Source organism: Saccostrea echinata, unplaced genomic scaffold (assembly GCF_033153115.1).
Source record: "Saccostrea echinata isolate AGI-Se365-2 ecotype Australia unplaced genomic scaffold, CSIRO_AGI_Sech_v1 ptg000001l, whole genome shotgun sequence".
NCBI lineage: Eukaryota > Metazoa > Mollusca > Bivalvia > Ostreida > Ostreidae > Saccostrea > Saccostrea echinata.
In genome coordinates this window covers 51337535-51401123 of record NW_026889750.1, presented here as the reverse complement: position 1 = coordinate 51401123, position 63589 = coordinate 51337535, and the positions used below count along the sequence as shown (strand labels likewise).

The 63589-nt window shown below is 35.0% G+C and overlaps 5 protein-coding genes across 5 annotated transcripts in view; 3 read left to right on the top strand and 2 right to left on the bottom strand.

Annotated features, from left to right (window-relative positions):
* Positions 1-9570: 9570 nt before the first annotated feature.
* LOC133198325 (uncharacterized) lies at positions 9571-15253 on the bottom strand. The gene is made up of 10 exons (XM_061334433.1): positions 15219-15253; positions 14732-14861; positions 14523-14622; positions 14263-14418; positions 13522-13675; positions 13094-13142; positions 11102-11328; positions 10655-10842; positions 10336-10412; positions 9571-9948 (listed from the first exon to the last, which is right to left on the bottom strand). The coding sequence occupies exons 1-10, from the start codon at positions 15251-15253 to the stop codon at positions 9823-9825; spliced, it is 1242 nt and encodes a 413-aa protein (XP_061190417.1). The 3' UTR covers positions 9571-9822.
* A 5042-nt stretch (positions 15254-20295) lies between these two features.
* LOC133180668 (alpha-2A adrenergic receptor-like) lies at positions 20296-22745 on the top strand. The gene is made up of 2 exons (XM_061315139.1): positions 20296-20699; positions 22088-22745. Exons 1-2 carry the CDS (start codon positions 20302-20304, stop codon positions 22743-22745), a joined length of 1056 nt encoding a protein of 351 aa, XP_061171123.1. The 5' UTR covers positions 20296-20301.
* A 3509-nt stretch (positions 22746-26254) lies between these two features.
* Positions 26255-52483, bottom strand: LOC133198315 (remodeling and spacing factor 1-like). Its single transcript, XM_061334424.1, has 17 exons — positions 52322-52483; positions 51789-51883; positions 45695-45787; positions 45356-45484; positions 44903-44979; positions 43316-43404; positions 41118-43102; positions 40274-40730; positions 39753-39838; positions 39132-39236; positions 38852-38931; positions 38403-38454; positions 37705-37927; positions 37151-37343; positions 33441-33622; positions 28691-31763; positions 26255-28250 (listed from the first exon to the last, which is right to left on the bottom strand). Exons 1-17 carry the CDS (start codon positions 52464-52466, stop codon positions 28235-28237), a joined length of 7080 nt encoding a protein of 2359 aa, XP_061190408.1. The 5' UTR covers positions 52467-52483; the 3' UTR covers positions 26255-28234.
* A 320-nt stretch (positions 52484-52803) lies between these two features.
* On the top strand, positions 52804-60852 carry LOC133194161 (uncharacterized). Its single transcript, XM_061330161.1, has 5 exons — positions 52804-52819; positions 52931-53121; positions 55353-55586; positions 56190-56315; positions 58123-60852. The coding sequence occupies exons 2-5, from the start codon at positions 53097-53099 to the stop codon at positions 58221-58223; spliced, it is 486 nt and encodes a 161-aa protein (XP_061186145.1). The 5' UTR covers positions 52804-52819; positions 52931-53096; the 3' UTR covers positions 58224-60852.
* An 858-nt stretch (positions 60853-61710) lies between these two features.
* The window catches only part of LOC133194154 (heparanase-like), a 15797-nt gene continuing 13918 nt past the window's right edge, over positions 61711-63589 (top strand). Inside the window, exons 1-3 of the mRNA XM_061330148.1 lie at positions 61711-61944; positions 62839-63047; positions 63352-63528. Of these exons, the coding sequence (XP_061186132.1) occupies positions 61733-61944; positions 62839-63047; positions 63352-63528 (598 nt within the window). The 5' untranslated portion in view covers positions 61711-61732. The remainder of the gene's footprint in view (positions 61945-62838; positions 63048-63351; positions 63529-63589) is intronic.

Genomic DNA, 63589 nt, shown 5'->3' with positions numbered 1-63589 from the left:
GAGTGTCATGTCTCACAAAGATGGCAGATAGTTGCAAACTATTTTTTCAATGTAATAAAAAACACTTTAATTATTAGTATTGATGTTTTATTAGGCTGCACCTTAGTTTCATTCATTAAATAAAGTGCCCCACCACAGCATGATATGCCCATCAAATATTGTAAAATTATCATAAACAGTATAGATTCATTTGTTTGAATGACATCTTAGCGAGACAAGGCAGTCTGCAATTTGTTGTAAAGATATAAAAATTCAAATAAAAAATGTACAATAAATAATTAGTTTAAATTATATTATACAAAGGAATACAAATGATATATCATATATATATTATACAATATCATATAAGTTTTAATTATTATATACAATATCAAATTAGTTTTAATTACATCAAATTTATCTTGAAAGTAAGACTAGCCAACAAGAACAATTCAATACAACACAAGCAATTAATTAAGAGACTGATTCCTTTTGCCCAATTCCCAAGAGATGTAGATAACACCAGCTTGTTCAGAGATGCTCTACCAGTTATCTCCTCACACTAAACTCATTAATTTCTCTCTAATTTGACATGCAATTTTCTGCTATCAAAATTTTCCTTGACCAGTGCCTGATCATTACACCCATGGGAGAGGTGGAATTTTTGTTGTTACAGATTGCTGTAAAGAACATAATGAAAAAAAATAAGACTAGTATTTTCTTGATTTAACATAGATAGATGACATTGAGAAGGAGTGCACACCACCAATATTTTTGACCTTGACCTATTTATAAGGTCAAGGTCAATCTTTTACATCAAAATAGAGTTCAGCCCATAACTTGAGATCCCTTTGATATTAGGACTTCAAACTTGTAACATAGGAAGAAGACCTTGAGACAAAATGCACTGCATTAGAATTTTGACCTTGACCCCTTTCTGCCTTCAAGGTCAAATAGGGAAAAAACATGATCTGACCATAACTTGAGAACCTTTTGACATTAAGACTTCAAACTTGGAACATACAGAGGTGGTATAAAGGAGGGATGCATGCCACCAAAATTTTTGACCTTGATTCAATTATTATAAGGTCAAGGTCAATCTTTTACATCAAAATAGAGTCCAAGCCATAGCTTGAGTACCCTTTGATATTAGGACTTCAAACTTGTAACAGAGAAAGAAGACATTGATACAAGATGCAACACACCAAAATTTTTGACCTTGACCTCTTTTCTTCCTCAAGGTCAAATAGGGAAAAAACTTGATTAGACCATTACTTAAGAATTCTTTGTTATAAAGACTTCAGACATGGAACATGCAGAAGTGGTATGAAGGAGGGATGCACGCACCAAAATTTTTGACCTTGATCCAATTATTATAAGGTCAAGGTCAATCTTTTACATCAAAATAGAGTCTAGGCCTTAGCTTTAGTACCCTTTGATATTAGGACTTCAGACTTGTAACATAGAAAGAAGACATTGTTACAAGATGCAACGCTTCAAAATTTTGACCTTGACCCCTTTCTTCAAGGTCAAATAGAGAAAACATGACTAGACCATAACTTGAGAACCCTGACATTAAGACTTCAAACTTGGAACATGGAGAGGTGGTATAGAGGAAGGGTGAATGGCAACATTTTTTTCACCTTGACCTATTAATAAAGTCAAGGTCAATCATTTACATGAAAATATAGTCTAGGTCATAACTTGAGAACTTTTTGACATTAGGATTTCAAACTTGGAACAAGGAAAGACAACATTGAGACTAAATGCACTATATCAAAATATTTGACCTTGACCATTTCTTCAAGGTCAAATTAAGAAAAACACGACCAGACCATTACTTGAGATCCGTTTGACATGAAGACTTGAAATTTTGTACACAGAATTTGAGTTGAGATGCACTGCATTATTATTTTTGACCCTGATCATATATTTGCACTCGTTAATGTTGGTAAAGAAGGGGAGACATGTGTTTTTTTGTAAAAAAAACAATACCCACTAGTTTAAAAGTTAAAAGACATAGTTTTTTGATTCTAAGTCTAATGGTTTTCTAGTTATGATTTTTCCATATTTGGCCATAGCGTCTTCATTAAAGGTCAGAGCGACCTGGTTTTAATGTGCAACACACCTTCTACCCTAGATGTATCAGTTGAAAAAGTTTGATAATTCTAGGCCTAATAGTATTAAAGTTATGAGCCGGACATGAAAAAGCTAACGGACGGACGAACATGAATGCTATAACATAATACGTCCCGTCGTAAGACGGACGTATAAAAATATATAATGAGTAATTAAATTTTCACTGTAAATGTTTAAGGAAATTGTGAACACCTCTCACATCTAGAAAACATTAGTGATTTGGTACTTTCTCTGAAAAACCCGGGGGGGGGGGGTATTTGTCCCTTTTGGACAGTTCTAGTTTTAATATGCTATCTCCCAGCCATCTCTCTACGATTTTAAAAAATTATTTGTGTGCATTTTAACAAAAAGTGCGATCCTCTCCCCAATTTACAGATCGAGAGAGCTAGATGCGGACCTCGAACCATGGCTTCAGATAATGGACTCGATACCCAGAAACCATAAAATTAAAATTTTTCCAAATAAGCAAAAAAAACAAAATAACAAAAAAAAACACACACACACACACATTGTGTAAATGCTGTGCTTCATTGTCGTTGTTGCATAGTGGGATTTCCCTATGGTGACTTCCCCTGGAAGACTGGCTATATAGTGAGTCATCCTCCCGGCAGCCTGGCTACGGTATATCATGAGTCCAACCCCCACCTCCGTCCCAAAAACAAAAAATTCTAGCTTAAACGATTCTCAGGTTACCGCACAGAAAAGATTGCAAAGCATCGTGTGCACATTGAAAAACGTATTGCTAAATTTATTACCTACAAGATACTTTCTGTAAGCATTACAAAACAACTTTTTAGCTCACCTGAGCCGAAGGCACAAGTGAGCTTTTCTGATCACTTTTTGTCTGTAGTCCGTCTGTCTGTCCGTCTGTAAACTTTTCACATTTTCGACTTCTTCTCCAGAACCACTGGGCCAATTTCAACCAAACTTGCCACAAAGTATCCTTGGGTAAAGAGGATTCAAGTTTGTTCAAATGAAGGGCCACGCCTTCTTCCAAGGGGAGATAATTAAGAATTTGTGAAAAATTAATGGCATCATTAAAAAATCTTCTTCTCAAGAACCACTGTGCTTGAAAATATGAAACTTATGTGGAAGCATCCTCAGGTAGTGTAGATTCAAGTTTGTTCAAATCATGACCCCCGGGGGTCAGGTGGGGTCACAATGGGGGATCAAAGTTTTACATAGGAATATATAGGAAAAATCTTTAAAAATCTTCTTCTCAAGAACAGCAAAGCCATGATTGGTCATATTTACGTGGAAGCATCCTCAGGTAGTGTAGATTCAAGTTTGTTCAAATCATGACCCCGGGGGTCAGGTGGGGCCACAATGGGCAATCAAATTTTTACATAGGAATATAAAGGAAAAATCTTTAAAAATCTTCTTCTCAAGAACAGCAAAGCCATGATTGGTCATATTTATATGGTAGCATCCTCAGGTAGTATAGATTCAAGTTTGTTCAAATCATGACCCCTGGGGGTCGGGTGGGGCCACAATGGGCAATTAAATTTTTACATAGGAATATATAGGAAAAATCTTTAAAAATCTTCTCAAGAACAGCAAAGCCATGATTGGTCATATTTACGTGGAAGCATCCTCAGGTAGTGTAGATTCAAGTTTGTTCAAATCATGACCCCCGGGGGTCGGGTGGGGCCACAATGGGCAATCAAAGTTTTAAGGAGGAACACAAGTAAAAATCTTTAAAAAAACTATTTCTTAAGAACAGCAAAGCCATGATTGGTCATATTTATATGGAAGCATTCTTAGATAGTGCACATTCAAGTTTGTTCAACTCATGACCCCTGGGGGTCTGGTGGGGCCACAATGGGTGATCAAAGTTTTACATAGGAATACATAGGTTAAATCTTTAAAAATCTTCTACTCAAGAACAGCAAAGCCATGATCGGTCATATTTAAATGGAAGCATCCTCAGATAATGTAGATTCAAATTTGTTCAATTCATGACCCCCCCCCCCCCCCCCCAACCACTTTTATATTTTAACTTTTCAACCTTTCAAGACTGAACTGATTTCTGCTTTTTCCTAGCCATAGTGCTCAGGTGAACGATGTGGCCCCTGGGCCTCTTGTTTTAAAATACAGTGAAACTTGTGTAATCCAACATTCACTTAGAGACTAATCTTGTGTTGGAACAAACTGGGTATCGGATTACACAGTGTTAAGAACTTGGAAAAAATAGTGTGATGGTAATAAAAGTAGAAGTCAGAGTTCTCAGTAAAATGGATTGCATAGATGTGGGATTAAAGACAGTTTTCACTGTATTAACAATATCTGGCACATTGATTACCTCATATACATTTTTTCTTTTCCACTTTTTGAATCGAAATCACCCCTTTTTGTGTTGAATGATATAAATATAAAAAAAACACAAACTCAAAAACATAGATAATCAGAGATTACAGAGCTCACCTCAACGAATGTTGTCTTTAAGTAAGGCGAAGTCCCAAACTAATAATCTAGTAGTGTGCATCCCTAGATGTAACATTCATGCAATTACTTGGGAATGGACTTACCTAAAATCTTTAAACTAGTCACTCATCCAAAAAATGTAAGTCATATTCAGCATCTGAAGCAAGTTTGAGAGTGTTCATCCTGTGATGCATTATCCATGCAAGCCCTTATAGTTTAACTTGATCACTCATCTGGAAAATGATGGTCAGATACAGCATCCGAAGCAAGCCTGGTAGTGTGCATCTTTAGATGTATCATCCATGCAAGTTTGGTCAACATAGGGCTTAAAGTTACTTGGAAATGAGATCTGCTCCAAAAACTTTAACCTGGTGACTCATCCGGAAAATGTAGGTCAGATCCAGCATTCGAAGTAAGCCTAGTAGTGTGCATCCTAAGATGTATCATCCTTGCAAGTTTGGTCAACATAGGACTTTTAGTTACTTGGAAATGAGATCTGCTCCAAAAACTTTAACCTGGTGACTCATCCGGAAAATGTAGGTCAGATCCAACATCCGAAGCAGGCCCAGTAGTGTACATCCTTAGATGTATCATCCTTGCAAGTTTGGTCAACATAGGACTTATAGTTACTTGGAAATGAGATCTGCTCCAAAAACTTTAACCTGGTGACTCATCCGGAAAATGTAGGTCAGATCCAACATTCGAAGCAAGCCTGGTAGTGTGCATCCTTATAGATGTATCATCCATATAAGTTTGGTCAACATAAGTTTCTTGGAAACAAGATCTGCTCCAAAACTCTAACCTGCTCCAAAAACTCTAACCTGCTCAAAAAACATTAACCTGGTCATTCTTTAGCTGAAATTGCAGCATCTGAAACCTTGACTGGTACAATGAAACACAATGAAACCCCCATACACCTCCGATTGATATAGGGCATAGAAGTACTTGAAAAGAAATGCTCCAAAAACTTTAACCTGGGACGCCGACACCGATGGTATCAAGCTCCCTTAACTTCGTTGAGGTGAGCTAAAAAGCATACAAGTGTCCTTGCCTTTGGCATACAAGGTCAGCCTGGGTTTGTTGTGATATCTACAGGATTTATGTTGTTCTATTGACGTAGAACTGTTTATAGTAAATTAGATTCGACCAATGTAAACATACAACCTCTTTGATATGTGAAAAAGGTGTCAGAATTAACGCCAATTTAACAGGAACTCAGTGATGCTGATAGATATAAGCCTGTCATTGTTACGTTTCTCAAGCTAATCTGGAGGATCCTGACTTTATTTTCTCGATTCTGTGACACAGTCACATTAAGCCGACAAATACTGTCCAAGTTACTTAAATAGGAGAACAAGAGAGAAGTACGACAGGCTTCGTAAACAACAAAGGACTTTCATTATGATTGATACTTTGCTATCGGAGAAAAAGAAATCTCTCAATACAGATTGATTCACACAAATCCTTGAAATCAAAAACCAAAAGTAGTATTCTAGCTCACACCAAGAAAGCTGCAATACATTGCAAAATTATTTTTCTCTACTGAGGAATTTCATATTTAGATTACCTACGATGAAAAAAATTAAACCAAGATAATTCTTTTAAAAGTACAAAATATTTACATGGTATAACAATTAAACAGTTTACATAGCTACAGAGCCTATTTAATCCATGTGACCCTCTGCTGCTAAGAGTCTAGCACGTGGCAACATACAAAACAAGAGGCCCATGGGCCACATCGCTCACCTGAGCACTGTGGCTTGCTAGGAAAAAAGCAGAAATCGGTTCAGTATTAAAAAAATTTAAAAACAAAAGTGGTCCCAACCTACCCCTAAATGGGGGGGTCAAGATTTGAACAAACTTGAATCTACACTACCTGAGGATGCTTCCATATAAATATGACCAATCATTGCTTTGATGTTCTGGAAAAGATTTTTAAAGATTTTTCCTAGTATGTATTCCTATGTAAAACTTTGCTCGCCCATTGTGGCCCCACCCCACCCGGGGGTCATGATTTGAACAAATTTGAATCTACACTACACAATAAATGTTTCACACAAGTTTCAACTTTTCTGGCCCAATGGTTCTTGAGAAGATTTTTAAATGATGCCACCAATTTTTACTAATTCATAATTATCTCCCCTTGAAAGAGGGTGTGGTCCTTCAGTTGAACAATCTTGAATCCCCTTCACCCAAGGATACTTTGTAGCAAGTTTGGTTGTAATTGGCCGAGTGGTTCTGGAGAAGAAGTCGAACATGTGAAAAGTTTACAGACGGACAGCTAGACGGACGCCGGACAAAATGTGATCAGAAAAGATCACTTGAGCTTTCAGCTCAGGTGAGCTAAAAACCCAACATTTTTTAAGCAATGGTGAGGTTTTGGTGCAGGGCCTTCCCCTGCAACTATATAATACTACCTGGATCAAACTTGCATGGATGATTCATGGGTGTCTTCCAACTATTCCCACCTTTTAAAAATCACCATTCCACTTACCCCCAGTTACAACAAAAGATGTACTGATTATTCATTTGTTTTTTATACATAGCAATTGGGTTAATTAATTCCACTTTAAATTTATCTGTATTTTGTACACTTTAAGACAGAAAATATATTATATCGATTCAAGACAAAAAGATTTAATTCACTTAATTTTGCACACTTAAATATAGAATACAAATTACTTTTTTTCACTTAATTTGTTTAAAATAAGTTCCTCATTGACAAATCTGTGTAGTCTTTGGAGACCAGGTCTATCAACAATCTGTTCGAATTCCAATGGACACTAATTGTGCTCCTTTATTAACCTGTTTTTATATTCCAATGTAGCAGAATTTGTTCAAAAACTTCTTCATTAGAAGAAGAAAACTCCTGCTGTGGCATCCAAAATTTAGATATACTGACGACTTTTTATCACTTAACAATAGTTACTTTCATTCATACGTCGACTCAATATAATTAATAGTAAATAATTTGTAGACAAAAAAGGACACCAATTTCACTCAACAAATATCATACAAGTGTCCTTGGCCCTTGGCATAAAAAGTGAGCTCGGTTTTGTTGTTGTTTCCGAGGGGATTAATGTTGACATAATGACTTCTTTATAGTAAATTTGTTTCGACCAATGTAAACGTACAACTTCTTTGATATGTGAAAAAGGTGTCAGAATTAACGCCAATTTAACAGGAACTCAGTGATGCTAATTGATGTAATGCTGTCATTGTTACGTTTCTTCTCATACAAATCTGGAGGATCCTGACTTTATTTCCTCGATTCTGTGACACAGTCACACTAAGCCGACATAAATAGGAGACTAAGGGAAAAATAAGGCGGGCTTCGTAAACAACAAAGTAATGTGAAGAACTTTTATTTTGATCAGAAAAAAGAAACTTCTTTCTACGAAAGCCTATTAGGATCAAACTACGGTAAAAAAAAAATTAAAAGGCGTTATAACGCCTTTTCAAAAGGCGTTATAACGCGAAAAAAGGCGTAATAACGCCTTTTCAAAAGGCGTTATAACGCGGAAAAAGGCGTAATAACGCAAATAAAGGCGTAATTACGCCTTTCCAAAAGGCGTTATAACGCGAAAAAAGGCGTTATTACGCCTTTCCAAAAGGCGTTATTACGCCTTTCTAAAAGGCGTTATAACGCCTTTCCAAAAGGCGTTATTACGCCTTTCCAAAAGGCGTTATTACGCCGCTTTTTTTTCAATACAGGACTTACTTAGCCCACCCTGGGGGCTGATTATAATTAGATTTCTAGGAAAAAAGATTTTTAAATGTGTAAAATATTTTCAGTGTTAAACCAACTTAGTCCTTCTCTGATGCCAGACGCTTCTACCAAGGTGTATGGATTTCAGAAATTTTGTTGAAGGCTAATTGCTCATTATACCTATGCAAATACTTTGCTGTTTTTTACCAAGAGGAGAGAAAAATATTTCAATGACATGAATTTTTAATACGTGGCTAGCAAAGCCCAAAGCTGGTTCTGCCTATATCCTGGATTTTCAAAAGTAGAGTGTTGACTTCTCTTAATATGCATGCAAAATGCAATCAACTGTCTGCGAGATGTGCAGGAATATAGAAAATACTATAATTTATAATATAATTTATAATATTAAAACTATAATCTAAATATTGCATAAATAAAGATGGCTTTGGTTCAATCTTTCATATATTTACTATTTTAAAATAACGCCTTTCCATTTTTGGATACAACTCCTTTTCAAACAGGCCGGTAGTACGAATGTGAGTTGGGGGGGGGGGGGGGGTCCCCCACCCCACTTTTTGGGAGAATAGTCGGGGGGGGGGGGTCCCCCACCCCACTTTTTGGGAGAATAGTCTTGCTATAGTTTAAATATAAAAAATCATTAATTGATTGCTTGGTCCCTTAACATTTTGTTGCAGTATGGTTAAACTCGAGCAAGTCATTGCATTTAAAAAAAGTTTTACCGAAAAATTAGAAAAAGTTTCCCCTCAAGTTTAGGCAATTATTTTTTTCGGGGGGGGGGGGGGTCTTGTTTTTTTTTTGTTTGCTTGTCAATTTTATGGGAACCCCCCCCCCCACTTTAAAAGCACGGGCCTGTCAAAAACATAATAATGGCCCTTCAAAAGGCATAATAACGCCTTTTAGAAAGGCGTAGTAACGCCTTTTGGAAAGGCGTTATAACGCCTTTTTTCGCCTTATAACGCCTTTTGGAAAGGCGTAATTACGCCTTCATTTGCGTTATTACGCCTTTTTCCGCGTTATAACGCCTTTTCAAAAGGCGTTATTACGCCTTTTTTCGCGTTATAACGCCTTTTAAATTTTTTTTTTACCGTAGTTTGATCCTAATAGGCTTTCGTATCTTTCAAAACATTTAATAGGAGTAAACTGGTTCTCACAAATCAAAATTAAATTAAAATCAAAAGTAGTATTCAAGTTAACAAGAAAGCTACAGTATCTTGCAAAATTATATAATTAATATTAATTTTACTCTACTTAGAGTTTTCATTTTTCAAAGATAAAAGTTAAATCAAGATGCTGCTTAAGTACAAAACATTTCCACTGCATAACAAACGTTGTAGCTACGAAGCCTGTTATGTTCTCAACAAAGACAACTATTTCATCATCGTGACCCTCTGCTCCCAAGCACATGACCACATTGTATAGAAACAATAAATATTTAATAAGCAATGGTAAGGTAATAATATATATAAAAAAACCCTTAGATATTCAGACTTTCTAAAGGCACGCACATGTTCTTAACTAATACCTATCAGTTAAGTAATTTTTTTCCCATATCAGCCTTGTTCGCCCATTGATTTTGTGAAGTTTTCAAACTTTTGAATTTCATCTTGTGTAACAGTTTTTCTGTGAGTTTTCAATGCAGCCATAAAATCGTTCAACGTAACTTCCCGAGGACGTACCTGCAACAGAAAAATAAGTTATTCCTGTGACTGGTTCAAAAATGATAACAAAAATACTAGTAAAAATTACAATTTCGTACACTCTTTTATATGCAGTATACAAATTCTTTTCTAGAATTGACGCAGGCACATAGTATCCTGCCCCCCCCCCCCTCCCACTTTTTTTCCAAACATAAACTTTTAGTTTTACTATTGAAAATGTTCTTTGAAAGACTGGCCCCCTCCCGCCGATTTTTGGATGCTGTATAGTCAAATCAGGGTAATTAATGTATTAATAAAATTGAGTTTTCAAAGGAAGTGGAACCTCCCCCCCCCCCCCCCCCCCACCACCACCACCAAAACGATACTACGTGCCTGCGATGTGTTGTGTATAGAGATGAGACTGACCTTGTGAGCTGGAATGTCCACAATGGTGGCTTTTACATCTGGTTCTTCTCCGTCCTTGCACGGAACAAACTGATCATCTACCAAAAGCATATCAATAAATCATAATCAATTATACTCACTACATTTATCAATTTTACTCAAACACCATGATTTTATTTTTATTCAGTAGAATGTTGTTGCATTGATAGTCTAACGTCTATTACATGGAACAATTTATATAGTGAAAAATTGTCAACTGTCATATTCAAAGACAACTCCGAATAAATACAGTAGTAATTCCGCATTCATTCACAAAGAATAGACTATCATTTATTTAGACCTTTCTGTTTCCATTCCTTCGACGTTTGTAGCTCCCTGATTGGACAGAAGAGCGATTCTAAGGTCAGGTTAGCCAGGTCACTTCCGGAATACCCCTCTGTCTGAGCTCCCAACACTGTCCAGTCTTCGTCAGACATCACTACTTTGTTGTCTTTGGTGTGAATTTTCATCAAGTCAATTCTGGCTTCTCTAAAATAATAGAACCTCCCTAAATTTAATTTGAAAAAAAAGTATCCACGAGAGTATTGTAGGTAAAATACTTTTTTTTGATTTGAATTCAAAAAAGAAATGAATGCTGATTTTTTTTCTCTGCTAAAAATTTCTTTTATTGTGATTATCCTCACTTTTGATTAATCCCTTGATCCTTTCACGCAGATATTTTCTTTACATTAAGTACAATAATTTATAAGTTTCTTGAAAATATCCACAAAAAGTAAACAGTAAGCACTTGTCTGGAAGTGGTATGAATATTCTTCTCTGGAATCTCCTGAGGAAGGCGGAGTCCAGTTCCCAGGGGCAGTTGGTGGCACACAAGAGGAAGATTTGGTCATAGGTGTCAGCGTTATCCGCCCCCTCCATCTGCTTCAGTAGCTCAGTCTTGATCCGTCTCGTGTACTCCTCTTCCCTGGAGCTTCTCTGGCGACAGATGCTGTCTATCTCGTCGATAAAGACCACCTATATGAGCAGGGAAAATATAAACACAAATGTCTCACTGCAACCTAGGCTGAAAATTAATTTACACATAGAAAGTTTTGAAGTTTTATGACCCCATCAATAAAGACTATGGAAAATGTAAAGCATCACTGTTCTAACCCCCCCCCCCCCCAATAGACACAACAAGCTAGACTACATGTATTTCAAAATGTTCTGGACTGCCGTTTTAACACGTGTTTACCCTATCTAATTTCGTGGTTCCGTTTAATCCTAGCACTGATATCATCAGGTCTTGTGAATTGTAACTACAACGTCAATGTTCTTCGGTGGGTTTGTCATCTTGTATTTAAGCACTTGTTTTCTCTCCTCCCAGTGGAATTGGATGTACGTCCATAATGTATAAAACATACTGTATGAACATACAGAATGGACACGCATCCAGGTGTGTCCATACTGTATGTTTACATCTGAACACGAAGTTTTTATACAGGTGAGCTAAAAATTAAAAAGTAAATCAGCTTTGTTTTCTGATGTATGGTATATACACTGGCAAATTTATTGAGGGGGCACAACTGCAAGTTAGCCTTGTTTTCTTTAGCAAAGAATATACTGGCAAAATTATGCCCCCCTCCCCCTTCTTCACGGGCCTAATTCATTGCATTTACATAATAAAAGCTAGAACTGAATTTTATTCTTGGAAGTTTAGACAACTGCATGTGAGAACGCTGTCTTCTTACATTGAATGATACCCTCAGACCTGTCAATCATTCCAAGCATTGGATATAACCCCCACCCCCCCACCCCCGAAAAAATTCCATTACAGCATAGACTGGTACAACTAGACAACGATTAACTTTTTTTACCGGTAATAAATTAGTATTACAGCATAGACTGGTACAACTAGACAACAGTTTGACTTTTTTTTACCGGTAATAAATTAGTATTACAGCATAGACTGATACAACTAGACAACGGTTAACTTTTTTACCGGTAATAAATTAGTATTTTCGATCTCATTACCATACTTAACACAGGGCTGCATTACAATACCGAAAATTTATATATATATATATATATATATATATATATATATATATATATATATATATATATATATATATATATATATATATATATATATATATATAATAACTGGTCGGTTATCATTACCAAAAATTATTTTCTTTCATTTCCTTAAAGATAAAAAATATATTTCATTGCTGATGCTTCAAATTATCCTTTTCAAAGTCCTTTACCACTTACCGTGGTGAACAGAGGGCAACAAACTTGATAACAGATGATGCACTTTAGTGAGGTTTTCGGAAATATAATACATTCTAACGATTTTTTTAGTAATCATATGTAAAGATTTTCGGTATTGATATGAATTTTTTTTCGGTAATGCAATATTTATTTCGGTAATGCAAAACTGCAAATACGGGATAGTGGGGTACTGAAGTTAACAAAAGAAGAGCCTGTTGGGTTAAAAAAATATATATTTTCAACGCCTTTTTCAAAACGATTAGCAAATTTCTTTTAACCTAAATACTACTACTTTAAATCTAATGTGAAGTGGGAAACTATAATATTACAAAAATATAAAGTATTATTGTTTCTGTACATATACATATTTTCCAACATTTTTTAATTAAAACCTATAACGATGCTTGAATAAGCTTTTTCGATGCTTTGCTTGAAACAAAAGTATTTGCAAAATGCAAAATGGAATCTTGAATATTAAGCACTGAATCAAGTTTGTTGTAAATTGATTGTCAGTAAGACTTACTGATCGCCCGCTCTGCTTAGTTGCATGTTGGAATAATTCTTTTATCAACCTGTAAATATTAAGAAATATCAATGAGTCTGAAATCTTTCCGTGTATATGTACCAGTGTATAAGATAGTTCCAGAATGGCCTACCTAGCGTAGTTTGTTCAACTAACAACGATGTTGCAAAAACTACGCTATATAAATGAACAAAAACTTTCATTACTTATAGTCGGTATAATACCCAATTTTTAATCTACATCATCGAAGTTTTTTGTTAACCAAATTTAATTTCTTTTTTCAAAGATAAGTAAGACAGTGGGATTTGAAATTATTCCTTAAAACCTTCTTGTAACTACATTCATTGTAAAAATGTTTAACTATATACGTTTATTGCACATGAATACAGTCCATGATCCCCTATGATACTTTGAGGTGTGGATCTTACTTCTCACTCTCGCCGACCCAGCTGGACACCAGATCAGAACTAGACACACAGTAGAATGTAGACTTAATCTCAGAGGACACAGCTTGTGCGAGGCGGGATTTTCCTGTTCCCGGGGGTCCGTATAGTAAAATTCTTTTCCAAGGTTTGATGCTCCCTATGATAGAGGAAGAGAACTATCAGGAATATTACTAAAATCAAATACAATAGATATAAAAAATGGGGGGGGGGGGGGGGGTAGGCATTTTAAACAATACTAGAATTCAGTTACATGTATCTGCAAGATTGTTTTCGGTCATATATCTAGTATTTTTGCTTGTTTTAAATCTCATATGATTGCCACCAAACTCCATTAATTCTTTCGCAAATTGTTTTTCGGTCATACATGTACATGTGACTGCTTCTTTTAAATCTCATATGATTACCACACATGTGGTTGCTTCTTTTAAATCTCATATGATTACCACAGAACCCCATTTAGAAAACTATTGACTCTGTAAATCTGAATCATCAGCACAATATACATGTATCACTCAAAATGAACAAAAATCAAAACACATAACCCTACAAATTTGAAATATTTTTACTCATACAATTGCTTCATTTTGAAATTTATTTTTATTCTGTTAATAATAATATCTTCATTTGGATTATCAATAAAAAAAGATTTTGCCAAGACATTCTAGTTTTATTAACCTGTAGAAATAATCCAGCATTATTTTAAGGATACACGTGATATATTACCTGTAAACAGGTGAGGAAACAATAGAGGAATTATGATGGCTTCTCTTAGAGCTTCTTTAGCGTCATTTAGGCCAGCAATATCCTGGAATCTGATGCCTCCCTTTGTAATAATGGTGTCCTCGATAGCGCTTCTGCGCACTCTCTGCTGAGGGTCACCTACTTGTTATGAAACACTATCTCAGTTTCCATCTCTTTTTCTGATTATATCCGAGTGAACAGCAATTCATCATGGATTGAGACGGCCATAAATTTTGACGTACCTTGCGTAACTTGTATCTTTTTACCGTTAAGCTGTTCGATTTTTGCTTGTAAGATGTTTATTTGAGTTGCTAGGGTTTCTTCCAATTGAAGAACTAAATTCTAGAGATAAAAAGAAAAGAAAAAAAACAAGAGTATGTGAAACTACAGTAACAATTACAATATCTCAGGAGATTTGTTTAAACTTACTATACAACTATGTCAACTTTACCTTATAAAATGGATCCTCTTCCTTTTTAATGAGCTGCTGGACCAGAAAACGACACCTTGATATACACTGAAACATCACCTGGATGTCAACATTGGAGACCTTTCGTCCTTCAGCAAGAGTTCTCTCAAGACTAAAATAATGTTTGGTTTTTATTTTCAGTAATAAATGTTTTTCTATTTGTCTTCCAACTTCAGAATTTTATTTGCAAGAATTGATACTAGATTGTCTATAAGAAGGCAGTCCAGTTTTCTCTTTTGAAACCGATAATTCTTGAGAAAAAAGACCCCTACATTTTAAAGTCAGCTACTTATATTACTGTAAGTTAAGGTTCTAACAGTGACGGAGCTAATTAATTGACTGACAAGTTAAACAAAAAAAAAAGAAAGAAAGAAGGAAACATAATATTTAGTTAAAAAAAAACCCATAAAATAAAGCTACATAAATCTTGTATAAAAAAGGCAAGAAATTAATGAGCCGATTCACTTACTTGGATATTATTTCTGAAGAAGAAGAGAAAAACATATTGTAATACATATTTAAAGAGAAGACTTAGTAAGTTGTTAGAACTTGTTTCCAACCCTTTCATTCAATAAAATATGTATTAAAAAATAAAAATAAAAAAAAACCAAACAAACAAAAACAAATACACAAACAAAACAGTATTTTGATTCTCTGGCATGAACATGGCCTATGTAGACTAAATGAATTGTTGTTATATACAGTACATGTATGACAACGGACAGTAAGTGTAATCAAGCTCAAGAGTTCATTGAAATAATTACGAATGTGAGCATGCAGAGCAAACAAAGACGTCAGAGGTGGGATCAGGTGCCATGGAGGAGTAAGCATCCCCTGTCGACAGGTCACACCCGCCGTGTGCTAGTGAAAGCAATGGCCTAACTTTGTATATATGAAAAACGTCAGTCAACATTTGACTTGATAGTTTGTATTTGCAAAATGTTGACTTCAAACCATACTACTAATATCCTTGTGTCATCAACTCATTTGTCAATAGCTTACCTCGTGTAAGAAATTGTTCGTACGTAGAACATACTCTTGTGTACAGAATCAACTGGGAGATGTAAACTCCATATACAGGTAATAGCCTAATGGTAGGCCTATATTGCTACATAAATAAGGGAAATTGACAATAGATAAGTCATCACATTTATCATAAAGTTTAGTTGTTAGTTTGCCATCAGTGTATTTCTGCACAACGGTAAAATATCCAAATGTGAAACAAGTGTGTCAGACTCTTTGACGTCTTTCAAATTGATATATCGAATCAACGTAAGAATGAAATGTCAATGAATATTGTTAATTTATATTTTGGAAAATTTACAAAATGTATAAGGGGAAGACTATCTAGTTCTACGTTTTAGAACTTGTATCTAATCCTTTTGACTTTTTTGTCAATGAAATATGCCTAATGTCGAAAGACGTATTTCGCATTCAATTCGTCCAAAAGTTTAACCCCCCCCCCAAAAAAAAAGCATATGGTGCTTAGTTTCAAGAGTATACTCTTGAATTTCGATTCAATCAATGCTTCACAATTTTAATTTTTTTCTCTCGGTCGGACTGGTCTGGTCATATCTGCAAACTTCTTTTCACTAATTTTATCTTACAGTAGATCTATCTAGTCAGTAAATTATTTGGTTAGAAAGATAAGCACAAAAGGCTTATGCATGACAGCTAAAATATCTTTGGTAAAACTATCAGAATCCCTGCTTACCCAAATAGATAGCCGAAAAATCACCCATCTTTATTTTATTTTATCAGATCGGGCCTAGATGCGTCGTCTGCAGTTCGGAAAATCAAACAGGATGTAGCCTTCAAGAAGTAATTGTTGAATCGACTGAAGCCGGAATTTTAATCATTTTGGGAAGGAGGGGGGGGGGGGTGCTTAGTTTATTGTGTTCTTGCACACCTTTTCTAAAAACCTAGAAAAATAGTTGTATACATCAAACATGAATTTGATCCAATCCCATATTTTTTTTTTACATAAGTGTAAAGAAAAAACCCAAACCAAACCAAAATTTAACAAAAAGAAATGATTTCTAAACGAGAAAACCAATACCGTTTGAGTGTGGGAGAGGGGTGGGGGGTTAATGAACACTTCTTATATTCTCAAGGACAAGCCCTTTAAATCAACTGAGGTTTTCCTTCTATATGTCGGACTTCTTGTCAGTTTACAAGGGATTCCAATATCTTGGAAAAGGGGGTGGGAGGGTCCAACATAATTTGTAAATGTCACATACATGTTTATGAAATTAATTCCTGCAAACACAACATTTTACAGTAATCTTTTGAAGATAAGGAAATTTACTTTGAAGTGTTATTTTCTTAGGGAATAAGGGGGAAAAGGTGACAAAATAACGAACACGCAGTAAAAAAAAAATACCAAGGGGGGGGGGGGTTGTGGGGGGCCGTGCCCGCAATAATTTTGCTAATATATAGAATACTATCGAAAACAGCCACTGTATGCTTGTGTCCCCTCAATAATAATGTCTGGTGACCTTTTTTTTCTTTGCTTGTCAAGAAATTTTTGAATTTTCGGTAGTGCCCCCATCTGAAAAATTTGGTTGTGCCCCCCCCCCCCCCGACTGAAATGGCTTCCTACGGACTTGAATATAAATTTGTGAACAGTGCATGCATAAACACGGACCCCAGGAAATTCCAGAAGTGGAATCAGGTGCCTAAGAATGACAAAATGAGTCAGTAACGCACTAATGATCATCCAGACCACCTAACATGCATCACTTCGATATTAGTATCCGACAATGCAGTCCAACTCCCACTTATTCGCGCCGCCTTATTTGGTGATTTTATTATCGAAAGGGGCTGTCTAGTAGCTAAAGATCCATGTCTTGAGCTCTAAATCAATTCATGTTGACAGTAACGATACATTTACAAGAAAAAGTTTACTGATATCAAATAATGAGAGGACGCATGAAACATTTATCATTTTATCATTATATACGGTAATCTTTTAATCCCATCTCGGATTGACTTTGCTTTCTTGTCGTCCTGTAATAAATGGTCCCAACTTCTTCAAAGGCTTCGATAATGTTGCATATACCACACTAGATAAAGCTTATATCATAAATATGTCTGCTATCAATAGAAATATAACCATTTGCTTCAATACAATTTTGTATGGAATCCAGGGCCATGTAGTTAACTATCTAGGGCCATATAGTTAACTATCGCATCATTGCACCATCGAGGTTTGGGTCGATAGTGCGATGACACGATAATGCGATGACGATGAAGCGATGGTGTGATGACGATGAAAGCGCGATCGTACGGTGACAATGAAGCGATGTTCACTATCGCTCCATCGTGCTATCGCATCATCGTCATAGCATTGTCGCGCTATCGCATCATTGTTATCGCGATATCGCACTATCGTCAACGCGCCATTGCATTATCGCGCCATCGACCCTATGGTCGATGCTTGATGGTGCGAGTGAATTAAGTGGTCCTATCTGGATTCCATAGAATTAAGAAGTCAAAGGGAAAAAAATAAATTAATCAATGACAAAATTTATGGCATGTCAAACGTTGCAATATTCGATCTTTTCCATTTGTATTGTATAACTTTCCATTTGTATTGTATAACTTTCCATTTGTATTGTATAATTTTTATTTGTATTGTATAATTTTTCATTTGTATTGTATAATTTTCCATTTGTATTGTATAATTTTTATTTGTATTCTATAATTTTCCATTTGGATTTTATAATTTTCCATTTGGATTGTAAAATGTTTATTTGTATTCTATATTTTCCATTTGTGTTGTAAAAAAAATCATTTGTATTGTATAATTTTTCATTTGTATTCTATATTTTCCATTTGCATTGTAGAATTTCTTATTTGTATTGTATAATTTCTTATTTGTATGCGATAATTTTTCATTTGTATTGTATCCGAGGAATGTTTATTTATTTCGTTACGAAGGATGTCATTGGTCATAAAATTTAGTCTGTATAAAGGTCTCAGGTGCCCATCACAAACTTAGTCTGGTACCCTTCCCACAATTCCGATCGCGCACTCTCTACAAACACAAACTCGGCTCCTCTATTTGCGGTGCATGCTAAGGGACGACCATTTGATTCTCGGGGGGTGTCGAATCCGATTATTTATTTTCATTCTCTCGCAGGAGAGAATATTTATTTCCAATACTGTAAACCAACTTTTATTCGCGTGCGAGAAATATTCGCGAGTTTCGCGACCTACTTTCACTCGCGAATATTAATCGCCGCGAACCATTTATTTTGCTTTGTTTTTGTAGATAATTTTTCCTCAGTCGCGAAAATTAATCTCCGCGGATTGATTTCAAACTGACGAATCGCGAATAAAAGTTGACGCGAATAATAGTTGGTTTACAGTATGACCAGAGACAAGGAGAAAAACAAAGAGAAGAAAATCCGCCCAAACCCGAAAACTCAGTTTTTTGGGGGTGGGGGTAGTTACCACCACTCAAGGTCAATTTATTTATTTTCTCAGTCAGCATTTCTAAGAACAGATTATTTATTTGCCATCTACCAGCGCTCCCTTTTTAGAATCCAATGACCGTCTAACATGCACGCAAATACATATGCCGCCGAAATATGGCTGAAGTTGCCGACTCGGCGTTAAACAATAATCAATCAAGCAAGCAAGCAAATACATATGAGCCCAGTTTGCTTTGAGCATCCGGAACATCTTCAACCCGATACAGGCTGAAACTTGACCAATGAAATCCTTCGTAACGAAACAAATAAACAGTCCTCGGATACAATACAAATGAAAAATTATCGCATACAAATAAGAAATTTTACAATACAAATAAGAAATTATACAATGCAAATGGAAAATTATACAATACAAATAAAAATTATACAATACAAATGAAAATTATACAATACAAATAGAAAATTATAGAATACAAATAAAAATTATACAATACAAATGAAAAAATTATACAATACAAATAGAAAATTATACAATACAAATAAAAATTATACAATACAAATGGAAAATTATACAATGCAAATGGAAAAGATCGAATATTGCAACGTTTGACATGCCATAAAAATTTAATTCTCATATCATATGCACTTGGGTGAGGTTAAAATTTATATTTTTGACGTGGTCTGTCTTGTATTACTTCGAGATCATCAATTTTTTTTTTAAAAACTCATCATGATTTTTATCAAGAGTACACAACGAACATAACCTACTTATAAAGTTATCAATCACCTTTCATAATGCTTCATTAGAAATAAAATACTACAATATTTTATCTGTTCAAACGCAAAGATTTTTAAGTTTTGTTTCCTAAAAAAAAGATTTAAATTTTAACCATTTTTTTTTATATAATGTAAAGCAAAAAGCATTTACAGACAATCCAATTTAACTTGAATTTATTTAATGAAAAAGTAAAGTCCTTTACTGTTATTTCCATAATTGCACTAGTGAAATGGCAGCATCTTTTGTGTAAGAACACGTGGTTTGTTTGTTTACAGTCAGTAAGCTATAAAATCTCCCCTCCACAAGTCCAGAGTGACGGAGACTATTATCAGGCGATGATGGAGGTAACGGCCAAGAATATCCTCATCACCTTAACGCTTTCTGTCATTGTGTTAGTCACCATTGTGGGAAACCTTCTGGTCATGCTCTCATTTGCATTAGATTCCAGACTTAGGCAGCCTTTCAATTACTTTATTTTTAATCTTGCAGTAACGGACTTTTTGGTGGCACTTTTCGCTATGTCATTCTACACGATAGATACACTTCTGGGCTACTGGCCGTTTGGGACTATTATTTGTGGTTTCTGGATCTACATTGACTACGCTATGACTTTTGCCAGTGTTTTTACAATCGTCGCCATCTCTTTAGATCGGTTTTGGTCTGTCACATGGGCGATGCAGTATAAAAATATGAATGGAAAGAAAAAGAATATCATCATACTGACCATTGTGTGGTAAGTATTCGATCCTGGTGTTAACATACAAAATTTGTTCATTCTTTATAAAAGTTGTAAGAATAATGTATGTTTAAAAAAAGCATCTACATAACGCTTACATTTTCATTCTTTCAAAAACAAATTATACACTTAAATGTGAACAGAACCTCTTACCGTACATAAACTATCCCATCCGAATGATACAACAGCGTTTTTGTTCAGAAACGGTAAGTTCCTTGGTCGACTTATAATCAGAGAATATGGTGGAAAGTCTGTAATTCAGTTTTTTTTACTAAAACTTCTGTGGAACTACTAGATTATACTAGTTTTACTTACTATTTGGCAGATTATAATAGATATAGTCAAACATTGTTGTGAATTTATGTATTTTTAATTTGGTAACAAAGCAAAACTTGTACATTTCTCTATGATTACTCTTCAAGTTGAAATCGGGTTATCCGTCGATAGACCAACAACACATGATTAAGCCCTATGATTAAGGACATACGCAACGTACCTAACCTACTGAAAATTTTGCAAGATATTCTTAATTTAAGATTATAGTGCCATCTAGATCTTCGTAAACAAAAAAATCAGAATGCATTACCAGGGGTTTTGAAAAGATATCAGTTGATGAAAATTCGTGTAAAATTCAAAGAAAAATATACAAAAATTACTACACATACTGTATATTCTAGATGTGTTGTTTATCCAAACTTGTTTTAGAAGTGTACAACAACATATATAGACATTAAAATGTAGCACACAGTTCCTTTAAGTATTGGAACTCTTCATCTCCAGGGAAAAAGACAATAAAGTTCAAACTACTTTGCGTATGTCCTTAAAAAAAAAAGACAGGTTATAGTTATATTAAGCAATGGTTTTATTTTTCATTATTAAGCAATAATGTAAAGATAAGGAATACATGCATATCTGATTTTGGGGGTTTGTTGGGATAAGGTTGTAATAGCACATAACACATGTAATTCCTGCATGAATCTGTATAGGAACCCTCACATACTCCAATCGACTTATACTAAATAATCCCCTAAAACAATAAAGAAACATGCATTGTTCCTTGAATTTTATTTTTTTTTCTTACTTTGAATTCAATGAAATGTGAAAAACCCATTTTTATGACAATAATTCTAACGATGTAAAGATAACCTTTAAGCATTGTATCTTTTAATTAAGTCGCTATATGTATTACGTCACTGTATAGTTAAAATGTTGGGATAGATTACCATCTCAATTTTCTCAGACCAGTGAGCTTAAAGCATATTTTTCTGAATATCGAATTTTTAAGGGCATTATATATTCCTTCTTTCAGAATAATAATCAAAATTTTGCTATTAAATAGTTATTTTTATTTATTGACTAATCACTATATTTTTGCACACTTCTAGGGTTTGTGTGTTCATCATTTGGACACCACCTTTTATCGGTGACCGTCTTAAGCATCAAGAAGTCAATAAGTGCATCTGGGAGCCGTCCGATAACCGCGAGTTCATCATCGTTGTCGATATCATCGGACACTACATTCCTTGCCTGTTGATCGTCGTTGCTTACCTGAAAGTTTACCTGGTGATGAGGAAGCGGTCCAAAAAAGTAGGTCATAAAAGCAGCGGACCCACCACCATAATCGTCAAACCAAGCACTCACTTAACGGTTGATTGCACCACAAGAGACCGATCTTCATTAAACGAAGCCACGGTTTCCATTATCTCCACCACACCACCGCCGTCCACTCAGACTTTGTCTACGTCTTCAGATAAACCGGTAGCAGTGAAATCCAGTAACCAAGGTAACAGAGAACACAGGATTTTCCGAACTTTGACCTATGTGATAGCTAGTTACTTGATTTGCTGGTTCCCGTTTTACGTGGCGTGGGATATTTATGCATGGAAACCCTCTCTTGTTCCTGATTGGCTGTACACGTTCTTCTTTTGGATGACCTACATTAATTCTACACTAAATCCTGTTCTTTATGCTTACTCCAATAAGGATTTTCTAAGGGCTTTCAAAACTGTTACAAAATGTTCATTTAATCACAACAAATATTGAAATAAGACATTTCACCGAGTTAATTGCCTTTTTTTAGTATTTTCTTGCAAATAAAACAAATGCATGGTCAGGAATTTGATTAGAGGTAGGGGGTGTGGGGGGTGTAAGTCCACATGCTCATAATCTGACAATTCATTTATACGATATATCTATATTATATGTTGTCTCATTCGGATATTAGAATATCGCCTCATTATGATTGTTTAATCAAGTGACATGATCCGCCATTTTGTATAATTTTGACATCATTGGAAATAAAAAAATATGGCCCATGTTAAATTCACTCGCTGACGAAAAATACCAATATCAGCTGATATATCGAGATACCTGCATTACCTTTATAAGCATGTTGGTGAACAAAGATTTCAGGAATATCTATCATGGACAGACATCAGATACCTTTATTTGACACCATTGCAGCATATGGGTAAAACTTGATGGACGATCACGCTCTTGTATTGTTTGAAACCTGTTTTAAGTAGTATTCAAATTTTAAAGTTTTCCATTCGAATACGGTTAGGACTGGTTATGACTTTCAGAGGTCGCCGAACTCCATTTATTCAATTGTTTTCCCATGAGATCCGAGATAATTAAAATTTCTTACATTCGGAATTGCCATAACGTAGGCTAAGAGAAATCATATACTTATCTTTCCATATAATTTTTTATGGAGCTTGTCAGTTGTCACTTTACACATATTTATGGGAATTTACTTCGCTTTTTGTGTCTTTGTTCAAATCATGTTGTACGATATTGTTATATATAGAGGTAGGATCGGATAGGGGGAAATGAATTCCTCTCTGGATTTGGTTTCATGCATATTTCATTCTCCATGAAAATAATCGCTTATGAAAATTACGCATTTGAAATGACAGTATCTTCCTGGATAATTCATACATTATCAAGCAACTACACGGATCAAACACTTTCATCCAACATCAATATAGTTATTGTAAAGCTACAAGTTTTTAAATTTCAACTTCATTAGCTCCCCTCGCTACAACTTCCATAAGGGCTACGAGTCCCTTGTTGTAAAAGAATTTTACAGACTTTGAAATGTCCGCGGCTTCCGAAGATTATTCCAAATGAAAAACATAGGTAATCAAAGATTACGAAGCTCACCTCGACGAATGTTATCTATAAGTAAGGCAAATTTCACATAAATTATTTATAATTACATGAAAATAGACCTGCTCAAATATAGTTACTTCAAAATAGACCTGCTCAATAAACTTTTAAGCTATTTAGTAATCAAGAAAATTGTGGTGAGTTCCAACATCCAAAGCAAGTCTGGAAGTTTTCATCCTTAAATGCACCATCTATGCAAGTCTAATCATAAAAGGCCATAATATTATAAAGCTTCTCCAAAAAAATTACCCTGGTCACTCATCTGGAAAATGTAGGTCAGATTCAGAATCCAAAGCAAGTGTGGTAGTGTCCATCCCTAGATACATCATCCATGCTAATTTGGTTAAATATAGCAAAAATTCACTCATGTGGAAAATCTAGGTCGGATCCAGCATCCGAAGCAGGTTGGTTAGTGTACATCCCTAGATGCATCATGAAAGTTTGATCCAGGCAAGACATATAGTTACTTGGGAACGGACCTGCTCCAAAATCTAAACCTGGTCTTACATGTGGAAAATCTAGCTCAGATCCAGCATCCGAAGCAAGTGTGGTAATGCCCATCCCTGGATGCATCATCCATGCAAGTTTGGTCAAGGTAGGGCTTATAGTTACCTGGGAATGGACCTGCTCCACAAACTTTAACCTAGTCACTCATCTGGAAAATCAATTCAAATCCAGCATCCGAAGCAAGCTATATTCTATCTATTGCTTAGGATGCTGGATTTGACCTAGATTTTCCAGATGAGTGACCAGGTTAAAGTTTTTGGAGCAATTTCATTCCCAAGTAACTATTAGCACAGGAGTTCGCAATTTTATCAATAAAGTCAATAAAAATCACTCGATTGACCAAGCCATGAGCTATGCGTTAGCATAGCGAACGCATAGCTCATGGCTTGGTCAATCGAGTGATTTTTATTGACTTTATTGATAAAATTGCGAACTCCTGTGCTATTAGCCCTACCTTGACCAAACTTGCATGGATGATGCATCCCGGGTTGGACATTACCATGCTTACCATTCTAGATAGAATGTTCTTTCGTTAAAATGATAAATGTCCTACGGACCCGGTTTAACGATAGAATGCGTTCCGTGTATTGTCTATGTAGCAAAGAAAATACGGGAGATAACTCTAACTTAGTGCATTTACTATGAAAAATCCCGAGAGTTGAACACCATGTCAACATGGTGTGTAAATTTGAAACGAGTAAAAAACTTCGGTGAAAAAGTGTTGAATTCTTCATTTATATGGATTAAATTTTTAGATGAAAGGTGTTTAAGTCTCAGAAAGGTTTGTTATGATTAATTTGACTGTTATTTTCAATGCAACTTCGTCAATTTTCTCCAAAAATCGTTTCGGAGCGATTCTGCAATTTTCTGCTACATTACGGGTATATGGGAGGCATTCTAACTGTGGTGAGGGCCTGTCCCGAGACACCGTTAGATTATTCTAACTACCTAAGCAAGTGTGGTAGTTTCCATCCCTAGATGCATCATACATGCAAGATTGGTCCAAGTCGGGCTTATAGTTACTTGGGAATGGACCTGCTCCAAAAACTTCTGGTCACTCATCTGGAAAATCAAGGTCAGATCCAGCATTCGAAGCAAGTGTGGTAGTGTCCATCCCTAGATGCATCATGCATGCAAGTTTGATCCAGGTAGGGCTTATAGTTACTTGGGAATGGACCTGCTCCACAAAACTTTAACCTGGTCACTCAACTGGAAAATCTAGGTCAAATCCAGCATCCGAAGCAAGTATGATAGTGTCCATCCCTAGATGCATCATCCATGCAAGTTTGGTCCAGGTAGGGCTTATAGTTACTTGGGAATGGGACTTGCTCCTAAAACTTTAACCCGGACGCCGACGCCGGGGGTATAGCATAAGCTCATCTCAACTTCGTCGAGGTGAGCTAAAAATTAGTCTGTCAGAAATAATACACAATCCAATTATCACTCAATACCATCACACGGTATTTATTAACATCAGAGGACGTGCATTTCTTTTGAACCTGCAACACTAACACAGATCAATTAATTAGCAGTAACGTTCAAAAGACCATATGACTAAGACACTTTGAAATCTTTTCAGACTTTATTGATTCATGAAAACATGAATTTCTAAGTGACACTGCGATATGAGGATTTCAGATGCTAAATATATAGGGAAGTCCTGAGATCAACATAAAACATCAGATCTAACACATAGGGACAACAACAGACAAAGCTAAAACACAGCAGTACAGCTGATGGCTGCAGGAAAGCAGATGGTGGACAATTCAAATAGACAATTAACATAATAATACAGATACTGGAACTGAATGATATATAGCACCTAAAAATTACAAAGTGAATTAACCCCCCCCCCCCCCAACCTGCCCCGGGGAAAAAGAATCCAAAGGCTTAGGTCACTGAATTTGCTTAAGAGCCCCCCCAAAAAACAAAAAAAACAATGGATTCTCAAACAGCTATAAAAATTATTAAACATTTTCTTTTTAAAAGGAATTTGCCAAATAAATGTATGAGGTTTGTCTGTGTATTTTTTTTTACAATAACATTTCAAAAATATTAAGTGTGCCTGTATCATCATTTTCAAATAATTTCCCTTGCTGAAAATCTATAGAAATGAAAACAAATGTTAGTGCTTAAAATCACATGACAGGGACAAGGGCTGTAATTGCAGTCCATCATGTATATTTCATTGTAAATTGTTAAAAAAAATAAATAAAAATATATTTTCTATCAAACATACAAAAAAAAAATTATTTTCATTCTACTGTACCTCTTCAACCTATAAATTACGTTCTTGAAATTTGTTAGAGTTATATCCCTTGTCCCTCTTACTATTTCTGCTCTCTTTTGCAGAAAATTTCTGAAAAAGGGAACTTATTCAAAAATGGCTTACTTTAGACAACTAACTAATATAGATTTGCATTTATATGACAAGCGATCATAGGGGGAAAAATAATAGCATGTAATGCCTCTAAAACTAGATAATGCATCATTATGGACCACATGGAGCAGCAAAATTAATGGTGATAAATGTTAACAATGAAAAGCTTTGCCCTTCAGTCTCAGGATGAAGTAAAAAATATGTAACTTGTAACAAGCTCTATATGATCTTAATTTTACAAAAAGAATGAATGGTACATGGTCTAATATTTATATAGATAAAAAAACAATTGTATTTACATATATGTTACATTATTTACAATATACATATAAGTAGTAAAATCTTGAGCACCTCTTCTATATGCAAAAAAAAAAAGTGCACTATACAATTTTTAAAATACACATTAAAACATGATCAACTTTTTCATGTGATAATATGCACATAGCAGTCAATGCATTGGTAAAGCTTGTTTGTACAATTACATGATCCATTGAGGAACAAAGTAAACGGCATAAAAAATCCCCTCAGAAATATGTATGAAACATATTTCCAAGATTCCTTCCTTGTACAGGTGTGTTCTAGTCAATTTCAACAAATATGCTAAACTTTAATAGTTTAAGTTACATGTAAGTATTAAAAAAATGAAAACTATACAAATTATGAAAACAGCAAGATGAACTTAATTTAAAAGTGCACAGATGCAATTCAAAATACAAGAGGTTTATCTGTAACACTCGTAAATGAAGTCAATAACTATATCTTAACTAAGTGTAGAACAAATACTGTTTACATACTTAAACTGGCAAAATAGATAATTAATATATTGTCAACCTAATCATGATTGAGCAATCTTAAATCAGTGCAAAATGGAAAACTGAAACTTCTGAAGATGGGGAAAAATCATCAGATCAAAGCCATTGCAGAAAGCACTGAAATAAAATCACTGCAAAATTAAGTACATCATAAATTTACACAAAAAAAGGTAAAAATGCAATCACAACCCTAGAGGCAGTTATATTAAAAGATGACTACAAATGTATGATTTGATGATTGCACACAGAAAGAAAGAGCACAGTACATTTCTTCAGTTAATTAGCTGATTAAATGCAACAATTGAAAAAGTAGGACTACATATTAATTTTCTTTGCTTTCAATATCATACTGGAAAAGAGCCCAAAGTGAATCCATGATTACACTGTTAATCTGAAATTAAAGCTGTTGTATCATGTAGGACTAAACAGCAGCAGTTGTAACCTCTCCATTTGGATATTATGTCCTCCTTGGTAGGAACCTCTACTGAGCATGCTCTGTTTGTACACTGTAACCTCTACTGAGCATGCTCTGTACACTGTAACCTCTACTGAGCATGCTCTGTACACTGTAACAGCAGCCTCTGTTTGGATAAGTGGTTCTCCTAAACAGTCTATCACTCATCAAGGAAGACATTTACGTGACACAAGAGAAAATCAGCTTCTTATGCCTTAAAACACCTACAAACAAGAAAAAATGATAATCATCACAGACTGATTTTATGTAAGCATAGATCTCTTCTAAAGATTATCTCAGCCTACACTTTTCTTTTCTATACATCAAACCTGATACACAGATCTAATTTTCACTTAGTTTTATAAAAAGATAAATGCTGAATTTATGATTATTTTGCTCACAAAACTGCAGAACTTGAATTTTTTTCTGTAATACAGTAATTTGCTTTTTTTCATGAGGGAAAGGTGAGGGGTTTCTTTTATTATCTTTACTCTTAATTATTAATGGTAGAGATCATCTACTGAAACAAAATGGCATATGGAAAAATGTTTGAAGTATTGTTCAAGATGAGAAAGTCTGCAGTTTCAAACCTGACCATTAAAGAAACCTTCAATTATTGTCACAAACATAACATTTTCCTATGAAAATAGAAGTACTGACTTACTTGACAATGTCGGCTATGTCTGACACCCCCTCCTCCTCTTGGTCACCTTGGAAACCTGATCCATATTCCTGTTCCATCTGTGGGGGATCAGTTTTGCTGTCCTCAGAATTAGAAGCTCCCTCCTCCATATTCTCAGAGAATGAGGACATCCCAGATTTTTGGTTTTTCTCTAACAGATTATCTATCATAAAACCACGTCCTCCACTCAAGGGTTGAGCAACTTGACTGGGATGCATTATTGGGTTTTGATGAGGCGAGGTCATCATAGCTGGGTTCATACTAGAGTAACTTGGATCCTGCAGAGAAGAGTGGACTGATGGTGGATGTCCATTGATACCAAAGTGTTCTCTGTTATAATGATAACCTGGATAGGGCATTGGTGCTCTCATAGGGTGTCCTTGTGACATCATGGTCATGCCTCTAGAATCCATCATTCTAGGAGGCATCATGCCTGGATGAATTGGTCTTTGACCCATGTCGCTGAACTGCGGTGGCATAGGATGCTGACCTATCTGGCTTGAAGGTGGAACCATCGGTCTTGAGCCCATATCTGGTGCATGAGGTCTATGACCAATCTCTGAAACAGGTGGTCTTTGACCCATTAAACCTATGGGTGGCCTTTGACTAGATGGCCTATTACAAACTTCAATTTCTCCTGCCTGTTTGCTGCTGCCTTCACTTTTTGGGGTTTTTTGTACTATATTACTTGCTGGGTTTGGATTAGTTTCATCTCCAGGCCCTTTATCACTGTCTATTGATTTTCTACTTTTTTCACTATCTTGTATTCTTTGACTTGCTTCAGTCGATGATGTCTTTGAATCAGGAGGTCTGCTGCCAAAATCACTTGGGGGAACATGGCCAACTGGAAGCCTTTGGTTTGCTTCATTTCTACTAACATATGGCGGGGGCTTCGACCTGTTTTCATTTCCTGGCATCATGGGTCTATGTGGTACCCCTTCCGGACCACCAGGTGGCATCATTGGTCTTTGCATGCCTTCAGAGACACCTGCTGGATGCATCTGTCTCTGATCCATTTCCCCTGTGTGTGGAGCAGGGAAGGGAAGTTTTGGAGGATCTACTTGAGGAGAAGACCCTGGAGATTTAGAGGAATCATCATTTTCTACTGGTGCATCCTTTTTCTTTTTTGTTTTGCTGCCTTTAGGTCTGCCTCGCTTAGATTTGGCCTTTGGAGTTTCTGATGATGGTGGTGTTGTGCCTTGATTAGGGCTGTTAAAGGGTGGAGTTTGCCCTGGATAAGCAGGTGGCATTCCCTGACCTGGCATATTGAATCCAACGCCTTGAGAACCAGAAGAAGGTATATTTTGTATGGGCAAATTTGGAGGTATACGCTGTCCTTGAGTATTTGGCAGCATACCCGTGTTTTGACTTGCAGTAGTTGGGGGCATACCATGAGGCTGTTGCTGTGTTTGGGGCATACTATGTCTTGCCATTCCCATATTCATGGAATTTGGAGGGACACCTTGTCTTGGCATTTGCTGTGGTTGACTCTGATACCCAGGTGCAACCATCTGTCCAAGTGATGTCAAAGGTCCACCTGGTGAAGAACTAACAGGTTCCATTTGTCCTGGGACTTCCATCCTAGACTGCATAGGACCATGCATTCTCATTTGATTTTGAAAGTTCGTAGCCTGGGATCCTGGTGGAACATTTCCAATGTTGGATCCATACTGTGGATATGAGTTTGAGCTATTCATCATCCTTGGATGTGGTCCTCTGAAATCCATAGGCATTCTATTCTGATTCATCCTCAGATCAAATGGCATCTGAGTGGGCTGGGAGGATGGAACAGGAGGAGAACCTATAGGGAAGCGCTGTGGGTCACCAGAACGAAGTCCCATCTGATTGGAGGGGAAGGGCATGCGTTGATTCATCTGATTGTGGGGTGGGGCTTGATTGTGTGGTGGACTGGTCATCTGATGTGGTGGACTAACCATTCTGTTCTGGAATGGAGGGGGACTTGACATCCCCTGGGATGGACTTGATATGTGTCTCTGATTGTGGATATGTGGATGACTGGGGGGATTATTGGGTACATGAGGGGGGCTTTTCAATGGACCAGGCTGAGGATGAAAACTAGGTCTTTCCATTCCTGGGTAAGGTGGCCTTTGGTTTGGAAATTGCTGTCCAGGTGGCTGAAAGCCAACATTGTGTTGGACTTGAGGTATATTTGGAAAGTTTGGAAACATGTTTTCCTGTTGAGGGGGCATATTTGGAGTAATGCCTTGATCCTCAAATCCCCTATTCACAGGAACACTTGAATGTTCACTAGTTACTGTAAGGGGAACATTTGGATGAGAGAGTGTTGTTTCTTGAGTTTTCCCCATGCCTGCATTTTCAGTTTGTTCATTGTTGTTAGATGATTTTACAACAGAACTGTCCATAGAAGTTTCATCAACTTTATCATCACCCTTGTCATCTGGTTTTGGATCCTCGGTTTTATCGTCTGCTACACTTTTAACCTCTTTGCTTTCCTTTTCCTCAGGCTCGTATTCATCCGTTCCTGAAGATTCATCTCGGATGACATTCTTCTTCTTCTTCACAACCTCCTCATTTTCACTTTCTGATCCTGTCTCATCACTGACATCACTCTCACTGCTGGAAATCTTCTTCTTCTTCTTGCTGCTTTTCCCTCCATCTTCACTTTCAGTTTCAGACAACATAAGTGATTTGAAGTCAATTTTCTTCACATTCCTTCGTGACCTCCTCTTGTGGTCATCCTCTGAATCACTTTCACTTTCTTCTACTTTCTTTTTTGTCTTTTTCTTTGAGGACTTGGATTTCTTTTTTGTAAGAGATTCATCACTTTCCTCCTCAGTCTCAGAATTACTTTCGATTTTCTTTTTCTTTTTTGCGATTTCATTCTTTTGTTTCCCTTTTTTGTTTTTAGTGTCACTGTCCTCTGAACACAGATCTGCGCTATCGAAGCTCTCCTCTGTCTCTTCCTCTGTTTCCTCTTCCTCCTCGCTGGACGGGTCCCTGTAGGTCGCCCTCTTCCGAACTGACCTCCGGGCTGTCCGTCTGTTATCCTCGCTGTCCTCATCTTCATCAACAACTACAATTGTAAAGTGAGGTTTGATATCATTCAGAAGATTAAATAAGTATTAATGTTTAATTTTAAATACTGTATACAAGGAAATTTTCGCCCCTTTCACCCTCGCAAATTTGGAGCGAATTTATAACGGTAAATTCAAAGAAAATGGCATTATCTCTTAAACAGAAATGTGTCTGGGTGAATTCAAAATGGGGCAAAATTGTTTGCAGGTGTAAAAGGGCGAAAAATAAGATGGGGTGAAAATAACCTTCTATACAGTATAACTATGTACATGTATGGCTTTGGTTCTGGGTCAGTAGAGGGTGTGTAGAGACTCTCTCTAATAAAAGTTAACGTGCACAAGATGAAGGTCATATATATTTTAAAAAAATCTCTAGGCCATAACTTAGTTAAGGTCTCTCTGTAACCTTGACCTTGTCAATATGAATTACAGTGTCATAATAAGCCCTCAAATTATAATTAACTTTTGTTAATGACATTCTTATATTTCTCTAATATATCTATGCCTACATGCATATAGCTTCTATATAATCAAATATTACAAAGCTCACATTTACAAATGTTAGCTATAAGAAATCCAAAGTCTCACACCAAACAAGTGTCTTGATAATGGACCTGCTCCAAAAACTTTAACTGTTAAATCACCCTGTAAAGGTAGGTCAGATTCAGCATTCAAAGCATATCTAGTACTGTACATCCCAAGTAACATGCATCATCAATACAATATCAGTCACCATAAAGCTTATAGTTACTTAAGAATGGACTGGCTCTTAAACTTTAAACTATTCATTCACATGGCTCAAGTAGATCAGATCCAGCATCTGAAGCAAGTCTGCAGTGTAGGCTTATAGTTAACCTAGGCAGGAACATGCCTCAATAAATTTAGGTCAGATCCAGCATCCAAAGCAATTCTGGTAATGTGAATCACTAAATGCATCACCCATGCTAGCTTGGTTCAGGTAGGGCTTGTAAATTAGGAATGAATCTGCTCTGAAAACTACAACCTGTACACTCATCCAAAAAATGTAGATCAGATCCAGCATCTGAAACAAGTCTTGAGGTGTGCATCCCTCTTTTCCTCCTTTCATGCAACTTTCGTCCAGGTAAGGCTTAAAGTTATCTGTATTTGGGAATGAACCTGCTCTAAAATCTTTAACCTGTTCACTTATTCAAAAAATTATGGTCAGTTCCAGCATCCAAATCTAGTCTGGTACTTTGCATCCCTAGATGAATCATCAATGTATGTTTGGTTACCATAGGGCTTATAGTTACTTGGGGATGAACCTGCTCCAGAAACTTTAACCTTTCCACTCATCAAAATGTAGGTCAGATCCACCATCCAAAGCTAGTCTGGTAATGTGCATCCTTATATGCATCATCAATGCAAGTTCAGTTACCTTGGGGCTTTAAACTTAACTTGCTCCAAAAATTTTAAACTGGTTTCTCATGTGCGAAATGTTGGTAAGACCCTACATATGAAGCAAGTCAGGTAATGTACATCCCATGATGCATGATCCATGCAAGTTCGGTCCAGGTAGGGTTTATAGTTACTTGGGAATAAGACCTGCTTCTAAAACTTTAACCAGGATGCCAACACCGATGCCAAGGCTGTGGGTATAGCATAAGCTGATCTCAACTTCATCAAAGTGAGCTTAAAAGAAATGATAAATCACTTACCAAAGTCTTTGAAGATGGAATGGCGGCCTCTTTTCCGTGAACTTCTCCTGGTGGGTTTTCCGTACCTGGATGACCTTCGACATGACCTCCAGCCTTCACCGTCTTCACTGTAATCCGACACTTCATCTTCATCATCTTCGCTGTCTTCCTGCTCCTCCTCTGGGACTTCAGACACTGTCTCACTGTTACCATAGAAATCAATCAATAATAAAATCCTGTCTTATCATCATCAACATATGACAGCACATCAATAGTTTCTGGACAGGTATTTCTAATAATTTTCTGAATAACCTTGACTTTCTAATTCATATTAACAAAATATGACATCCCTCACAAGATTTTCATCCTTTTGTTCCAGTGGTTGTTAGAATTTTTTTCAGTTGAATGATGCAAGCTTTTCTTGACTACATTGTACATTGATATTTCTAATTACATACCCCTAATAGGGCATATGGCCCCATAAACTATCCTAAGATGTTCTCAGATAGACTGAAATTGTTCTAAAGATTTTAGATGGGAATCAAACAAGAAAAAGGACCATAAATATCAACAACACAAAAACAACAGGTCAATGAGTCATTAAAATGATAACAAATACAGTAAATACTTCTCAAAACCTGCCAACTGCCGCACTGAAGGAGATGGCTGGATTACAGGGGTGGCCGCTTTACGGAGAACTTAGTATGTAGAGATAGCTTATTATGAGAAATGTTTGAAATTACATACAAGAAGTATTTATGTACAATTTTAGTTCAAGCTGTTAATAAAAAGGACACACACATCTTCATATCAAAACTATTTTTAAGCGTCTCTGATTGGTCATTATGATTCCCTCTGCCCATACTTCCTTGTTACAGTATAAAGAAGTGGCCAGAATACTGAGGTGATATACTTCCTAGTTACAGTATAAAGAGGTGGCCAGTATACTGAGGTGATATTACCTCTGACCATACTTCCTTGTTACAGTATAAAGAGGTGGCCAGTATACTGAGGTGATATACTTCCTTGTTACAGTACGCAGCTAGGTTAAGGACTCCCATATATACGTCAGCCTATGCAGAGGTTTCGGTAAAGCTATTATGACGTCACGTTAAAACAATACAAATGAATCTCAATGAATAAATACGATATGTTCTTTTTAAAATACACTAAATACTTTCGTTTATCATAAATATTATAAAGATAAATGGATGTGCAACTTATCTTGCCATAATATCACTAAGCGTGTGTAGAATGAAAGCCAGCTTGATCTCGCTGTACTTACTGAGATGACGTCATTTCTTAGTTTGACACGCAGTTTCTCTGTACTTGAGGCGTGGATCAAGCTTTTATCGTGGCTTGTAAAAATACAAATAAATACGAAACACGCATAGTTGGACCAAAAGAGCGACAAATTCTGAAATATATTAATCCACATTTTATTGTCAAACTAAATTGATAATGTGTAGACTTTATATAAAGCCGTAGGGAGCTCATTTGTACAGTAACGTGCCAGAATGACAGGTCCAGCCCCTCGAAAATATCAAAAGTTCAACGATATCCGCTTCACTATAAATTCTGAATTTTTAAACAGGTGTAGCTATTATTCCAACTATTCTGAAAAGTGCTGGGAGCTGGTTGTGCATTGTTGATTTATTCCGTAATGTAACATTATTCCAATGCGAATTACATTCTTGACTGGAGTTTCTAGAAAGACGGCTAAATTTTAAGCAATTCCCGAGCATGAGGAAGTTGCTCCCAGCACTTTTCGTGTTAAGGAATTTGTCTCAAAGAAAACAGAATAAATTTTATAGCGGAAAAATGCCCGTATATCGTTGAACTTTTACGATCTTTGTAGTAGTACATATATGTTCTAATTTTAAAACTGTCACGTGACAAACAGCTGGTGTAAGCGATGTCGCTTTGGCCGAACTCAGCAGAGACCCGATATATACCAGTTCAAACACCACAAATCACATTTATCAAAACTAATGCTGTTAAAAAAAATATTAAAATTGTATTCCTTTTCCCTGAATATATTAAGGCGTATATTTCATGGGCGTCCTTAACTTAGCTGCGTATAAAGAGGTGGCCAGTATACTGAGGTGATATACTTCCTTGTTACAGTATAAAGAGGTGGCCAGTATACTGAGGTGATATACTTCCTTGTTACAGTATAAAGAGATGGCCAGTATACTGAGGTGATATACTTCCTTGTTACAGTATAAATAGGTGGCCAGTATACTGAGGTGATATTACCTCTGTCCATACTTCCTTGTTACAGTATAAAGAGGTGGCCAGTATACTGAGGTGATATACTTCCTTGTTACAGTATAAAGAGGTGGCCAGTATACTGAGGTGATATACTTCCTTGTTACAGTATAAAGAGGTGGCCAGTATACTGAGGTGATATTACCTCTGTCCATACTTCCTTGTTACAGTATAAAGAGGTGGCCAGTATACTGAGGTGATATACTTCCTTGTTACAGTATAAAGAGGTGGCCAGTATACTGAGGTGATATACTTCCTTGTTACAGTATAAAGAGGTGGCCAGTATACTGAGGTGATATACTTCCTAGTTACAGTATAAAGAGATGGCCAGTATACTGAGGTGATATTACCTCTGACCATACTTCCTAGTTACAGTATAAAGAGGTGGCCAGTATACTGAGGTGATATTACCTCTGTCCATACTTCCTTGTTACAGTATAAAGAGGTGGCCAGTATACTGAGGTGATATTACCTCTGTCCATACTTCCTTGTTACAGTATAAAGAGGTGGCCAGTATACTGAGGTGATATTACCTCTGTCCATACTTCCTTGTTACAGTATAAAGAGATGGCCAGTATACTGAGGTGATATTACCTCTGTCCATACTTCCTTGTTACAGTATAAAGAGGTGGTCAGTATACTGAGGTGATATTACCTCTGTCCATACTTCCTTGTTACAGTATAAAGAGATGGCCAGTATACTGAGGTGATATTACCTCTGTCCATACTTCCTTGTTACAGTATAAAGAGGTGGCCAGTATACTGAGGTGATATTACCTCTGTCCATACTTCCTTGTTACAGTATAAAGAGGTGGCCAGTATACTGAGGTGATATTACCTCTGTCCATACTTCCTTGTTACAGTATAAAGAGGTGGCCAGTATACTGAGGTGATATTACCTCTGTCCATACTTCCTTGTTACAGTATAAAGAGATGGCCAGTATACTGAGGTGATATTACCTATGTTTCTAACTTTTTGTTTTTGTAAAAGTCGTCATTGTCCAGTTTTCAGGGCTGGCCAGTTTTGGAAAAATTCATTTGTAAAAGGGAGTTATTCAGTCTTTCTGGACATTACAAATCGGCCGATAATAAGGGAGATCTGGTTTTCTGGGACACCAGATATGAGAAGTTTTCACTGTATACCACATTCCATCATTATACATGTACATTTATTACATTTTCAACAGTGAAATACTATAATTTTGAATAAAATAGTGATATTTTTCACAGTGACAAGACAGAGGCAAAAGCAAAACTAAAGAAAATGTAATGAAAAGAAATTCAGTGTTTTTAGTTGGATAAGTCAGTCTGTTTATTCTTTCCATTCAGTATTTTTAAGGTTGGATTGAAGGTAACTGGGGTTGATTACCGGTGTGCACACTTTTGTTAATTTGTGTGACTTATTTCAACAAAAGATAAAGATCAATATTTGAAAAAAAAATTTAGCAAACAAGTCTTACTCTGATAGATGAAATTCTTCACTTTCATCTCCTTCATCATTGTCATCATCGCTGTCCAGTGTCGTCAGTCGTCGGGCCCTCTTCTTCCTGCTGACTACTGGTGGTGGTTTGTCAGATTTTTCTTCATCAGAAGGTACGTATTCACGGCCCTCAGCTTCATAAATATTGGCCATGTCTTTACCTCGACTGCGACCTAGAAAAGAAAAACCAAAAGACCTCATCAGAAGGTACATATTCACAGCCCTCAACTTCATAAATATTGGCCAGGTCTTTGCCTTGACTGCGACCTAGAAAAAGATAAGACAAAACCTTGCTCAAAAAGGAAATTCACACATCTCATACATGCTTTGCCCATGTGCAGTTGCAAAAGTATGCAACTTTAAAATGTGTTGTATGGCACTTAGGATAACCATTTCCTTGGATACATTTCAAATTTTGAGTATTGCTTGATACAGTTCATTTTTTATTTTATATACATGTAAAAGGACAATTTTTACTTCCATATTACACATACTCTTTTACTAAACTGGATTTTGATGAAACTGAACACTCACCGTAGTTATGTTTCTTGTATTCTTTCACTTCTTCCACCTCCTGTTTGATGGCCTTGTCAATCAGATCATCAAAGTCCTCAAACTTATAGCTGATAGTGTTTCTCTGTCTACAGGAGCGTTTGATATATTTACTTTTGCGGGGTTTGGGGTTATAACTCTCGCGGCTCTCCTCACTCTCATATTCTTCCTCGGGTGCTATGTTCTCCTTCCTCTCCTTGTACTCCTAAAAAAGTTTTAATCGTCGTAAAAATTATCGACAGAGGAAAAAAATAATCAAGGACTTCATTAAGGTACATGTACATTGATATGAGAGATAACATTGACACTGGGATTAATAACTATTATTCCTTGATAAAATTGTCAAGTTAAATGACCATTTCTGTCAAATTTTGCCCTCAAGGTATATATAAAACTGTGTGCATATTACATAATATAGATCACTTCTGGAAAATCATAGTGTTAAAGCAAAATTTTATATGAGTTAACAGAGGTACAATGAATCTTGAGTAGAAAGGTACTGATAAACAGATGAACATCCTTAAACTAAAACAGAGGTACAATGCACCTTAAGTAGAGAGGTGCTGATAAACAGATGAACATCCTTAAACTAAAACAGAGGTACAATGCAGCTTAAGTAGAGAGGTACTGATAAACAGATGAAATCACTAAAACAGAACAAAACTGGAAAAACTTCTTACCTCTTTCAGAATGTTATCTAAACTAATTCCAACATATGCTAGCCTCTGTTTTCTGGGAAAAAGAAACAATTACAGTTTAGACTAATATTCTTCAGTTACAATCTCTCTCTGATAAACCGAAATCCTGTTAATCTATATACTGTATTACACAAAATTTTTGAAAGTTTTTACAATTTACAAGAATATGAGTTATTTTGTTCTCATTTTTTCTGCCATCAGGTCAAAATTGTTGACACTAGAGTTAATCAATAAAAAAAATCACTGTTTAATAGACAAGTTAATAGACATATCAATAGACAAGTTAATAGACAAATTAATAGACAAGCTAAATTCATTTTTATTTACCGGTACCGTTTTCAGAATGAACGATATTATAAAGTTCAATTTAATATCAGGTAACACTGAAATTAAAATGGCAAGACACCTTTGCTAGTGACACTCTTTTTTACCTTTTAATAATTCTCTCATGCTTCTTTAGATTGGTATCTAGATCTTTAAGATTTTCTTGTAACCTCATGACCAGGGATTTCTGAAATACATTCGACAATCATCTACCAAGTTCATCTCAACAAGCAACAGTTAACACACATACAGAATTCTAAATTCATTTTTAGTATAAATATATCTGAGGTATGTGTACAATATTTAGATGAAAGACCAATATGTTCACAAAGGGAACAACTTTTCTTTGTAAAGAATTTCATATCTGAGATGGTGAGAGAGACTCACATGTTCACAAGGTGGGCAGTACCAATCTCCATCCGGAATAATCATCAGTGGAGGTCTAAGACAGGCGGTGTGGAAGGCGGCGTCACATTTATCACACAGTAATAACTGAAACAGAGAGTTAATCATAAGTGGGGGCCTCAGACAGGCAGCGTGGAAGGCGGCATCACATTTATCACACAGTAATAACTGAAAGAATTAATCATAAGTGGGGGCCTCAGACAGGCGGTGTGGAAGGTGGCCTCACATTTATCACACAGTAATAACTGAAACTGAGAATTAATCAGAAGTGGAGGCCTGAAAAAAGGCGTTATGGAAGTCTGTGTCATACTTATCACACAGTAATAACTGAGAGATTGTATCATCAGTAAGGGTCTGAGACAGATGGTTGGAAAGTTGTGTCATATTGATCAACAAAACAGATACATGTAGTTAACACTGAATCATCACACGGATATGTACCGGTACTTGAAAATTCATACACAATTACTACGCTACTATTTTTGTAAGCCTGTACATGTGTTTGTACTACATGCCTTACCCATTCTGGTTGGTGAGTTTTCTGACATTTACAACAAGGGGTGTCAATAGGTAGCCTGACTGTGTTTGTACTACATGCCTTACCCATTCTGGTTGGTGTGTTTTCTGACATTTACAGCAAGGAGTGTCATTAGGAATTTCCTCTTCTGCTTCATCTTCTTCTAACTGACCTAAATAAAAAAAAAAGAAAGAGGAAAATTTCATATTGAGGGAAAAAGATTTAGAAAAAAATTAAGCAGTTCAGTCCATGCATACATGTAAATACATGTACATAAGCAATTTAGCCTCATGTTTGTATAAAATTTGATTATTAAAAGCACACACATGTAATATACACTTGCTATGTCTATAAACAAGAAAAACATCCACTTCATATTTAAAACTGTAGTTGAATATTAGTATTTTTTTATATCATTATGTCAAATGTTGCTGATCTTGTCCATTTTTAATTTGAGAATCAACTCTGATATCTTGAACACTCAGACTCAATATTCTTATGTTCAAGATAACAAAATTCAACTGTTCCAAATGATTTGAAAAAAAATATCTGCAGGTTTGTCAGAAGAATTAGCAGCTTTCTTTATCTATCGATTCAGGAAACTTACGTTTGCGAGCTTCTTGTCTTTGTGCATTGCGTCCTTTGGTTGGCGTAAATTCGTCGTCTGAAGTTTCCTGTTCAGAACCCATTTCAAACTCGCTATCCACATTATCCTCCTCGAAGCTGGAGGGCTCGGGTGTGGGCTCCTTCCTCTGCCTCATGTTCCTCACGCGAGCACTCCTCCTCCTGCCCTGGTCGTCCTCGTCGCTCGGGAGAGGATCCTCAGACTTTGGTTTTGGTTTATTTTTAGTGTTTTTTGTATTTTTGAGTGGGACATCATCATCACTGGAGTCTGGTTCCTGTTTCTTTGTCTTTTTGGTGGGTGGTTTTGATTTCTTGGAGTTTTTCTTTGGTGCTGGGCTCCCTTCCTCCTCGCTATCACTCCCTTTCTCAATTATATTTTTTCGCTTAGATTTTGTCTTCTTTGGACTCTCATCCTCCTCTTCACTGGAAATCTTTTTCTTCTGAAATCGCAAAATAGAAATCTTTAACTTAGCACCATAAAATAAATATATAGTTCTTAGATAAAACTAGCCCTTCAAATTTTTTAATGATTATGAAATTTGCAAGAAATTGCTGTCAAATTGAGTTTGAGCTTTGAATTAAATATCAATTTATAGATTACAAGTATTGCAATTGATAAGAAGGTAAAAGGTAAAAGCTAACAACACAAATGTAGAGATCTGGAACCCTTGATAGGACAGAATGCAAACTTAATTTTGTTGTCTATAATTTTAATGGCTGTAATGTTTTATGAATTTAGGACATGTAGTGATGTTTTATGGGCTAAGAGATGTTCAAGAATAGTTGGGAGTTTAGAACCCTAGATTAGAATGGATTCTTTTTATTACCTTGACAGGTCTGTTACTTTTCCTGGAGGGTACATTGGGGGAAGACTCTGGTCGTTTCCTGTTGGCGTCCCCCGACTTGCCTCCTATTTTACTCAGTGGAACATCATCACTGTCTGACGAGGAGTCTACTTTCTTTGGAGTCCTGCGCTTTCCGCGTGGAATGATTTTCTTGCCGTCCTTGGCTTTTTTGGAGTTGGGTTCCACAGGGGAGTCCTCCGCTGATTCCTCGTATTCTATCCCTCTCTTACGCCCCCCTTTAAGGTTGGGTTTCTTTGTTTTCTCTTTCTGTTTCAGAACATCAGAATCATTCCCAGACTGCACTTCTTTCTTTAGTGATTCCTGTGTGGATTCTTCTGTTTTGTTGTCTGACTGTTTTTCACTGTCATCACTCTTTTTCTCCGTCCTCTTCTCTGTAGAATCCTCAGGCTTCTCATTTGTATGGTCAGGCTTCTCTGTTGTATGGTCAGGTTTTTCTGCTATATGGTCAACCTTATCTTTGACGGCCTCCTCTGAAGTAGCCTCTGTGTTGTTTTTTCTATTATCAGAGTCTACTTGTCCGATTTCTTTATTTTCAGTACTTTCTTCTGTTTCTCTCTCTACACCTTTAGTAGAGACATCACTCTGTGCAATTTCCTTGGTTTCCCTATTCTCGGTTTTCTCTATTTCTTTACTGTCTGACTTAGAAGATTCTTCCACCTCATCAGACAACTTTGTATCTTGACTTTTCCTATCAGGGTTATTCGCCAATTCTTTCTCCTTCTCTGAATCTTTCGAATCTCTAGTGTCCTTTAAATTCACTTCTTCCTCTCTTTGGCTTTCCTCTTCTTGTGGTTTTTCTTCATTCTCATCCTGTGTGTCATTCTCAGTTTCTTTAGGACTTAACTTTAATTCAGTATTATCTTTTTTTGCAAGATCTTCTTCAGTGTCAATTTTTGTCTTATGTTCAGAGACAGAACTATTTTCTTTGTGACCATTTGTTTGAATAGGTACAATATTATTAGAATTTCCATCTTCAGTTTCCCTATTTTCTGTTACAGTATCACATTTTACAGTTTTATCAGCCTCAGTCATCTTACTATCATTAACTTCTACAAAATTAGCCCCTTTTTCCTGTTCCTGCTTCTCCTTATTCACTTCCTTATCATCAATACTGACTGAGAAATTGGTACGTATTGTATCAACTTCCTCAGTCTCTTTCACTGAAGTCTCTCCTTCTGATTGCTCTCCCATTGTTTCATTGTTTACTGCCTCAGTATCCACACCATCTGAAGCATTAGCCTCTACAGGTTCACCTATTTTAGTTTCTCCTCTCTCTTCCCCTTTGCTAGTGTCATCTTTATCAGAAGGTCCCTGTTTTCTTTTTCCTGTATCCTCTATTTTGTCTGAGGTATCTGCCACTGATTCCTTTTCATTTTGAATTTCTGCCTCTTCCACTTTACTCAATGTATCCACATTTGTGGGTTCTTTTATAATTTCTGCCTCTTCCACTTCACCTAATGTGTCAGTCTTTGTGGGTTTTTCCTCTTTAGTATCTACCTTTTCCAATTTCACTTTCACCGAGTCTTCATTTTCACCCCCCTTTTCCTCTTTTTCTCCCTGTTTTGCAGTGGCCTCACTTTTAACACTTATTTCTTCCACTTTAATTTTATCCTCTTTAGTACAAGATTCTTCAACCTTAACAGAATATTCCACTTTACCTTCTTGATGAGTTTCTTCTTTCACCTTGACACTCTTTTCTTCTTTTACAGAATCTTCACATTTGACCTCTTCTTTCACTTTCAGTTTTAGGTCCTTACTTTCACATTTTATTACATCAATATTTTTCTTTTCCTCTGTGTTATCATCCTTCTCTTCTGTTGCTCCGTCCACTTCATCCACCTTATCTGGTTCTTTCTTGACGGTGGATGATCCATTTCCCTCCTCATCAGCAGAATCCCCCTCCACTTCTTTCTTGTGGTCACCATTCGTGTCTTCTGTCAATGATACTATTTAATGTAAAAATTGAATCATGTTCATTAGTATACATGTATGTAAATTTTATGAAATTTTGATGCTGACCCTGATGATGTTATTTCTATCAAATATGACAGACAGGTAAATAGGACATACAAATAAACCAACTTTTCTTTTTCGATCTTCTTTTAACTCGTGAATATTTCTCACCATGACAATCAATACATGGTCGTACACAGACTTACCAGCTTCAGACTCACTGTCCTCCTTTACATCGTTGCCAGCAATTTGTTCCTCCAGCGAATCTATCAATTCAGCCAGGTCATTTCTGTTCCTGATAAAGAAACAGATAATCCATAATCTGCTGATCTTAATCCAGAAAAGAAAATCAAATATTTGTATTTTTTTCTGTAATCATTAACTGTCCATCCATCCTTATCCTAAATTAATAAATGCAATGTAAAGTGATTGAGTTTCCTGCAACGTGACCATTCTGGATGATTGTTTTAAATGTAATGTCCGAAAATATGTTCATAATAAATGTATTTATGACATACATGTATTTCCAAATTTCATTTCTTACTAGCAAACAACCAGGTTTATTTATGATCTATTGACTATTATTTATTTTTGATATATTGACTATATTTCATTTTCAATTTACAGACAACTATGTTTATTAATCATGGTATTTCATGACTTACTGCAGACAACTATCTTATTAATGATATATTGGCTATATTTCATATCTTACTAACCAAGCTTACAGACAACTAGGTCTATCTATGACATATTGGCTATATTTCATATCTTACTAACCATGCTTACAGACAACTAGGTCTATCTATGACATATTGGCTATATTTCATATCTTACTAACCAAGCTTACAGACAACTAGGTCTATCTATGACATATTGGCTATATTTCCTATCTTACTAACCATGCTTACAGACAACTAGGTCTATCTATGACATATTGGCTATATTTCCTATCTTACTAACCATGCTTACAGACAACTAGGTCTATCTATGACATATTGGCTATATTTCATATCTTACTAACCATGCTTACAGACAACTAGGTCTATCTATGACATATTGGCTATATTTCATATCTTACTAACCATGCTTACAGACAACTAGGTCTATCTATGACATATTGGCTATATTTCATATCTTACTAACCAAGCTTACAGACAACTAGGTCTATCTATGACATATTGGCTATATTTCATATCTTACTAACCATGCTTACAGACAACTAGGTCTATCTATGACATATTGGCTATATTTCATATCTTACTAACCATGCTTACAGACAACTAGGTCTATCTATGACATATTGGCTATATTTCATATCTTACTAACCATGCTTACAGACAACTAGGTCTATCTATGACATATTGGCTATATTTCATATCTTACTAACCATGCTTACAGACAACTAGGTCTATCTATGACATATTGGCTATATTTCATATCTTACTAACCAAGCTTACAGACAACTAGGTCTATCTATGACATATTGGCTATATTTCCTATCTTACTAACCATGCTTACAGACAACTAGGTCTATCTATGACATATTGGCTATATTTCCTATCTTACTAACCATGCTTACAGACAACTAGGTCTATCTATGACATATTGGCTATATTCCATATCTTACTAACCAAGCTTACAGACAACTAGGTCTATCTATGACATATTGGCTATATTTCATATCTTACTAACCATGCTTACAGACAACTAGGTCTATCTATGACATATTGACTATTAATTGTGGACAGATAGATTTATTTCTGATCTATTGGCTATATTTCATGTCTTACTTGCAGACAACTTCCCAGGTTTCCGCATCAACATCATCCTGGTCTTCCCTGTATACACGGACATTGAACTCCTTATCCTGCATAATAATCAAAGATGAAAAGGTTTATAAAGGGGCAATGCCTGCTGTCTAATCCATTTGTTTGATACAAAATGAATTTTAAAAATTTGAAGAGCAAATCAAGAAATCATAGAATCCATTCACTGTCAACAGCAATTTAAATTCCTAAACTCTTTTCTATCAGAAAAATTATCATGTTCAGCTAGATCTTCTTCATTTTTTTTAAACTAAAATAAGTCTAAGACAAGTCATTTTCTCTACTGGTAAAAACTTTTTCAGCAATAACATTTGATGTATGCCTAGGAGGTCCATCTTACTTTCACTGTGACATGAAAATATCACAGGACAAATTTTGGATTTAGAAATACATATGTTTTTTCTGCTTGTTACTTACAATGAGGTACCAGTACGCTAATCCATTTTTATCTCGACCCAGAGGCTCGAACCTCATATCCTCCGCAGGTTTGGCATTTATCTGTTCTTTAAACTTTGAGTTGAAGTCAAACTGCTTTTCAAGGAGGTTCTACATAAAATAAGTTCATCTGTTAGTCTTCATTTTCATTTCTTAAATATAATGTAATATTTATGCTTTTATCAATTTCATAATGGAAATGTTACAAAATCTTTAAAAATCACCATTCTCTATTAAACATGTTAAAACTCTCAAAATACATTACTTATTAAATAATCTCTTTATTTGAAAAATTAATCTTTATTAGATCAGTAAACATACCTTTAAGATTGTTAGCTTTGTTGCAATTTTGCAGTGCTTGTATCCAAATCGCTCGACCTCCCACGCATCAACACTGGAGTATGTGTGTATGAACTGTACAAAGGAATAAAAGATATTACCATATGAACTATACAAAGGAATAAAGAGAATCTATAAATGAAGCCAAAGGTATATAAAATAGCTGGAAATTACCAAGAAATTTAAATCATATATCTGATACTTTGTTGTCTGGAGTTCAAGTTCAAGGCATGCCTCATATTTGAGTATGTAAAAATAAGTGCTTTATGGTTACAAGTAGTGTTCAAATAGATCTTTTGTGTGTCAAATGATCAGTGCTCCAGCTAGGATCTGAAAATGGAGCGGTGCAAGAGAAGGGCACTTTTCGCAACTTACCTTTTGTTGCGAGCTTTTGAACTTACCGTTTGTTGCGAGCTTTTGATAAATGGGCATATGTCATTACTTTACCCTCATAACAATGAACTCCTCCAAATTTTATTAATTCATTCAACCTAATTAATTTTGAAAGATATACATGTATAACATACACTAATCTAAAGCTAGTGTGTAAACTTATAAAACATAATTCAAAAAATCATAAGAATGTTACTTTTCTTTTTTTCAATCATTTTCTATTTCTATGCTATTTTCAATAAATTATGTCACACAATGACAGGGCCCTACTCTTTATTCAAACACTATAATCATTGAAAACAGTGTTTAATCGTAGGGGCATGTGCTAGTGAGACTCTGTGCTTGCTCGCTAGAGATTAGGATTATATATATAAGAATCAGAATAGCTGAGAGTGATGCAGTGTATTACAATGAATTTTGGCTGTACAATATATGAATGTTTATGTTCATTATTACTAAAGCACGCACAGTGAGCAGTGTTTCTGCACAATTTGTGTTGTATTTTCATTCATTCAGCATCTCCCGCATTGCGCAGTGGTTAGAGCTTTTGCTCTAGAGTTGTGGAGTAAGGAGTTGATCCTTAGGTTGCGGGTTTGAATCCCACTGTGGGACATGGAGACTGGCCCTTTGATGAGACCGTATAAACCGAGGTCCCGTGTCGCAGTAGGTGCTGGCACGAAAAAGATCCCTCACTGCTCAATGGCCCTGAGTGCTGAGTATAGGTCAAAATTTGCAGCTCTCCACCGGCAAGTGGTGGCGTCTCCATGTGAGTGTAAAATTCTTGAGAAGGATGTTAAACAACAATAAACAAACAAACATTCATTATTGTTTTATATTCAGACAAATGAAACGAAGGAAAATATAACACCTACAGTTGAATTTCGATATCTCAACACAGTTATCTCGACTACCATGGATATGTCAAAGTGATTTTGATTATTTCTTAAATATTTTACCCAGGATATCTTGAATCCTATGATATCTTGAAGTATTTTCTTGGTCCGCGAGGTTTGACGGTACTTTACAAACCTGAGGCTGACTTGTTCTCAACCCCAGTCATTTCTACCTTGTTCTACTTTGAAATTGAGATACTAGATTAATATGTATGTAGATTAAAATTTTTACCTGTATATTATATTAATTTATATAGTTTTAAAGGTCATAGGAGACAGTTACCTGAACATATTGAGTTACATACGGGAATAAGTTAATATGAGCTGTTAAAATAAGACTGAAATTGTTTTTTGGATTTTTTACGCAAGATAGCTATAGCACAGTCAATCAAAATTACTCGGTCGTGAAAATTCACTTTGACTAACGTTGCTTATCTCCCTTAGCATATGACGTCAGTAAGGCCCAATCGCTGTTCAAAGCTATGCAATGTTTACAAACTATCATGTCATTTTGCAGCTTAATTTTAAAGAATATAATATTCATGGCTAAAACCTAGTATAAATATACGGTCTTCAAACAAGCAAGTATTTCTTTTTAAAAATTCCATTGCATATTTGCAAGATGTTTGCATGTTTTATCAATCAAAATGTGATCATTTTCATCGTTTGACACTTCGATCTATTGAGAGAAGAATAAAGCAATTGGAAGAGAGAAAGAAGGGAGAGTGAGAATGAATTCATTTTTCATAACCAGGGCAGTTGTTTTTATGAAATCATTTATTTACAACCTAGTTTTACTTTCACACAGAATCCAACACTGTCAGTACATGACACTTTTCTTGACAAACGATACGTACCTGCAGCGTTAAGTATCACATGACTTAAAAAAAAAAACCAAGAAAAAAAATTCTTGTGTTACTGTTTTATATAATTAAATCAATTCTTATCATTTGACACTGTCTTAATATTCACTTACTCATGTACAACATCACCACCAATACCCGATCTCTGCCCCCCCCCCCCCTCCCATCCCCCTTGTTATTTCTTATTTCTTTCTTTTTGTAATTGAAAGTTCTTGAAATAATCGTGTCGTTTGCAGATGGGTTAAAACAACTCTGGCAAGAGCTATACATAAACTTGTATATATGGGAGTTAGTACAAACGACGTTTAAAAGAAAAGCAGCTCTAACATGTGGAAATATTTCTATGAAGAATAAGGATTCTACCAAATGTAGATATTGAATGAATTAGGAATCGACATTTTTTTTAATTTATTAAAATTTAATACATAAAATACGAAAAAGGTAGGTATCTTTCCAGTCAATTTGTTAAAATATTTATCAAAGATCGGTACTTATCATCGTATAGAAACCTGTTTATTTTTCCAGTGTGTATTATATTATTTTTTCTGTAAAGGATATAATTTCAAAAGTTTTCTCATCTGTTAAAAAGAACATTAATATTAAAATTGTAGTCTCGCAAATGATGGATGGATTTGCAAACTGATCACGGACCGTACTGTTTACTACTACATACCGATTATTTCAAAATTCGATATTGTAGAGTCAAACTGTGTCTGCACAAAGTATCCGCATCGTAACAATCTCAGCATTTCTTCTTTATATATATATATATGTATATATATGTATATATATATATATATATATATATATATATATATATATATATATATATATATATATATAAAGCACTAAAAATGACCAACGACACGAACAATAATAATTGTCAAATTTTCGGGACAACCTGTCCCTTCCTCAGGACAAAGAAAAAAGTTAAGAAGTCATAAAAACAAAGGAAATAGAGAAGCAAAAACAACTAGCACTACTACTAAACTACCAAACACTAAATATTTACAAGGTTACATGTTTAATTTGGAGTTTATAAACAGTTGTGAACAAAGAAATCCGGAGCGCTATGAATTGCGTCCGGTCTATCGGGTGTACTCGGTGAAGTGTGATTTACATAATTGAACGAATTAATTATCGCTAATTAATTACGGCCAACAGTAAATCGTACATTGTCTTATTCTCTCAAAATAGCGTAACTCTACATGATAAAAAGAAATTAAAGAAAGATAATATGGAAGGACCATTTTGAAATATGAATTTGGATATATTATAAATTTGGAAATCGGAAAAAAGAAATAAACAAAAATGTGAGCTGTAAATATTTGGGTAGGTTGTTCCAGGATTATTAATACGAATTAACGGTAAAGTTTACGTTATATAGAGAGAATGAACTTGTTTGTTACAATTCGGGATTGGGTCTAGTTCACGTTCATCCTGGTGAAGTCATTAAGTTTGTTAATACCATTAGGGCGGAATGACTTCAGCCTGTGCATCCAGAACTTTTCCTTGCCTTTTCTCTGCGCGTCTGTCCATCTTGGATTATGGTCAATAACCACTACTGTCATGTCCTCCCATTTGTGACCTTCAAGGTTGAAATGTTCCCCAACGGGTTCATTGAGTTTTTTGGTCCTAATGGTAGAACGGTGATTATTGACTCTCCTGCGGAGATCTCCTGTTTCACCAACATACTGTTTGGAGCAAACTTTGCAGCTGATGAGATAAATGCAGTTGTCTGTTTGACAGGACAAATTCCCTAGTATTTTGTAGCTGCGGCCTGTAACGGGGCTGTTAAAACTGTCTGTGTCAGAGCTGTACTTACAGAGAAGACATCTTCTGTCAGAGCAAGTTTTAAAGCCCCCGTTAGGTAATGGATTGTCCAATCTGGTTCTTACTACCATGTCCTTCAGGTTCCTCGGGCGCCTGTATGCAGCCAATGGGGGCTCCTTAAAGACCTCTGTCATTCGTTTATTTGAGTGGAGAATTGGCAGATTCTTTTGAAGGATACCGCTGAGGTTCTTAAGGACGGGATGGTATGTGGTTACCAGAGGGACCCTGCCGCTATTGTCTTTTTCCTTGTAGCGTAATAGGTTTTGCCTGTCATGTCCCGCCATCTCATCAATAGCAGTTTGTACGGTGCGGGCATTGTAGCCTCTCTTGCATAAGTGGGACTTAAGGAGACCGCTTTGTTCTTGATATAAGGCAGGGGATGAACAGATGCGCCGAATTCTGGTGGCTAGACCCTTAGGCACACCCTTAAATGTGTGTGGGGGATGACAGCTAGTTGGCATAAGATACAGATGGGAATCTGTGGGTTTCGTGTGGAGACTGAACTCGATTTCACCATCAGTCAGGGTAGATGTAGTATCTAGGAATATGTTTTTCGAATTAGATACGTCTACTGTAAATTTGATAGACTGATGAAAGGTGTTGGCGAACGAAATGAATGCCTCGAGGCTCTCGCGACATTCCACCCACTATATATATATATATATATATATATTTATAGAAGAATACGATCATGTCATAAACTCAGGGATTCTATTGCTATATCGTTTTTACAGAAATATGTGTGATTCGGATTGGGGAAAACGAAACTTCAAAGACGCTGACTTTTCAGTGGTTCACGCTTATCATGGACTTCAATACCACCGGCCCCGTGTTTATTTTGGGGATTCACATTAGGGGTATTCCCCATATAAGTGTCATATTCTTTCTTTAACAGAATATTATAAGCTTAATCAAAATTTTTATTCATATCAGAAAAGGTCACTTTTAATAAATTATTCTATTTTATGTTGCATTATGCGATTTTTCTTGGAATAAAAAACGACTTATTAACTTTTTTTTTTTTAATGACGATGGAATCCTTTTGCAATGTCGTATATGTGTATTAAACAGGGAAATATTTTTTTTTGTTTCTAAAGGTTTGATGCAGAGTAAGTAATCGAAGTTGTAGCTCAATTTAAGCGTAATTCTATATAGGATATCCATCAGGATCATCCTCCGATGAAAAGCCCCCGTTTTGAGTTGCCATGCCTTATTAACGACTCGTTCAAACTGAATTGACTGAACTACGAAATCAGATAACTCACCTGAAAACATAGACTCATTTATATTTACAAAAATAGCTTAAATTAACTAGATAAAAATATGGTAGAAATACATTAGTCTAATGCTCTGTTTACATCAGTGGGCTCTTGTGACGTCACAAAACCACAAAATCAAGAACGATAAGCAGGTAAGAAAAGTAACAAGTGGAAAAGTTTTCACCTTTATTTTTCAGCAGAACAAAGGCCAAAAAATATTACTACTCGTAATTTAACATTCTTTTATATATAGCTTTAGGTTTAAAAAGTGAAATCCTAATGTTAAGAATCGTTTCCTATGACCTTTAAGCAGAGAGATAGGAGGTAACTGTATGTAGCAAGAACATTGTAGTATCTTTTTGTTACCACCATTGTTACCACCATTCATTTGGTGTATTTTATTTACTTATATTAGCAAAAATACATGCAGGAAACTATACGTTCTGCATATTTATCTGAATCAAATGGTTTGGAAAAGAATTGATTTGCATCACCTGTGATCCATGTTAGCTGTGAAATATATTTTTATTGTAGAGTCCTAAACATACAAGAGGAATTTATTATCGCATAATTTCGCGAACAGCACCACTTGCAAAATAAAATTACTCGCATTTAATTTTATGGAACTGAACTCCATGTAAAAATATCAAGGGCATCTGTGCATTCGCAAATTAATTTTCTCGTGATTTGACGTCTAAGGACCATTTCACAATATTAAGTACACACATAAAATAAGGAATCTACAGTATCTTTATATGGACACACATTGATCAAGTATTTAAGTGAAATCATTCTGGTAAGTGACACCTAACATCACATTATAGGGAATTTCTACCTTAATGACATATCGCTCCCATTTGTCAGTCGACACTGAACTTTTCCCCATTCGTCTAAGAAGTTTCACATGCAAATCAACCAAAAAGGAGGGAACTGCAAAACAAATATGTTAACATAATTATAGAATTCATGGTTTAAAGTTTAAAATATATATATATCATGTTAACATTGAATAGTCATAATTTTGTTCTGATAGGTAAATGCTACTTATTTAAAATCTCAAAAAAAAACACCACATTTGTTCAAAGAAAACAAAGAGTCTGAGTGATCAAAACTAGAGGTATTTATGCATAAAGTTCAAATCCATTCAATATATGCTCTTTGTATTCATGATTTTTCCAAAATGCATGAAGTAAAGCAAAAATGGTGATAGTGTAACATTTAAATTGCAAAATGTGTAAACGAAAGAGTCAGATTCGTTAATACAGTGATGATGTGAATTGTTATACAGTACACTAATTACACAAGATAAACAAAGATATTTCGTTGTTCATGATGTAAACAATACCAAAAAAATAATTTTCAACGGACCATGCTTTGTGTCTTCAAGCCAGATTTGGAGATCTGTATAAGATATATCACCAAGACCAATTATTTCACCAAAGCGGTCCAAAAAGTTGCATATAACTGCAAAGTTTGGATCATTAAGACAATCATTTTCTGACGCCGTCGCCATCTTGATCGATATGCTAATAATTTCATTCGGAAAGTTTCTAACATATCTGTTATGAAATGAAAACTCTAAAGAAGCTCGAAATAAAATAAAGTATTTCTATCCCGATGAATTTAACAGTATTTCTTAGAAATATATGGAATTCAAATGTATACCCTGTTCATTTAAAAAAATCACCCCACTCTGTATATAAATGTTTTCATATTTTGAAAGTTTTAAAATATTGCAAAGTTTAGATCAAAAATGACTGATCAAAATATTTCAATATTTTATTAATTTCGGAATCGAACTTCAAAAATTAATTTCACAGCAACTTGAATTTCCTCAGGACTTTTAAACAGATTAATTAGTAATTGGTAAATGTAAAACAGGGAAACACGAAGCCTTCTAATCAGTTTTCATGTAATTTTTTTAATAAAAAATGAAAATGAGTTGACTATTTTTAAAATGTTTGTTCTATTTTCCAGAGATATGTAAATCCATCTGCGTTTCACCATTAGAGGAGAAATTGTTTCAAAATTGTTCTCAAACTAAGAGCCCACCAGGGCACAGAACAATAACAACAACAACAATAGCAACCAAGAAAGGGATTCAAAAGAATAAAGGCTTCTTTTTATACATTATATCTTAATAATGGAAACTATTCATGAGAAACCTGGTAGGTGAAGTACATTTTCTCTTTCCATTAACTAACTAGCAACTTCAATATTGTAGTAATGTAGCCATGGTAGCAGGTGTGCAGAATTTAAAGGTCATATGTATTTAAACATTTTTATCAAATAACTGTCACAGAGTGACAATCACTTGTTTTTATTTTATTCATAGTTATTATTGAATTAATACATGTAGTGTAATGTTTTATAATAAACAGCTGTAGTAAATTTTCATTCATTCATACTCATCATTGTTATTGTGTATGTATTGTATTCTGGTTTGTTTTGTGTTCTGATGTCCCTTGATTGTCTTGTTTGGATTATATCTGTAGTTATATGTCACAAAATCCTTAAGGAATGTGACGGGGGAGGGTGTATTTAGTCATTACGATGTATCATATTGGACTCAAAGCTGTCTAGCGTTGGGACAAGGACTTCTTCCTCTTCCAGGTGGTTCCAATCAATTGCAGTGCAGACAAAAAATTAGTTTCTATATTGTTCAGTTTTAGTGCTTGGTATTTCCACTACTTTTCTGTTGTTTCTTAATCTGCTATCTATAATATTGGATGTCTTGTAATCTTTACAAGTTGTAGTTCAAATGTTCCTTTTTGTTTTTGAAATTTTATGCATTGATTGGGTGCTGTTGTAGTATCTGCCCCACAACCACTTTGTAGAAAAAGATCAGCCTTTGCTGGTCTGTAACAAGGGTATAGGTAGAGTTCTTTAAGCATCTTGGTCATGGTACCCTTTCTCTTGATTTGTATTCTTTCGTTATAAGAGGTGGTCTTGTACCCCTTCTCTGTATAGATTTAATTTTATTCTTTCTAGTTTGGTGTATGGGTTTCGTGCAAGAAATATCTGAGAGTTTTGCGACCTTGCTCTATTCTCGAATATTTCTTACCGTGAACTACTTATTTCATCACATGTTTATGAAGAATGTTTCCTCATTTGCAAAAATAATAGTCTTTGTGGATAGATTTCACACTGTCAAATTACGAATAAAAGTTGCTGTGAATAGACAACTTTCACATTTACAAGATTTATTTCTCTTTGCATGGTCAATCTGGGGTCAGTTGGTGTAATCCACTGTTGTCCCTCTATAACATTACTAACTTTATTGGGCAATGTCTTACTGTACAATTAAATCTGTATGTGTTTGTTCATTATGTTGTCTGTGTTGCTCCATACTATGGCAATATATGAACGTTACAAATTTGTCAGAAAGCATTTGAAGGTTTAAAATATTTACAGGTAAGTTACGAAGGATATAGTGAGAAAAAAGATCGTTACGCTGGCAAAGAGAGATAACTCTTAAGAACATGAAAGTCATATGTAAGGGTTGGCTTACAGTATTCCTTACAGAACCTTAGTAAATCTGATAGGAAGCAATTTAATAATTTGATTTTAACTAATTGCAATTACATAAATATAGTGCAAGTGCATTTTTATAAGTATGTCATTTTCATTGCAGGTCACCTTTGTTCTTCATTTCTTTGTTTTAAATAAGTCATAGAACATCCATCTAATGTTTCGCTAAATTTCCAAAGATGGAATATCCTGGCATAAAAATTTTACCATATGGGGTGAAAATTATTGAAAAATTAAGCCTGAAAATTGAAATTTTATTATATTGTATGTATTATGTTTTTCAAAGGAAACTTCATGATTTATCAATTTTAGTTCATACTGTGAATGTAATACATACATCTCTCATAGCAGGGGATGAATTTCATTCATTACTTAATAAATATATGAATTGTTCTATCTATACATTGTGGTTGAATCATGATGAACACATGTAGATATGCAAACCCTATTTGGGACACATTTCAGACTTGCTGAATGTTTACTTTTCACTTCTTGAAATAACACATTTTAGTCTGTGCATGCATAAAAAGGATATATTTAATGGTCACATTATGATTTACTTATTCTTGTATATTTGTATATTTACACTAAAGACATGCACTCATATTTTGGAATGATGATCTCACAACATTGCTGAACTAATGTAAGCATTGCCATGGTATTTACTTTCTGAAAGTATTTATTTGTACAGTTGAACTTTGTTATCTTGAACACCAATATCTCTAATACCAGGGATATGTCAAAGTGATTTGTCCCAACCACTTTTTCTTTACTATCTTGGTCCTGTCAAGTTTGAGATGATCAGCTTTGACTGTAATATATTAATACAATCTATCTGAAATATCTAAATTTGAAGTCTTATTTCCAGCTTCCAACTGTAAAGAGCATGTCCACTTTGAAGCAGAGCAACTCAAGGACCATAATCTTGAGATTCACGTGAAACAGAGCGACGGTCAGGCAGACGTCCACCTGGGATTTTTACAGGTCAACCACCACTACGTCGTTTGCTTCTGTGTCAGTGATAGCCTAGGGGAGGAGGTTGTCTATGATAAAAGGGAAAACCTTCATGTTGAGATCCAGAAAGTCACCCCTACAGAAGATGGTAGGAGCAAATTTAAAATTCCTTCACAAAGTTTTGATTATGGGCAGACATATACATGCTTATACATAAATTTTATTCTTGATACTAAAATCTTTTATGAAATGCTCAAGAGGACACTCAGAATAATTTTGCTTGAACTCTAAATTTTTTTTTTTTAAAGTAGAACTTCTAATTTTCTTCTTCATATATTAGTTTTATTGTACTTCTAAAAATAATTTAGAACGTTGTCACTTTTATCATTGGTTTTCTTAATCTTGATACATACTTTCAGATATAGTTTAGTAAACAAATTTAATTTTCTACTGAAAAGTATAAGGTATTGTGAATGGAGTTTCCTTGAAAATATTACTTCATTAAGTACCAAATTGGCTCATCAGTAGTCTTTAAAGAATTGTCTCCCCTTCTTTAGAGAATGAAAATATTTTCTTTTATGTAATTTGTTTTATTGAAATCCTAGTCCTGTGACCTTTTGTGTTATATTATTATCTGGTAAATAATAAAATCTTTTCTAGTATTAAGTTACACATTATCTGGTAAAAAATGAAATCTTTTCTAGTAAGTTACATGTATATTATTTATTTTTCCCCATGACTACCCCTGTAGGTAAGGGACATGATCTGGTGCTGCATTTTAATGCTCATCGAGAAAAGCTGCTGACAGAAATGATAAATATATACAGTAAAGACCAACAGAAGAGGCTGAAGATTGTTATACATGCCAGAGTTCTAGGTAAGGTTGTTATACATGTCAGAGTTCTAGGTAAGATGGTTATACATGTCAGAGTTCTAGGTAAGGTTGTTATACATGTCAGAGTTCTAGGTAAGATGGTTATACATGTCAGAGTTCTAGGTAAGATTGTTATACATGTCAGAGTTCTAGGTAAGATTGTTATACATGTCAGAGTTCTAGGTAAGATTGTTATACATGTCAGAGTTCTAGGTAAGATGGTTATACACGCCAGAGTTCTAGGTAAGATGGTTATACATGTCAGAGTTCTAGGTAAGGTTGTTATACACGCCAGAGTTCTAGGTAAGATGGTTATACATGCCAGAGTTCTAGGTAAGATTGTTATACATGCCAGAGTTCTAGGTAAGATGGTTATACACGCCAGAGTTCTAGGTAAGATTGTTATACATGTCAGAGTTCTAGGTAAGATTGTTATACATGTTCTAGGTAAGATTGTTATACATGTCAGAGTTCTAGGTAAGATGGTTATACATGTTCTAGGTAAGATTGTTATACATGTCAGAGTTCTAGGTAAGATTGTTATACATGTCAGAGTTCTAGGTAAGATTGTTATACATGTCAGAGTTCTAGGTAAGATTGTTATACATGTCAGAGTTCTAGGTAAGATTGTTATACATGTTCTAGGTAAGATTGTTATACATGTTCTAGGTAAGATTGTTATACATGTCAGAGTTCTAGGTAAGATGGTTATACATGTCAGAGTTCTAGGTAAGATTGTTATACATGTTCTAGGTAAGATTGTTATACATGTCAGAGTTCTAGGTAAGGTTGTTATACATGTCAGAGTTCTAGGTAAGATGGTTATACATGTCAGAGTTCTAGGTAAGATTGATATACATGTCAGAGTTCTAGGTAAGATGGTTATACACGTCAGAGTTCTAGGTAAGATGGTTATACATGTCAGAGTTCTAGGTAAGGTTGTTATACATGTCAGAGTTCTAGGTAAGATTGTTATACATGTCAGAGTTCTAGGTAATCAAACACAACAATGAGAAGTTGTAGTATTTCCAAGGTAATCAGATTGTAATTTTATTAAAAAAAAAAAAAAAGATTGAGGATGCATTGTATTTCATCAGACTGAGTGAAGTGTAATCAACGTAATCATATTATATTTACATTTCCAAATATTTTCCCTTAAGATTCTTTGCAAACTAGAAAAAGTTTACGTTCTCATAAAGTATCGTGGGATGAGTAAGAATATTTCCATTGTGATGTAATTGAAGTAAAAAAATAGTGCAAACTTTTTTTTCAAAAATTATCATTGAATGACAAATATATGTGGCAAGTCATCAGAAAGATAATGTAAATATAAGATATGAATATAATTTTTGAGAATTCATGAGGTACATGAACTACAACGCTTCACGTCTGCATATTCATCATGAAGCACTAACGCGCTTCATGAAATATGCCTGCGTGAAGCGTCATAGTTCATTTCCTCATGAATTCTCAAAATTAAATTCATCTCTTAAATTAATGTAGGTTATACCCAATTAGATTGTAATATATTTCATCATCATCAACTGTTACACCTTGTTGTGTCTAGGGTAGTATTATCCAGAGATTATTACAGTGTATTAACATAAACCAGAGAGATAGCTAGATCATATGATCATCAAAGAAATCACTGCTGATTCAGTAAAAAGCCATTCCGGCACACAGAGTCTGTAATGCTTGCACACGTGTACCATTATGTAGGAATGTGTTTAATGAGAGTTAACCTATATATCAAACAGTATAAACCAATCAGTCATTATGTCTCCTGTATGCTTATGGTTTACCATTGAAGGTAAAGGAAAAGGGACTCCAGCATTGAAGAATGGAATCAAATGTTACAAAGTTGATACGGATGAGGACTCGGATGCACACAGTGACTGGCAGGGATTCTAAACAATGCACAAATCAGATTGGACAATGCCCAGTTTAGTATTACTAGTATGATCCTCAGATTGAGTATTCTCGCTAACAATTTAGAGCATTTTGTGTAGAAATCTAGATGGAGATTATATGACAATTGATATTTTGATGATTAATTAATTGTTTTATTGATTAATATTTTTTTTTGTTCAGGAATTCTTTATACATGTAGTTGAATTGTAGATATTTTAAAAGTATTCAATTAAACAGAACATTGGTTGTTCTATAATGTGTCCATTACAATAGTCAGATAGAAAACTGGGCCCAACTCAATATGAAATCTGTTGGTTATGATTTCATTCAATATATGTAGGTCTTCCAAAAATAGCTTCTGTATGCCCACTGGCTTTTATTTATAGTAAAATCTGTCAGATGTAACAAAAAGTGCCTAAAAGATTCCAGAAAATCTGGATTTTCATGCTCAGAATGTAATTCAGAGACCAGCATTTATACTCCTGCAGATGTGATGCATCTGAGTTTGTATACAGCCATACAGATATTGTCATGTGGGGAAAGCTAAGAACTCTTACATGATGAAAAAGAAAGTTAACTCTTTAATAGACTTTTTTTTTTTAACTTTTTAAAAGATACATGTACAGCGATTCAAAAAAACAAAAACAAAAAAACAACAACAACAAAAACAAACAATATACATATAATGTTACAGACTTTATTGTTACAATAGCCCTGAATTCTGCTAAAAAGATTTTTCACACCTGATAGTATATAAAAAAAGTATCAAGTTTGAGTTTCAGTTTCTGAAAGCATGTACATTGTGTTGTAAATTACATGTATTAAAAAATATTCAAATTTCTTTACATTTGCATTTCAGGTTTTTATTCATTATCATGATTATACAAGAAAAACTTGCATGTACTTTTGACATCCTTATTTTCTTTCCCCACCGATATTTATTATTTTAGTACAGATATGTATTATTAATATACCATGTTATGCAGACAGAAAATTATCCCGGTACATTCTGAAGTTTTCATTTTACCATTTCATGCAGTCTTTGAAGTTGGCCTTAATTTATGGATAAAAATGTTTTGCTTAGATGTGAACTAATTTTGAAAACATTTTTTAATGTTTTTTTTTTAGCAATTGCTAAATTCTCCACTTTATTTGATTTAACCATTTCAACTTTTATTGCAAAATACATGTAGGTACTAGGGTTCACAGTGATACATGCTAAGTGACATCTTTCTGGAAGTGTACTGGTTTATTTATATCTATACATTGCTGAGTACTGTAGGTGAGGGTTTTACACCCCTGAAAACAAATGCACATATGCATGCAAACTTTCTGTAAAATCCTTTTTTTTTAAGTACTGGCACATGTACATTGATCAGTTTTTTAAGTGAGCCAGGTATGAACTGAATAGTAAAAAAGGTACTGTTTTGTTAAGCTATAAACACAGTCTGCATCTCTTTTCTGTTTTAATGAACATCTTACTGTTCACATCCCTTTTTTGTGGTGAACATTGAAATATTCCTAGGCTGTAGTTTATTTTAAGCTCATACTATCTAGTTTTCAATGTGTGGTACCAGTACATGTGATGTACACACATTACGAAGATCTATATATTATGATATTTATACAGTACATGTTGTATGTTTCTATTTTTTAAAAATGCTCTATGCATTTCCTGTCAATATTCTAAGATAAGATGTTGAGATATATATTGGAGTTGGTTATACTGTCATTGTATCTGCATGCCAAGGTTTAGTATTGTAGATACAATTGTAGAATTTAATGTCAGTTTTGTAGTTTAAACTGAACAAATATACTGTATAAATTGTGTTTTGGGTTGGTGAATTTCTGTGTACCTGCCAATATTTAGATTTATTATGTTTTTTGTTTGTTTTCATTATCAATTATGCTTGTTTTGTAAGATTTTTTCTTATTTTTAGCAGCAGATATATTTTGATATTAATTTACAACATTTTCCAGTGAATTCCAGTTTAAGTTTAGTTTAGGTTCTCTAACAGTCTATAAAAACTTGTACTAATAAATAGATTCCCCTGTTTAGTTTCTGACAACTGCTGTATATTTCTTTCTAATGTGAGCTTTAGTTAGTTTTTTAGCTTGTGTTCAGTTAATGTAGAGAACTGATATTTCGTTGACAGTGTTAATGAATCACAGAATGACCTATTAGATAATAGGATCCTAAGTAAACTCGGTCACTGGATAAAATCCAAAGCTTTATAATATTTCCGAGTATAAATTATTTATTAAATGCAAATCTTGCTATATTGCATCATATGCAGTTTTATAGTTGGATGGAATGATTAAAAATTATTTTAATAGACATATTAAGTTATTCAGAACCATTACGGCAGTTAACTGTCATCTACTGATAAGAGTAAATTACCAAAAAACGAGATCAATAAGACCCTTCTAATTTTCAATCAAATAATGCTGGCCTAAATTAAATTCAGAATATGTGTTTAAAATTTACGTCTGAAGAGATCTGAATTTCACCAAATTATCTTTGATATTTGGCTCCCTTTTAATCCTCTCCTTAGTTAATGGCTGCACATCATATGTTGGTCTCAGATCAGGATAACTGGGGACATCATGTAAAAAAAAAAAAGAAAAAGGAAAAAGGGATGGTGTCATTAAAAGTACAAATTTTTTAGCTCATTCCAGCATTTAGTCTAATGGAGGTCTATAATATATGTAAATCATATTTATATATACTGTTTTGTAAAGTAATGGGATGTGGGAATGTTTAATATTGATATATCTTTATATAAGTACTTAGTTTGTCAAAGTAGTAGTTTGTTTATCTAGAAGTGATTAAAATTGTATGCAAGAAAAGTGTTACTGAGTTATATATGAACACAAACAGCTGTAACATAAAGTACAAACAGCTGTAACGTAAATTACTATGCATGCTAAATTGATTTCTGCCCACATTTTACACCCATTCAACATTAATGGCAATTTGGCCATTAAAACATTTGAATGCGAACAATAATAATTTTAATACCAGTGTCATAAAATTAATTGCTCTTAATTGTAATCTCATCTGAAATTGGTAATAAAGTGAACATTTTCTCTGTGTTTTTGTCTATAAGGCCATCTTCAAAAAATTGTTTGGTTGCTCTCTCCCGAGCGACAGGCCAAAAATATCTTGACTCCAATTAAAAATCAACCTCCTTTTTTTTTCTTTAGCATTTTGGAAAAAAAAATTTGAAAATTGAGCATCGAAATTTTCTTAGGTCTCAAAAACATTCTCGCCTACCTACCAATCCAATTATTTTCATCCTGAGTCGGGAGAGGGCGAACAAACATTATTTTAAAGTTGACCTAAACATGTCATTTTTGCTTGTCAAAAATTTCTGTTGGATTGCCCCCCCCCCCTTCTTTCCGAAAAAAACCCTGAAATTATATGTTCATGCGTCGTGCATAAATTATAATCGGGATCGGGTGGTAAATTCAATCGGAATCGACGTACATGGCAAAATCAAAACAAAATGCAGAATGAGGGAAATAAAGTTTTCATTAATCATTTGAAACAGAAATTTAGTGGATATATCGTAATTTTCTCATTGTTTGTGCGACAGATTCAGTCAGATGCCATAGTGGTTACGTTTGACACGATAATTTCGACAACATCAAGTCAGTTTTTAGGTATCACGCTTGATTCTGGGCTTATCCAGCACAAGTGGGACAAACTTAACTTAAGGTAACGTACTCTATTCTTATATCGTCTCCTTAACAAATCAAAATTTCAGATATATGTATATATATGGGTGGCTTTATTATGCAAGAAAGTGGAAGTGCTCCTTTACAATTTTTTTTAATTAAATTTAAATTTAGGAAATCTTTTAGATGGGTGTTGTGACCTTGGTGACAGTCATATAATTTTGCACAGATCTGATATAAACAAGTTTATTAAAGAAAGAGGTAGATGTACAAATCTAGCAGCATTTTAATTTCAATACTATTTGGGACCTTTATACACTACTTACACAGGCTGGGTTGGACACTGGTACTTTGTACTTGTATTCTTCCCATACCAAGTTGTTGTTTTAAAATTACTGGTAATTAATTTACCATTTCATTAAATACCAGTTTCAGTATTGGTATTTAATATTTGTTGAACAAAACTGACTACTTTCGAACAAGATGTTTATAAAGTCATAGATAAATATGTTAACATACATACTGAAATAACATTTCTTATATACCCCATACATTGGTAGCTCCAGCAGGTATCGTTAAAAAGTACCGTATCATTTCAAAAATACTGATATGGTATTATAACATTTCATCTTTGACAGTATCCAACATTTGGTGTATTCCTTTACAGTGCATGTTAAATAATTTAGTATGGAAATGTTTTAATTGAAAGCCCTGCTACCACTTGTTGCAATATGTTGTACATAATGTACAAACTCCCACATTGATATATTAAAAAAAAAATGAAAAGAGAGAGTTGTCTCTGCAGGGGAATCAAGCTGGGTCTGATTTGTTCAATAGTTTTTATCTACTCCCTCATAAAAAATTTCTGCATGTATGCATGATGTTAGTTTCCAAACAGTGATGTATATACATATCTAAAAACTCCCCTTTGCAGTTCTCCAAAAGTATTAACTTTGGCTAAAGGTCTTTCACCGTACACCAATACGTACCTGAGGCTTGGTGGAACAGCAGCTGATTTCTGTACTTTCACCTTATCAGATGTCAAGGTCACGCAGCAGCATGTCGGAAAGTTGGAGGGGCATGATCTATTATATGAATTCCTTAGAAATAAACACAAAAATTTTACAGAGTTCTATATGACAGGTAGGTATATGTTGATACATGTATTATTCTTCTGTATCAAGCAATAATGAATATACATGTATATGATGATAATTTTTTAAAGTACTGATGGATGTTATATTACCGGTACTCTTCTTAATTCAATTAAACTGAGTTACTAGGTTGTAAAATTCTTGAAATTATTATATAAAAGTGTTGCCAGCATTTAAATCGCCAATGGATTACAGGGATAATTTAGACCACAATCTTAAATGCAGCTATGTATAGTATGAGCTTCATTGCATGCATGAATGGTGGTGATTAATGTGAATTATACGTCTTACAGCTAGAACGTGGGATGAAATCCATGAATTTGTTCAGAAGGCCAAATTGGACTTGATTTTTGACCTCAATGTTCTTCTACGAACAAATCATAACCATTGGAACAGCTCAAATGCAGAACTATTACTGAAATACACACAGTTTAAAGGCTACAGAATGGCAGGCTGGGAACTGGGAAATGGTAAACAAAATCATTGTAGGTTAAGATCAGCTTCAGAAAGTGTCACATCAATAAAATTTTG

Bases quoted from the DNA above. Each gene is read 5' to 3' on its own strand.
- LOC133180668 (XM_061315139.1), top strand. From the start codon at position 20,302: ATGATGGAGGTAACGGCCAAGAATATCCTCATCACCTTAACGCTTTCT. The intron at 20,700-22,087 runs GTAAGTATTCGA...GCACACTTCTAG, and splicing joins ATCATACTGACCATTGTGTG to GGTTTGTGTGTTCATCATTT.
- LOC133194161 (XM_061330161.1), top strand. From the start codon at position 53,097: ATGGAAACTATTCATGAGAAACCTG. The intron at 55,587-56,189 runs GTAGGAGCAAAT...CTACCCCTGTAG, and splicing joins AGTCACCCCTACAGAAGATG to GTAAGGGACATGATCTGGTG. The intron at 56,316-58,122 runs GTAAGGTTGTTA...TTACCATTGAAG, and splicing joins TATACATGCCAGAGTTCTAG to GTAAAGGAAAAGGGACTCCA.
- LOC133198325 (XM_061334433.1), bottom strand. From the start codon at position 15,253: ATGTTTTTCTCTTCTTCTTCAGAAATAATATCCAA. The intron at 14,862-15,218 runs GTAAGTGAATCG...ACATTATTTTAG, and splicing joins TCTTCAGAAATAATATCCAA to TCTTGAGAGAACTCTTGCTG. The intron at 9,949-10,335 runs GTCAGTCTCATC...TTTCTGTTGCAG, and splicing joins TGGACATTCCAGCTCACAAG to GTACGTCCTCGGGAAGTTAC.
- LOC133198315 (XM_061334424.1), bottom strand. From the start codon at position 52,466: ATGGCGACGGCGTCAGAAAATGATTGTCTTAATGATCCAAACTTTGCA. The intron at 43,405-44,902 runs GTAAGACATGAA...TTTCTTTATCAG, and splicing joins ACCTGGGAAGTTGTCTGCAA to GAACAGAAATGACCTGGCTG. The intron at 40,731-41,117 runs GTAATAAAAAGA...TTGCGATTTCAG, and splicing joins AAAGTAACAGACCTGTCAAG to AAGAAAAAGATTTCCAGTGA.